Source organism: Bufo bufo, chromosome 2, assembly GCF_905171765.1.
Source record: "Bufo bufo chromosome 2, aBufBuf1.1, whole genome shotgun sequence".
Classification (NCBI taxonomy): domain Eukaryota; kingdom Metazoa; phylum Chordata; class Amphibia; order Anura; family Bufonidae; genus Bufo; species Bufo bufo.
Genome location: NC_053390.1, coordinates 788,411,206 through 788,483,294, shown reverse-complemented (window position 1 = coordinate 788,483,294; position 72,089 = coordinate 788,411,206). Strand labels below are relative to the sequence as shown.

The 72,089-nt window shown below is 44.9% G+C and overlaps 1 protein-coding gene across 1 annotated transcript; it reads right to left on the bottom strand.

Annotated features, from left to right (window-relative positions):
- Window positions 1-26,444: 26,444 nt before the first annotated feature.
- NELFA (negative elongation factor complex member A) lies at window positions 26,445-50,627 on the bottom strand. The gene is made up of 11 exons (XM_040419218.1): window positions 50,211-50,627; window positions 43,320-43,491; window positions 43,070-43,231; window positions 40,811-40,900; window positions 38,572-38,702; window positions 38,309-38,378; window positions 37,604-37,692; window positions 36,193-36,304; window positions 30,180-30,430; window positions 28,240-28,339; window positions 26,445-27,509 (listed from the first exon to the last, which is right to left on the bottom strand). The coding sequence occupies exons 1-11, from the start codon at window positions 50,418-50,420 to the stop codon at window positions 27,325-27,327; spliced, it is 1,572 nt and encodes a 523-aa protein (XP_040275152.1). The 5' UTR covers window positions 50,421-50,627; the 3' UTR covers window positions 26,445-27,324.
- Window positions 50,628-72,089: the final 21,462 nt, after the last annotated feature.

Sequence of the window (72,089 nt, the reverse complement as noted above, 5' to 3'; positions counted from 1 at the left end):
GGAGGTTAGGCAGATGGAGGCAGTTCCCTCTGCATTCCGATCAGAGCGCTTGCAGTGAAATTGCAGGGCTCTGATCGGTTACCCTGACAGTCTGTGGACTGTTAAAGGTTCCCAGGCCTGTCATGGTAATCTGCCTGTAAAGCTGTGCACGAGGCAGAGCTTTACAGGCAGACAATAAAAATCGCATAGACCATAATAGTTCTCCATTATGGTCTATGGGACAAGCGATCAGAAAATCGCAGGTTACAGCCCCCTGAGTAAAAAGTAAAAATATAAAAATTATATATATATATATATATATATTCAAATTAGCCCCCTTTCCAAATTCTACATATAAAAATGCATAAACAATAAAAAATAAATATGGCAGGTATCGCTGCATCAGAAAATGTCTAAACTATTAAAACATTAAACTATTTTTCCTGGGAAGTGAACACTGAAACAGGAAACACCCCCCCCCCCCCCCCAACAATGGTACCAATAAAAATTACAGTTTGTCCCACGAAAACAAGCCCTCATACAGCTCTGTATACGGAAATATAAAAAAAGTTATGGCTGTCAAAAAATCGTAAAGCAAAGAAAATTTTTCTCAAAGGTTTTTATTTTTTTCTAAGTAAATTAAAACTATACCTATTTGATATCGCTTAATCGTATTGACCCGCAGAATAAGGCCTCTTTCACACGGGCGTCATGTTTTTGGCCCGGATAAGATGCAGTTGCGGGAAAATGCGCGATTTTTCAGCGCGAGTGCAAAACATTGTAATGCGTTTTACACGCGCATGAGAAAAATCGGCATGTTTGGTACCCAAACCTGAACTTCTTCACAGAAGTTTGGGTTTGGGTTAGGTGTTCTGTAGATTGTATTATTTCCCCTTATAACGTGGTTATAAGGGAAAATAATAGCATTCTGAAAACAGAATGCATAGTACAATAGAGCTGGAGGGGTTAAAAAAATAAATAAAATTATTTAACTCACCTTAATCCACTTGCTCGCGCAGCCCGGCTTCTCTTCTGTCTTCTTCTTTGAGGAATAGTACCTTTGATGACGTCACTGTGCTCATCACATGGTCCATCACATGATCCATCACCATGGTGATGAATCGTGTGACGGACCATGTGATGAGCGCAGTGACATCACCAAAGGTCCTTTTCCTGTGCACAGCAAAGATGAAGACAGAAGAGAAGCCGGGCTGCACGAGCAAATGGATTAAGGTGAGTTAAATAAAAAAAAAAATTTTTAACCCCTCCAGCCCTATTGTACTATGCATTCTCTATTAAGAATGCTATTATTTTCCCTTATAACCATGTTATAAAGGAAAATAATAAAGATCGGGTCCCCATCCCGATCGTCTCCTAGCAACCGTGCGTGAAAATCGCACCGCATCCGCACTTGCTTGCGGATGCTTGCGATTTTCACGCAGCCCCATTCACTTCTATGGGGCCTGCGTTGCGTGAAAAACGCACAAAATAGAGCTTGCTGCGATTTTCACGCAACGCACAAGTGATGCGTGAAAATCACTACTCATGTGCACAGCCCCATAGAAATGAATGGGTCCGGATTCAGTGCGGGTGCAATGCGTTCAACTCACGCATTGCACCCGTGTGGAAATCTCGCCCGTGTGAAAGGGGCCTAAGGATGGAATGTCATTTGTAGTGAACAGTGAGCGTGGTAATATCAAACCCTTCCCCCCCCCCCCCCCCCCCAAAAAAAATGCTTGGCGGAAATGTTTTTTTTTTTTTTTTTCAATTTTAACCCACAATTTTTTTTTCCTCTTTTCCAGAACAAGACACTTTAAATAAAAAAATGTATCTTATCTCGCAAAAAAAGTGAATGGAAAATTTAAAAAGTTATGGCTATTGGAATGTGGGGAGGAAAAATCAAAAATGCAAAAATGAAAATAGGCCCAGTCCTTTACCCTTAGCATACCAGAGCTTTTCTCGTTCGTTTTCTTCCCTATCTTCCTTGACCCAAAACTTTTTTATTTTTCTGTTCACATAGTTGTATGAGGGCTTATTTTTGCTGGACAAGTTGTACTTTCTAATGCCACCATTTAATATGGCATACAATGTAGTGGGAAGCGGGAAATAAAATCCAAATGGGGTGGATTTGGAAAGAAAAAACGCAATTCTTCCACCATTTTACAGGTTTTGTTCCTACGGTATTCCCTTTGTGGTAAAACTGACCTGTGCCCTTCATTCTCTGGGTCAGTAGGATTACAACAATACCACATATGTATAGGTTTTTTATGTCTAAATAGTGTAAAAATACTATGGCATTGAAAATGAAATACAAAATATTATCCTTCTGTAGCAGTCAGCACAAAATGCTAAAAATATAAGAAAAAATGTGGCGCACAGGAATGACACACAATCGAGGTAGAGGTGCTCACAGTAAAGAGGAATCGCCCTTCCTCTGAACGGATAATAGAATTAAATAAAGAATACTGGGCACTCTCAATATATAGGGACCATACAATTTATTAATGCCTAAAAAACACTAGTGAGTAACAATAGATAAAAACTGAGAAGTTAATATCCTAAAATCAATGCATACATAATTCTAAACCTCATATAAAAATCTACCTTGGTACAGATTAGTAAATGTAAGATACGTGATGTGGGATGGTACAATATTGTACCTCCGTTATAGATTACACAGCAATAGTCTTGGAATATGAAACTGCGTTTCTGTTAGTGTCTTATACAGACTCTCTGTTCAGTAACAATGTTTGCATATCCTCCCAATAGCTATGTGTTAAATATCAGTAATTGTTTAGCGGCGTCCCGCTGTACTCACTGATCAGCGGCGTTCCGCTATACTCACTGATCAGCGGCGCCCCGCTGTACTCACTGATCAGCGGCGTCCCGCTATACTCACTGATCAGCGGCGTCCCGCTATACTCACTGATCAGCGGCGTCCCGCTATACTCACTGATCAGCGGCGTCCCGCTGTACTCACTGATCAGCGGCGTCCCGCTGTACTCACTGATCAGCGGCGTCCCGCTATACTCACTGATCAGCGGCGTCCCGCTATACTCACTGATCAGCGGCGTCCCGCTATACTCACTGATCAGCGGCGTCCCGCTGAGCTGTTTCAATAGTTGGATTTACAATATTACTACTCCGGTTAGTATACTGCTCGGAAACTTCTTATGTGCCTTCTCCGTATCCCTCAATAGCTCTAGATGCCGCTCCGGTATAACAAGGAGCCGGTGTCTCGCGAGCTCGAACCCTCCTTCTCCCGCGCTGGTGTTTGTTTGTACTGGTTTGTTTGGTTTGTGACCGTGCAGTGATTTCTATTGATAGCGTGTCGGGTTTGATTCTCAGGATTGGTTTGGCATCGAGTTATTCAGCAGATGATGTTCCGATCCATCGGGGGGGGAAGGGGTCTTGAACCAAACGCGTTTCAGGGTTTAAAGTCACCCCTTCCTCAGTAATACTCAGTCCCCCATGAAGTCTCCCTTTATATAGGGATTGCGGTTTTCTCTAAAATCCGGTGCAGTTTTTTTAAATCAAAATCTGGTACGGATTTTCAAAATATATAAATTCATTAGAATAGTCTATTTCTAATTGCTGTAGTTTCTTTCTTCCTGTGTACCGTCCCATTAATGGTTCTTACAATATTGAGACACAATTTAAAAACACAATTTACTACAAAGCAGTCTTTCATGTCCGTTATTTCATATAGACTTCCATATAAATAGTCTCTATTTAATGTTGCACAAAAAAACGCTACATCCCCATTGCGATATTGCTGCGGTTTCAGTGCGATTCCTTATATTTTTTAATATTTTTTTATTTTAAAAAAAGTATAGAATAAAATATTGTAAAATAAAATAATATTCCATATTATAGAGGACATACAGACCTACATTAAAGGGCTTCTGTCACCCCACTAAACAAATTTTTTTTTTGTGTGTGTGTACTTATAATCCATATCCTGCCATACATTATGTTATTAATAATTTTCGTTCAGTAGATTTAGCAAAAAACTTACTTTTATGATATGCTAATTACCTTTCTACCAGCAAGTAGGGCGTCTACTTGCTGGTAGCAACCGCAGAAAACCGCCCCCTCCTTCTGTTGATTGAGAGGGCCAGCCGTGATCTCCTCCTCCGGCCAGCCCTGTCAGCATTTCAAAAATCGCGCGCCTGTGTTGATTCGGCGCAGGCGCTCTGAGATAAGGAGGCTCGCCTCCTCAGCACTCCCTCAGTGCGCCTGCGCCAATGACGTCACCGAAAGAGAGGGAGTGCTGAGGAGGCGAGCCTCCTTCTCTCAGAGCGTATTTCTAAGTGATCTATAGTTAAGGTTATACTATTTGTTCATAGAATACGTGTGAGATTTTTGTAAATATATATTTTTAGAGATAGGAGTGGGGCAAAAAGTACAGACGGGTCTCCATCTCTTCGCGGACCTCCGTCAAGCTCATCTGTCTGTACTTTTTGCCCCACTCCTATCTCTAAAAATATATATCTCTAAAAACACGGACCGTGTGATACCGGCCTGGATTTCTTCTGAGTGCAGGAGCGCATGGCGTCATTTTTTCCAGCCCCCTGGATCTCACAGGCCGGAAGCTGTATGAGTAATACACACAGTATTACTCATACAGCCAATGCATTCCAATACAGAAGTATTGGAATGCATTGTAAAGGATTAGACCCCCAAAAGTTCAAGTCCCAAAGTGGGACAAAAAATAAGTTGATAAAATAAAGTGAAAAAATAAGTTGAAAAAATAAAGTTTCCCCCCCAAAAATTAAAAGTTTCAAGTAAAAATAAACAAGAACTTAATTTCCCCCCAAATAAAGTAAAAAAAATTGGTAAAAAATAGGGGAAAAAATAAAAGTATACATATTAGGTATCGCGCGTCCGTATAAACCGGCTCTATAAACATATCACATGACCTAACCCCTCAGATGAACACCGTAAAAAATAAAAACTGTGCTAAATAAACAATTTTTTGTCACCTTACATCACAAAAAGTACAACAGCAAGCGATCAAAAAGGCATTTGCCCACCAAAATAGTACCAATCTAACAGTCACCTCATCCTGCAAAAAATTACAGACAATCGCCAAACTATGGCTCAGAATATGGAGACACTAAAACATCATATTTTTTTGTTTTAAAAAAGTTGTTATTGTGTAAAACTTACATAAATAAAAATAAAGTATACATATTAGGTATCGCCGCATCCGTATCGACTGGCTCTATAAAAATATCACATGACCTAACCCCTCAGATGAACACCGTAAAAATTTTTAAATAAAAACTGTGCTAAATAAACCATTTTTTGTCACCTTACATCACAAAAAGTGTAATAGCAAGCGATCAAAAAGCCACACGCACCCCAAAATAGTGCCAATAAAACAGTCATCTCATCTCGCAAAAATCATACTCTACCCAAGGTAATCATCCAAAAACTGAAAAAATTATGGCTCTCAGACTATGGAAACACTAAAACATGATTTTTTTTTGCTTCAAAAATGAAATCATTGTGTAAAACTTACATAAATAAAAAAAAAGGTATACATATTAGGTATCTCCGCGTCCATGACAACCTGGTCTATAAAAATATCACATGATCTAACCTGTCAGATAAATGTTGTAAATAACAAATAATAAAAACGGTGCCAAAACAGCTATTTCTTGTTACCTTGCCTCACAAAAAGTGTAATATAGAGCAACCAAAAATCATATGTACCCTAAACTAGTACCAATAATACTGCCACCCTATCCCGTAGTTTCTAAAATGGGGTCACTTTTTTGGAGTTTCTACTCTAGGGGTGCATCAGGGGGGCTTCAAATGGGACATGGTGTCAAAAAAAACCAGTCCAGCAAAATCTGCCTTCCAAAAACCATATGGCATTAAATATTGAGTTTTGTTTGGCTGTTAACCCTTGCTTTGTTACTGGAAAAAATGGATTAAAATGGAAAACTTGCCAAAAAATAGAAATTCTGAAATTTCATCTATATTTGCCAATAACTCTTGTAGAACACCTAAAGGGTTAACGACGTTTGTAAAATCAGTTTTGAATACCTTGAGGGGTGTAGTTTCTTAGATGGGATCACTTTTATGGAGTTTCTACTCTACGGGTGCATCAGGGGGGCTTCAAATGGGACATGGTGTAAAAAAAAACAGTCCAGCAAAATCTGCCTTCCAAAAACCGTATGGCATTCCTTTCCTTCTGCGCCCTGCCGTGTGCCCGTACAGCAGTTTACAACCACATATGGGGTGTTTCTGTAAACTACAGAATCAGGGCCATAAATATTGAGTTTTGTTTGGCTGTCAACCCTTGCTTTGTAAAAGTAAAAAAAATATTAAAATGGAAAATCTGCCAAAAAAGTGAAATTTTGAAATTGTATCTCTATTTTCCATTAATTCTTGTGAAACACCTAAAGGGTTAACAAAGTTTGTAAAAATCAGTTTTGAATACCTTGAGGGGTGTGGTTTCTAGAATGGGGTCATTTTTGGGTGGTTTCTATCATGTAAGCTTCGCAAAGTGACTTTAGACCTGAACTGGTCCCTGAAAATTGGGTTTTTGAAAATTTCTGAAAAATTTCAAGATTTGCTTCTAAACTTCTAAGCCTTGTAACATCCCCAAAAACATGAAGTAGACATATGGGGAATGTAAAGTAATAACTATTTTTGGAGGTATTACTATGTATTATAGAAGTAGAGAAGATGAAACTTGGAAATTTGCAATTTTTTTTTACAGATTTTTGGTAAATTTGGTATTTTTTACAAATAAAAATTAATTTTTTTTACTTCATTTTACCAGTGTCATGAAGTACAATATGTGACGAAAAAACAATCTCAGAATGGCCTGGATAAGTCAATGCGTTTTAAAGTTATCACCACTTAAAGTGACACTGGTCAGATTTGCAAAAAATGGCCTGGTCCTTAGGGTGAAATAAGGCTGTGTCCTAAAGGGGTTAAAGCTGACCTGGAGCAGTGAAGAAAAATGGCTGGGTTGTTATGGAAACCTGGAGTAAAATTGTGTGTATGTAGAGACTAAGGGCCTGCAAGATTCTATTGGCTGATAAGGGACATGTGACCGTGTGTATGGCAGTTGGGATATGAAGAGAAAGACCTGCAGGCTTCTATTGGATAATGTAGGTCATGTGATGTGCCATATTTGCATTTTTTGGGAACATCTCATCGTTGAAATCGATGGTTGCGTTTTTGAGTGATCGCGGAACATACATGTATACGTCCTTCTTTATATACAGGGTGGGCCATTTATATGGATACACCTTAATAAAATGGGAATGGTTGGTGATATTAACTTCCTGTTTGTGGCACATTAGTATATGTGAGGGGGGAAACTTTTCAAGATGGGTGGTGACCATGGCGGCCATTTTTAAGTTGGCCATTTTGAATCCAACTTTTGTTTTTTCAATAGGAAGAGGGTCATTTGACACATCAAACTTATTGGGAATTTTACAAGAAAAACAATGGTGTGCTTGGTTTTAACGTAACTTTATTCTTTCATGAGTTCTTTACAAGTTTCTGACCACTTATAAAATGTGTTCAATGTGCTGCCCATTGTGTTGGATTGTCAATGCAACCCTCTTCTCCCACTCTTCACACACTGATAGCAACACCGCAGGAGAAATGCTAGCACAGGCTTCCAGTATCCGTAGTATCAGGTGCTGCACATCTCGTATCTTCACAGCATAGACGATTGCCTTCAGATGATACGAGATGTGCAGCACCTGAAACTACGGATACTGGAAGCCTGTGCTAGCATTTCTCCTGCGGTGTTGCTATCAGTGTGTGAAGAGTGGGAGAAGAGGGTTGCATTGACAATCCAACACAATGGGCAGCACATTGAACACATTTTATAAGTGGTCAGAAACTTGTAAAGAGCTCATGAAAGAATAAAGTTATGTTAAAACCAAGCACACCATTGTTTTTCTTGTGAAATTCCCAATAAGTTTGATGTGTCACATGACCCTCTTCCTATTGAAAAAACAAAAGTTGGATTCAAAATGGCCGACTTCAAAATGGCCGCCATGGTCACCACCCATCTTGAAAAGTTTCCCCCCTCACATATACTAATATCACCAACCATTCCCATTTTATTAAGGTGTATCCATATAAATGGCCCACCCTGTATATTGATATTTTACTACATTATTGGGATCCCCTAATTCTATACCTGACATAATATACTCATATACTGAGATCTCGGGCTTTGTTATCCATTTCTCCCAACTTGCCACTTAATAGCTAGTTCCACTATGGAGGCAAACCCCGCAGCAGTTATGGGGCCTGGAGAGAAGGGAGGCCCAGCTCTGAACTGCTTCTGCTGTGCCCCAGCATCAGTTCATCACTGAATTTCACAGCAGCCACCACGAGGGGGAGATCAGTGCCAAAGTAATTATTTACAGTGTGTACTGATATCAATGGTAACTGTATAAATCCCTATACACTGAGCTCCCCCTAGTGGTGGCTGCAGGTAGTCAGTTTCATAATATATTGGCTGAAGGGAAGCAGTAGATTTATCAGGAGCTCAACAATGCTGCTGGAGGGCCTGTGACAAGAAGCATGTTAATTATTTTCAAAGATGAGTAGAAGGGTCTTTACACACATGAATTTGGGCTCTAGTGTTTTTGTTTTTTTTACTAGTTAAAAAACAAAACACACACCCCAGAATGAGTGCAGCAGGCATTCTTGCACTCAGTGTATCTTACCACTAGTGTTTTCTTTATGATGTGTTTACCCTACAGTGAAGCTGTTTGAAAAAAAAAAAACACCTTAACCACTTCACATCCGGGCCATTTACCCCCTTCCTGACCGGGCCTAATTTTGCAAATCTGACATGTGTCACTTTATTTGGTAATAACTTTGGAACGCTTTTACTTATCCAAGCCATTCAGTCTGTTTTCTCGTGACACATTGTACTTCATGTTAATGGTAAATTTGAGTCAATATGTTTTACCATTATTTATTTTTAAAAAAAATCCAAAAGTTAACGAAAATTTTTTAAAATTCTGTGTTTTCTAAATTTAAATCTCTGCTTTTTAGGGCTCATGCACACGACCGTTGTTGTTTTAAGGTCCGTTTTTCACGGATCCGTTGTTCCGTATCTGAATTTTTTTCCCCTCTGATTTAAGTCCTCTTCCGTTCCTGCACAAAACATATCCGTATGGTTTCCGTATTTGATCAGTTGTTTGCGGATCGTATACAGAAACAGTACCTTTTTAATCACCAAACACATGAGCAATATGAGCTGGGCATAGCATTTCTACAGTATGTATCTGCAAAATACGGATGACATACGGATGTGTTCCATATTTTTTGCGGACCCATTGACTTGAATAGGGTCTCGGACCGTGATTTGTGGACAATAATAGGACAGCACTACTTTTTTACGGAACGGCCATGCGGACAAATGGAATGCACACAGAGTAAGGGTCCATTCACACATCAGTATGCGTTTTGTAGATCCACAGATTGGCAAAACACAGACACCGGCAATGTGCGTTCCGCATTTTGTGGTCCGCACATCGCCAGAACTATAATAGAAAACGCCTAACAATTGCAGACAAGAATAGAACATGTTCTATTTTTTTTGGGAGCAGTGGACCGGAGGATCTGCGATGGGATCCGGAAATGCGGATGGGGAAAGCACACTGTGTGCTCTCCGCATCCATTCCATCCCCATAGAGAATGAATGGGTCCGCACCCGTTCCGCAATTTGCAGAACGGATGCAGACCCATTATTATGGATGTGTGAATGGAGCCTAACTTCTGTATTTTCTACAGCCCCATTGAAGTGAATGGTTCCGTATACGGTCCACAAAAAACCCTGAATGGAAGCAGAAAGAAAATACGTTCATGTGCACGAGCCCTAGGACAGATAGTGGATGCCTCATAAAATATTCATTAATTAACATTCCCCATATGTCTACTTTATGTTTGCAACATTTTGGTAATGAAATTTTAGTCTTTGAGGACGTTAGAAGGTTTAGAATTTTAGAAGTAATTTTTGGAAATATTAGGAAAACTTCCAAAGCCAACTTTTTTAAGGACCAGTTCAGTTCTGAGGTCACCTTGTGCGGCTTACATAATATAACCAACCCATAAATGACCCTATTTTAGAAAGGACACCCCTCAAACTATTCAAAACTGGTTATGGAAATGTTGTTAACCCTTTAGGTATTCCATTGGAATTAAAGCAAAAATAAAGGTGAAATTTTAACCACTTCCCGCCACGCTAACGCCGAAAGGCGTCATTTCTGCGGCGCTCCCAGGTCACACTAACGCCAATAGGCGTCATCTCGCGTGAGCCGAGATTTCCTGTGAACGCGCGCACACAGGCGCGCGCGCTCACAGGAACGGAAGGTAAGAGAGTTGATCTCCAGCCTGCCAGCGGCGATCGTTCGCTGGCAGGCTGGAGATGTGTTTTTTTTAACCCCTAACAGGTATATTAGACGCTGTTTTGATAACAGCGTCTAATATACCTGCTACCTGGTCCTCTGGTGGTCCCCTTTGTTTGGATCGACCACCAGAGGACACAGGTAGCTCAGTAAAGTAGCACCAAGCACCACTACACAACACTACACCCCCCCCCCGTCACTTATTAACCCCTTATTAGCCCCTGATCACCCCATATAGACTCCCTGATTACCCCCTGTCATTGATTACCCCCCTGTCATTGATTACCCCCCTGTAAAGCTCCATTCAGATGTCCGCATGATTTTTACGGATCCACTGATAGATGGATCGGATCCGCAAAACGCATCCGGACGTCTGAATGAAGCCTTACAGGGGCATGATCAATGACTGTGGTGATTACCCCCCTGTAAAGCTCCATTCAGATGTCCGCATGATTTTTACGGATGCACTGATAGATGGATCGGATCCGCAAAACGCATCCGGACGTCTGAATGAAGCCTTACAGGGGCGTGATCAATGACTGTGGTGATCACTCCATATAGACTCCCTGATCACCCCCCTGTCATTGATTACCCCCCTGTCATTGATTACCCCCCTGTAAAGCTCCATTCAGACGTCCGCATGATTTTTACGGATCCACTGATAGATGGATCGGATCCGCAAAACGCATCTGGACGTCTGAATGAAGCCTTACAGGGGCATGATCAATGACTGTGGTGATCACACCATATAGACTCCCTGATCACCCCCCTGTCATTGATTACCCCCCTGTAAAGCTCCATTCAGATGTCCGCATGATTTTTACGGATGCACTGATAGATGGATCGGATCCGCAAAACGCATCCGGACGTCTGAATGAAGCCTTACAGGGGCATGATCAATGACTGTGGTGATTACCCCCTGTAAAGCTCCATTCAGATGTCCGCATGATTTTTACGGATGCACTGATAGATGGATCGGATCCGCAAAACGCATCCGGACGTCTGAATGAAGCCTTACAGGGGCGTGATCAATGACTGTGGTGATCACCCCATATAGACTCCCTGATCACCCCCCTGTCATTGATTACCCCCCTGTCATTGATTACCCCCCTGTAAAGCTCCATTCAGACGTCCGCATGATTTTTACGGATCCACTGATAGATGGATCGGATCCGCAAAACGCATCCGGACGTCTGAATGAAGCCTTACAGGGGCATGATCAATGACTGTGGTGATCACACCATATAGACTCCCTGATCACCCCCCTGTCATTGATTACCCCCCTGTAAAGCTCCATTCAGATGTCCGCATGATTTTTACGGATGCACTGATAGATGGATCGGATCCGCAAAACGCATCCGGACGTCTGAATGAAGCCTTACAGGGGCATGATCAATGACTGTGGTGATCACCCCATATAGACTCCCTGATCACCCCCCTGTCATTGATCACCCCCCCTGTCATTGATCACCCCCCTGTCATTGATCACCCCCCTGTCATTGATCACCCCCCCTGTCATTGATCACCCCCCTGTCATTGATCACCCTCTGTAAGGCTCCATTCAGACATTTTTTTGGCCCAAGTTAGCGGAATTATTTTTTTTTTTTTCTTACAAAGTCTCATATTCCACTAACTTGTGTCAAAAAATAAAATCTCACATGAACTCACCATACCCCTCACGGAAACCAAATGCGTAAAATTTTTTAGACATTTATATTCCAGACTTCTTCTCACGCTTTAGGGCCCCTAGAATGCCAGGGCAGTATAAATACCCCACATGTGACCCCATTTCGGAAAGAAGACACCCCCAGGTATTCCGTGAGGGGCATATTGAGTCCATGAAAGATTGAAATTTTTGTCCCAAGTTAGCGGAACGGGAGACTTTGTGAGAAAAAAATTAAAAATATCAATTTCCGCTAACTTGTGCCAAAAAAAAAAAATTTCTATGAACTCGCCATGCCCCTCATTGAATACCTTGGGGTGTCTTCTTTCCAAAATGGGGTCACATGTGGGGTATTTATACTGCCCTGGCATTCTAGGGGCCCCAAAGCGTGAGAAGAAGTCTGGTATCCAAATGTCTAAAAATGCCCTCCTAAAAGGAATTTGGGCACCTTTGCGCATCTAGGCTGCAAAAAAGTGTCACACATCTGGTATCGCCGTACTCAGGAGAAGTTGGGGAATGTGTTTTGGGGTGTCATTTTACATATACCCATGCTGGGTGAGAGAAATATCTTGGTCAAATGCCAACTTTGTATAAAAAAATGGGAAAAGTTGTCTTTTGCCAAGATATTTCTCTCACCCAGCATGGGTATATGTAAAATGACACCCCAAAACACATTCCCCAACTTCTCCTGAATACGGCGATACCACATGTGTGACACTTTTTTGCAGCCTAGGTGGGCAAAGGGGCCCACATTCCAAAGAGCACCTTTAGGATTTCACAGGTCATTTACCTACTTACCACACATTAGGGCCCCTGGAAAATGCCAGGGCAGTATAACTACCCAACAAGTGACCCCATTTTGGAAAGAAGACACCCCAAGGTATTCCGTGAGGGGCATGGCGAGTTCCTAGAATTTTTTATTTTTTGTCACAAGTTAGTGGAAAATTTATTTTTTTTTTTATTTATTTTTTTTCATACAAAGTCTCATATTCCACTAACTTGTGACAAAAAATAAAAACTTCCATGAACTCACTATGCCCATCAGCGAATACCTTGGGGTCTCTTCTTTCCAAAATGGGGTCACTTGTGGGGTAGTTATACTGCCCTGGCATTCTAGGGGCCCAAATGTGTGGTAAGGAGTTTGAAATCAAATTCTGTAAAAAATGACCTGTGAAATCCGAAAGGTGCTCTTTGGAATATGGGCCCCTTTGCCCACCTAGGCTGCAAAAACGTGTCACACATCTGGTATCCCCGTACTCAGGAGAAGGTGGGGAATGTGTTTTGGGGTGTCATTTTACATATACCCATGCTGGGTGAGAGAAATATCTTGGCAAAAGACAACTTTTCCCATTTTTTTTATACAAAGTTGGCATTTGACCAAGATATTTATCTCACCCAGCATGGGTATATGTAAAAAGACACCCCAAAACACATTCCTCAACTTCTCCTGAATACAGAGATACCAGATGTGTGACACGTTTTTGCAGCCTAGGTGGGCAAAGGGGCCCATATTCCAAAGAGCACCTTTCGGATTTCACTGGTCATTTTTTGCAGAATTTGATTTCAAACTCCTTACCACACATTCGGGCCCCTAGAATGCCAGGGCAGTATAACTACCCCACAAGTGACCCCATTTTGGAAAGAAGAGACCCCAAGGTATTCGCTGATGGGCATAGTGAGTTCATGGAAGTTTTTATTTTTTGTCACAAGTTAGTGGAATATGAGACTTTGTATGAAAAAAAAAAAAAAAAATCATCATTTTCCACTAACTTGTGACAAAAAATTCTAGGAACTTGCCATGCCCCTCACGGAATACCTTGGGGTGTCTTCTTTCCAAAATGGGGTCACTTGTGGGGTAGTTATACTGCCCTGGCATTCTAGGGGCCCGAATGTGTGGTAAGGAGTTTGAAATCAAATTCTGTAACAAATGACCTGTGAAATCCGAAAGGTGCTCTTTGGAATATGGGCCCCTTTGCCCACCTAGGCTGCAAAAAAGTGTCACACATCTGGTATTGCCGTACTCAGGAGAAGGTGGGGAATGTGTTTTGGGGTGTCATTTTACATATTCCCATGCTGGGTGAGAGAAATATCTTGGCAAAAGACAACCTTTCCCATTTTTTTATACAAAGTTGGCATTTGACCAAGATATTTATCCCACCCAGCATGGGTATATGTAAAAAGACACCCCAAAACACATTCCTCAACTTCTCCTGAATACAGAGATACCAGATGTGTGACACTTTTTTGCAGCCTAGGTGGGCAAAGGGGCCCATATTCCAAAGAGCACCTTTCGGATTTCACAGGTCATTTTTTACAGAATTTGATTTCAAACTCCTTACCACACATTTGGGCCCCTAGAATGCCAGGGCAGTATAACTACCCCACAAGTGACCCCATTTTGGAAAGAAGAGACCCCAAGGTATTTCGTGATGGGCATAGTGAGTTCATAGAAGTTTTTATTTTTTGTCACAAGTTAGTGGAATATGAGACTTTGTAAGAAAAAAAAAAAAAAAAAAAATCATCATTTTCCGCTAACTTGTGACAAAAAATAAAAAGTTCTATGAACTCACTATGCCCATCAGCGAATACCTTAGGGTGTGTACTTTCCGAAATGGGGTCATTTGTGGGGTGTTTGTACTGTCTGGCCATTGTAGAACCTCAGGAAACATGACAGGTGCTCAGAAAGTCAGAGCTGCTTCAAAAAGCGGAAATTCACATTTTTGTACCATAGTTTGTAAACGCTATAACTTTTACCCAAACCATTTTTTTTTTACCCAAACATTTTTTTTTTATCAAAGACATGTAGAACTATAAATTTAGAGCAAAATTTCTATATGGATCTCGTTTTTTTTGCAAAATTTTACAACTGAAAGTGAAAAATGTCATTTTTTTGCAAAAAAAATCGTTAAATTTCGATTAATAACAAAAAAAGTAAAAATGTCAGCAGCAATGAAATACCACCAAATGAAAGCTCTATTAGTGAGAAGAAAAGGAGGTAAAATTCATTTGGGTGGTAAGTTGCATGACCGAGCAATAAACGGTGAAAGTAGTGTAGTGCCGATTTGTAAAAAAGGGCCTGGTCTTTAGGGGGGTATAAACCTGTGGTCCTTAAGTGGTTAAAACAAACCTCAATATTTATTACCCTGATTCTGCAGTTTGCAGAAACACCCCATATGTGGTCATATACCGCTGTTTGGGCACACGACAGGGCACAGAAGCAAAGGAGCGCCATATGGTTTTTGGAGGGCAGATTTTGCTGGAATGATCTTTGGGTACCATGTTGCATTTGAAGAGACCCTGAGGTTCCCCCACAGTCAAAAGCCCCCAAAAAGTGACCACATTTTGTAAACTAAACCAACCAAGGAATTTTTATGGGGTATAGCAAGCACTTCACTCAACAGGTGTTTCATAGAATTTTTAATACTTAGGTGTGAAAATGAAAATTTAAACTTTTTTTATTTTACAATAAAATGGTGCTTTAGGCCCAAACTTTCTTTTTCACAAAAGATAACAGGAGAATATCACCCCACAATTTGCTACCCACTTTCTCCTGAATACAGTAACACCCCAACTGTGGTCGTAAACTGATATTTGGGGATACGCCAAGGCTTAGAAGGGACGGAGTGACGTCTGGATTTTCTAACATAAATTTTTAAGAGCGATAACTTTTTTTAATTTTTTGTTGAATGAGCTGTGTGAGGGCCTATTTTGTGCAGGACAAGTTGTAGTTTTATTGGCACCATTTTGGGGTGCATTGCTTCTGGTTGCTTTTTATAAAAGAATTTGGGGAGGTGAAGTCACAAAAAAACCTGTTTAGTGTAATTTTTCAATTTTTTTGATACCGTTTAGTTAATTAGGTAGATAATGTGATATTTTTAAAGATCCGGTCATTACGGACGCAACAATACCAAATATGTATATTTATTTTATTGTTACACAAAAACATTTTTTGAAAAAAACAAATCATGTTTTTGTGTTGGCATTTTCTTGGAGCCATATTTTTTTCATTTTTCTGGCTATAGTATCGTGTGAGAGCTTGTTTTTTGCGGGCCGAGGAGACATTATCGCTACCATTTTGTGGTATATATGACTTTTTGATGTTTTTTGTGAGGAGACTAAAAATAAAGCTGTTTAGATCATGTGATATGTTTGTAGAGCCAATTGCTACGGACATGGCGATACCAAATATGTCAATAGGTTATATATATTTAGACAGCAGCACTAGTCTAATAGACCACGTGTGCAAAATACTCTAAGCCGCAGGCTCAACAGCTAATTAGATGGTATACAGTCAGGTCCATAAATATTGGGACATCGACACAATTCTAAATTTTTTGGCTCTATACACCACCACAATGGATTTGAAATGAAACGAACAAGATGTGCTTTACCTGCAGACTGTCAGCTTTAATTTGAGGGTATTTACATCCAAATCAGGTGAACGGTGCAGGAATTACAACAGTTTGCATATGTGCCTCCCACTTGTTAAGGGACCAAAAGTAATGGGACAGAATAATAATCATAAATCAAACTTTCCCTTTTTAATACTTGGTTGCAAATCCTTTGCAGTCAATTACAGCCTTAGGGTCCATTCACACGTCCGTTTTTTCTTTCCTGATCTGTTCCGTTTTTTCAGGAACAGATCTGGACCCATTCATTTTCAATGGGTCCTGGAAAAAATCGGACAGCACAATGTGTGCTGTCCGTTTCCGTTGTTCCGTTCCGCATGTCTGAAAAAATATAAAACATGTCCTATTCTTTTCCGCAAAAATCGGATCCTGGACCAATACAAAGTCAATGGATCCGCAAAAAACGGAAGACATTCGTATGTCATCCGTTTTATGCGGATTCCGTTCCTGGAAATTAGGCTTCCTCCCCAGTATTAAATGTGACCAGTGCGGCCCCCCTCCCTCTATATTCATTGGTGGCCAGTGCGGCAGTGCGGATTCCCAGTAAGTTTTCTACAGATCAGATTTTTCACTTCGTGAAAAACTCAGATCCGACAGTATATTCTAACACAGAGGCGTTCCCATGGTGATGGGGACGCTTCTAGTTAGAATATACTGAGAACAGTGTACATGACTGCCCCCTGTTGCCTGGCAGCACCCGATCTCTTACAGGGGGCTGTGATCTGCACAATTAACCCCTCAGGTGCTGCGCCTGAGGGGTTAATTGTGCATATCATAGCCCCCTATAAGAGATCAGGGGCTGCCAGGCAGCAGGGGGCAGACCCCCCTCCCTCCCCAGTATTAAATGTGACCAGTGCGGCCTCACCTTTCCCCCCCCCCTATCATTGGTTGCCAGTGCGGATTCCCAGTATTAATAAATGTGACCAGTGCGGCCTCACCTCTCCCCCCCCCCCCATCATTGGTGGCCAGTGCGGATTCCCAGTATTAATAAATGTGACCAGTGCGGCCTCACCCCCCCCATCATTGGTGGCCAGTGCGGATTCCCAGTATTAGTAAATGTGACCAGTGCGGCCTCACCTCTCCCCCCCCCCCCCCATCATTGGTGGCCAGTGCGGATTCCCAGTAATAATAAATGTGACCAGTGCGGCCTCACCCCCCCCCATCATTGGTGGCCAGTGCGGATTCCCAGTATTAATAAATGTGCCCAGTGCGGCCTCACCTCTTCCCCCTCCCCCATCATTGGTGGCAGCGGAGAGTTCCGATCGGAGTCCCAGTTTAATAGCTGGGGCTCCGATCGGTTACCATGGCAGCCAAGACGCTATTGCAGTCTTGGCTGCCATGGTTACTTAGCAATAAATACAAGCATTATACATACCTGCGACTGCGAGCTGCGATGTGTGTCCGGCCGGGAGCTCCTCCTACTGGTAAGTGACAGGTCTGTGCTAAAAGCAATGCGCCGCACAGACCTTTCACTTACCAGTAGGAGGAGCTCCCGTCCGGACACACATCGCAGCTCGCAGTCGCAGGTAAGTATAATGCTTGTATTTATTGCTAAGTAACCATGGCAGCCAAGACTGCAATAGCGTCTTGGCTGCCATGGTAACCGATCGGAGCCCCAGCGATTTAAACTGGGACTCCGATCGGAACTCTCCGCTGCCACCAATGATGGGGGGGGGGGGGGAAAGAGGTGAGGCCGCACTGGGCACATTTATTAATACTGGGAATCCGCACTGGCCACCAATGATGGGGGGGGGGGGGGGGAGAGGTGAGACCGCACTGGGCACATTTATTAATACTGGGAATCCGCACTGGCCACCAATGATGGGGGGGGGGGGAGAGGTGAGACCGCACTGGGCACATTTATTAATACTGGGAATCCGCACTGGCCACCAATGATGGGGGGGGGGGGGAGAGAGAGGTGAGGCCGCACTGGTCACATTTATTAATACTGGGAATCCGCACTGGCCACCAATGATGGGGGGGGGAAGAGGTGAGGCCGCACTGGTCACATCCGCACTGGCCACCAATGAATATAGAGGGGGGGGCCGCACTAGTCACATTTAATACAGGGGAGGGAGGGGGTCTGCCCCCTCCTGCCTGGCAGCACCTGATCTCTCACAGGGGGCTATGATTCGCACAATAATTGTGCGGATCACAGCCCCTGTAAGAGATCGGGTGCTGCCAGGCAGCAGGGGGCAGTCATGTACACCGTTCTCAGTAAGTATATTCTAACTAGAAGCGTCCCCATCACCATGGGAACGCCTGTGTTAGAATATACTGTCGGATTTAAGTTTTCACGTTTCCGTTTTTTGCGGATCCGCAAAAAACGGATGACATACGGAAACATTTTCAGGAACAACGGATCCGCAAAAAACGGACCGAAAATCGGGATGTAGAAAAATACTGACGTGTGAATGTAGCCTTAAAGAGGACCTTTCACTAGTTTAAAAACTACAAACCGGATTCCAAAAAAGTTGGGACACTATACAAATCGTGAATAAAAACTGAATGCAATGATGTGGAGGTGGCAACTTCTAATATTTTATTCAGAATAGAACATAAATCACGGAACAAAAGTTTAAACTGAGAAAATGTACCATTTTAAAGGGAAAAATATGTTGAATCAGAATTTCATGGTGTCAACAAATCCCCAAAAAGTTGGGACAAGGCCATTTTCACCACTGTGTGGCATCTCCCCTTCTTACAACACTCAACAGACGTCTGGGGACCGAGGAGACCAGTTTCTCAAGTTTAGAAATAGGAATGCTCTCCCATTCTTGTCTAATACAGGCCTCTAACTGTTCAATCGTCTTGGGCCTTCTTTGTTGCACCTTCCTCTTTATGATGCGCCAAATGTTCTCTATAGGTGAAAGATCTGGACTGCAGACTGGCCATTTCAGTACCCGGATCCTTCTCCTACGCAGCCATGATGTTGTGATTGATGCAGAATGTGGTCTGGCATTATCTTGTTGAAAAATGCAGGGTCTTCCCTGAAAGAGATGACGTCTGGATGGGAGCATATGTTGTTCTAGAACCTGAATATATTTTTCTGCATTGATGGTGCCTTTCCAGACATGCAAGCTGCCCATGCCACACGCACTCATGCAACCCCATACCATCAGAGATGCAGGCTTCTGAACTGAGCGTTGATAACAACTTGGGTTGTCCTTGTCCTCTTTGGTCCGGATGACATGGCGTCCCAGATTTCCAAAAAGAACTTTGAATCGTGACTCGTCTGACCACAGAACAGTCTTCCATTTTGCCACACTCCATTTTAAATGATCCCTGGCCCAGTGAAAACGCCTGAGCTTGTGGATCTTGCTTAGAAATGGCTTCTTCTTTGCACTGTAGAGTTTCAGCTGGCAACGGCGGATGGCACGGTGGATTGTGTTCACTGACAATGGTTTCTGGAAGTATTCCTGAGCCCATTCTGTGATTTCCTTTACAGTAGCATTCCTGTTTGTGGTGCAGTGTCGTTTAAGGGCCCGGAGATCACGGGCATCCAGTATGGTTTTAGGGCCTTGACCCTTACGCACAGAGATTGTTCCAGATTCTCTGAATCTTCGGATGATGTTATGCACAGTTGATGATGATAGATGCAAAGTCTTTGCAATTTTTCGCTGGGTAACACCTTTCTGATATTGCTCCACTATCTTTCTGCGCAACATTGTGGGAATTGGTGATCCTCTACCCATCTTGGCTTCTGAGAGACACTGCCACTCTGAGAAGCTCTTTTTATACCCAATCATGTTGCCAATTGACCTAATTAGTGTTAATTGGTCTTCCAGCTCTTCGTTATGCGCAAATTTACTTTTTCCAGCCTCTTATTGCTACTTGTCCCAACTTTTTTGGGGTTTGTTGACACTGTGAGAATTGGAATCAACGTATTTTTCCTTTAAAATGATACATTTACTCGGATTAAACGTTTGATCTGTCATCTACGTTCTATTACAAATAAAATATTGACATTTGCCATCTCCACATCATTGCATTCAGTTTTTATTCACAATTTGTTTAGTGTCCCAACTTTTTTGGAATCCGGTTTGTAAAAACTAACTATATCAGTGAGCAGAGCGGCGCCCAGGGGTCCCCCTGCACTTACTAGTATGTCTGGGCGCCGCTCCGTTCGCCCGATATAGGCTGCGGTGTCTGCAGCTCCCTCTGTTGTACTGGGCGGAGTTTTTGTACTAGGGTTGTCCCTTGCTGCAGCGCTGGCCAATCGTAGCGCACAGCTCATAGCCTGCTAGTACTAGTAAGTGCAGGGGGACCCCTGGGCGCCGCTCTGCCCACTGATATAGTTAGTTTTTAAACTAGTGAAAGGTCCTCTTTAAGTCTGGAACGCATAGACATCACCAGATGCTGGGTTTCATGCCTGGTGATGCTCTGCCAGGCCTCTACTGCAACTGTCTTCAGTTCCTGCTTGTTCTTGGGGCATTTTCCCTTCAGTTTTGTCTTCAGCAGGTGAAATGCATGCTCACTCGGATTCAGGTCCGGTGATTGACTTGGCCATTGCAGAACATTCCACTTCTTTCCTTTAAAAAAAACTCTTTGGTTGCTTTTGCAGTATGCTTTGGGTCATTGTCCATCTGCACTGTGAAGCGCTGTCCGATGAGTTCTGAAGCATTTGGCTGAATATGAGCAGATAATATTGCCCGAAACACTTCAGAATTCATCTACTGCTTTTGTCAGCAGTCACATCATCAATAAATACAAGAGAACCAGTTCCATTGGCAGTCATACATGCCCACGCCATGACACTACCACCACCATGCTTCACTGATGAGGTGGTATGCTTAGGATCATGAGCAGTTCCTTTCCTTCTCCATACTCTTCTCTTCCCATCACTCTGGTACAAGTTGATCTTGGTCTCATCGGTCCATAGGATGTTGTTCCAGAACTGTGAAGGCTTTTTTAGATGTCATTTGGCAAACTCTAATCTGGCCTTCCTGTTTTTGAGGCTCACCAATGGTTTACATCTTGTGGTGAACCCTCTGTATTCACTCTGGTGAAGTCTTCTCTTGATTGTTGACTTTGACACACATACACCTACCTCCTGGAGAGTGTTCTTGATCTGGCCAACTGTTGTGAAGGGTGTTTTCTTCACCAAGGAAAGAATTCTTCGGTCATCCACCACAGTTGTTTTCCGTGTTGCTGAGCTCACCGATGTGTTCCTTCTTTCTAAGAATGTTCCAAACAGTTGTTTTGGCCGCGCCTAATGTTTTTGCTATCTCTCTGATGGGTTTGTTGTGTTTTTTTCAGCCTAATGATGGCTAGCTGTCACTGATAGTGACAGCTCTTTGGATCTCATCTTGAGAGTTGACAGCAACAGATTCCAAATGCAAATAGCAGACTTGAAATGAACTCTGGACCTTTTATCTGCTCATTGTAATTGGGATAATGAGGGAATAACAAACACCTGGCCATGGAACAGCTGAGAAGACAATTGTCCCATTACTTTTGGTCCCTTAACAAGAGGGAGGCACATATGCAAACTGTTGTAATTCCTACACCGTTCACCTGATTTGGATGTAAATACCCTCAAATTAAAGCTGACAGTCTGCAGGTAAAGCACATCTTGTTTGACACAATTCTAAAATGAAACAAACAATGTCCCAATATTTATGGACCTGACTGTATATCCAAAAGATGAGGCAGCACTCCAATTGATATAGTGAAAAACGGTGGACCCTTTATTGACCCCTATGTATGTATGTGTATATATATGTATATTATTATTTACACAATAAGAGCATTTTTAGAAAATAAATCATGTTTTTGTGTTGCAATTTTCTTAGAGCCATATTTTATTTTTCTGGCTATAGTCTTGTGTGGGGGATGAGGTGACATTTTTATTGCTACCATTTTGGGGTACATACGACTTTTTAATTCATTAACATTATGTTTTTTGGGAGGTGAGCTAACTTAAAAAAAAAAAATCTGTTTTGGCGTAATGTTTATTTTATTTTTTACAGTGTTCACCTCATGGGGTAGATCATCTGAAATTATTATAGATTTTTTTTTTTTTTTTTTAAACACTTTTATTTTACATGTTATGTTCCCCCAAAAGGTCATACAAGACCTCTGGGGGACATAAGAAAATAAAGTTAACTATTGATTTTTCACAGCCTAGGTGCAGCTCTTTCAAAGCCAAGTGAATGGGGTTGAGTTGTAAGACCATGCACAGCTAAACTCAAAAGAATGCCACAGTGCTTAGTAAGCTGCGAGGAGGCCGGTGATCACAGCAGCTTCTTCAAATAGCCAGTCTGCATCAGTGCAGATAGGTGATCAACATGTAAAACCCAAATAACACCCTTTTTAACCCCCTTCGCTACCAGCACCGTACATGTACGGCACTGGAGCGATGGGCAGACAGAGTGCCCCCTCGCGTACAGCAGGCGTCATGGCCGGCAAGTCTCCTGTTTCAAACAGCAAAGACCCACGGCTAATTACCGCGACTTGCAATAATGCCAATCACAGTCATTAAAGCCTTTAGATGCCACGATCAAATGAGATCACGACATCTAAAGGGTGAAAAACCCGGAATCTTACACTTCCGGGCTTCTTACCAGCATCCTCTGCTGCTAATGAGGATGCCGGTAATTTAATTCACTACCTTAGGTCTCGCTGAAGAGACAAAGGGTATTGAAGCTGCAATTCTTATTTTGGCCAGCAGGTGGCAGGCCAACATACGAAATTAGCAATTCTAACCAATAAATGTAAAAAAAAATCCACAATTGTTCAGAATAAAAAAAATAAAAAAAAATTGGATTTTGTAGGCTCAAATAAGAGCTTCAAAATCATAAAATAAAATGATAAAGTTTAAATCACTCCCTTTCCATAGAATGAATAAATAAATACATAAATAAATAAAAAATAAACATCATGGTATCACTGTGACCGAAAACACCTGTACTATTAAAATATAAAAATATTTTTCCAATACGGCGAATGGCGTAACGGATAAAAGGGTCAAACTGATCAATTTGCCATTTTTTCATCGCTTCCCAAAAAAATGTAATAAAATGTGATCAAAAAGTTGCACACACTCCAAAATGCTATCAATAAAAACTACAGATTATCCCTCAAAAAATGAGCCCCCACACAGCTCAGTAGATATATATATAAAAAAGTTTCTCAAAGCTTACATTTTTACACTATTTAGATATGAAAACCTATACATATGTGGTATTGTGTTAATCGTACGGACCCATAGAATGAAGGGCACAGGTCAGTTTTGGCACAAACTGAACACCGTGGGAACAAAACCCGTTTTTTTTTTTTTTCGATTTCATCCCATTTGTAAATCTTTTCCGCTTCCCACTACACGTTGTATGCCATATTAAATGGTGGCATTGGAAAATACAACTTGTCCGGCAAAAAATAAGCCCTCATACAGCTATGTGAATGGAAAAACAAAGTTATGGCATAATAGAAGTCTATGGGCTGCAAAACGGATCCGTCCGTGAATAACGGAATGCCTCTATCAGTCCTTTAGAAGCATTCCGTTATTCATTCAGTCATAGAATTACTTTATGGTCAGTGGTAACTGAATCCATAAAGCAATTCATCTTTTACCAGTAAACGAAGTGTGAACAAATTTCAAAATATAAAATACGCTCATCTCTAGTTATATGTACTGTACAGGATTTTTAAAAATTCCTTTAGCCCCGTAAAAGGCATTACAGTAGTGTCTGTTAAAAGGGTTTTCCAGAACTTACTTATTGAAGACCTATCTTTATGTTAATGGGGTTGTCCTACTATAACAACTTACCCCCTCAACACAGGATAACCGATATTTGTCGGATTGGCAGGGATCCAACTGCAGGGGCCCATGTTCTCCCCACCTGGATGGAGTGGTGGACATGCATGGGACTGTTGGAGATAGGTGAGCATTTGAACTAAGCCATCTTGAGCAGTCCCACAGAAAGGCGCATGCCTGTCCGATACCCTATTCCAGGGATCAGTAACCTCCGGCACTCCAGCTGCTGTGAAACTACAACTCCCAGCATGTACACCTACTCAACAGTTCTTGTTACTCCCATAGAAGTAAAAGGAGGATTCTGGGGGTTGTAGTCTCAGAACAGCTGGAGTGCTGGAGGTTGCTGACCCCTGCTCTATTCAAACGGGGGAACACGGACCACAACGCCTCCTGTGGACATGTGGTTGTAATGGGACAACCCCTTTAAGACCTTGAATATCCAATTAGCTGCGGTCTGACTGCTGGCATAAGCTCTGATCAGCTGCAGAGCCAGAACGGCACAGTGTACATAGCTGGGCAGATGCAATGTCTGGTTCCAGCGCTGCAGCTAGGTTCCTGGAGTTGGACCCCCCCCCCCCCCAATCTGAAATTGATGATCTATCCTAATGATAGGTCATTAATAATTAAGTGATAGAAAAGTCCTTTAAAAACATCCCTCCTGCCCTTCAGCACCCTCTACATATAAATATTGCAGCAAGCTTAGTAGAGGCGTGCCCTCCGACACCCGTACATTGCGCAGAAAGACTCTCTATGCAACAATGTACAGGTGTTCCACATATTGCGAATAGGGTGAGCGGCAATGTACAAACCTGAGGGTCGTTGCAATGTTTACATCCAGAGGGGACATTTGTGACAAACATCCTACTGCAAAAGCCATGTTATTCTTCACGACTGAAAGGGCCAAAAAGAAACGAAGCTCAGAGAACTTTAAAGGCTATGAACATCTTCAGGGACAATTTTTTTTTTTTTTCACAATTGCATTTTACTCATTTTGAGCTAAAAATATTTTTTTCAATTAGTCTTTATTAAAAAAAATTCAGCCGTTGTGTCAAAGGGTTATTTCTTTTTCTAGCGGCTCGAATAATACTTTCACTTTGTGTCAGTCATCTAATAACCCTCCTTATCTCTAAATTACTAAAAGGTCACAAACACTTACGGTATTTAAAGAGTAACTAAACCTTTAATCTGTTCTCCCTATTGCTCTATTAAAAAAACTCTAATATACTTTATTCATGAATTTTCTATTTTTACTACACACTTTTTCCTACCTACCTAAAGCGCACCGTTCCCTGGGGTTATCCCGTGACTAATGTATAAAATGACAATCAGACATCATACAGTACATGACAACCTCTTTCCAACAAAGCTAGAACCAGCCCTGTATGAAACTGAGCATGTGCGGCCATCTCCGTGAGCAGGACAAAGAAAAAAAAAAAAATGAAAAAAACAGCAGGTGGCGCGATACAGGTTATTGAATAACTCAGTGGCTATGCAAAATTTTTAATTACATGCAATTACAAAAGTATTCGGACCAATGCGCTGGTTTGAAGGCTACAGAATATTTTTCATCGGACAACCCCTTTAAAACTCAGTTCTCTGTACACCACTGACAGCTCTCTTAGCTTAGCGGGGCAGGCAAAAGCCCGCTCAGCTAATCCTGGCATTGTACATGGGCACCCATGTGCTATGCCAAGAGTTAGTAATCATCCAGGGCGCTCATACCCTCAGCGCTGCTGCGGCCCCATTGATAAAATGTACTGAGCCGTCAGCAGTGTACATAGAACAGAGTTTTAAGCGCATAGGGAACGGTGCGCTTTAGGCAGGAAAAAGTGTAGTAAAAATTCAGTAATAAAGTACATAGGGCATTAGGGAGAACATATTAAAAGTTTATATAAAGGTTTAGTTCATATTTAAGCAACATTTCTTATAAGAAAGATAAGAACTGAGCTAAAACATGTGTTTATAATGTCAGAGATCAGGAGCCATCAGCTCCCTGTCTGACAGAGCAGAGAAAATACAGATCCTGCTAGTAGAAAAATAAAATAAAAAATGAAATAAAAAGCTGTGCAGTGAAAACGCCTCATCATTTCTAATAAGGACCAACTTGAAATTATTTTTTTTAGCTCAAAAGGAGTACAATGTAATAACAAAATGCCACCAAAGGTGCACATAGCCTTTAAAATTCTGTTGAGAGAGTACTGTATATACTCGAGTATATACGGTACCTTTTCAACAGCTTACAAGTAATAAGAAATGCTGCAGCTCACTATCCGGCCAGCACCGGATGCTACGGATTGCCTGACCAATCAAATCTGACAGATCCACTACAGTTAATGTGTCCTAGAAATACATGTGGGTTGCAAACCTTTTTTTGTTTCCTAATATTAAAAGAGCACTGCCGCCCTTCCCTCCTCACAAACCAGACGACAATCATGCCTCCATTTTATTTAAGCATCTTGGACTCCACATCTATTATACCAGACACCCCGACAGTACTACACCCCGTCCTTATCCCGCCTCCTGCATGATTGTACTAAACTAGGGAAACAAAATCTTGCAAAGCAGAAAGCAAACAGCAGTTGTGTCAACACCCAATGGCCAGCATTGAGATGCCGACGCGCTAGAAGATTTAAAAAATAAAATCTGAAGGAGAGAGAGGTTACAGGCAATTACAGTAAGTTTGACCCGAGACCTTTTGTCCAAATACTTGCATTTTACCTTTTGAAATACTGCAGATAAAAATGAGGAAAGGCCACCCTCCCTCCCTCCCCCCCCCCCCCCCCCCACTTCTTCCGCATAGAAAATCACGGTGATCCACAGGATGTACAGGATACTGTATTTAAAAAAAAAAAAAAGTTTCAACCAGAAGATCTGCATTGTGATTGTAGGAGACATTTTAAAATAGGTTTTAATTCTACAAAACTGGCCATTCGTTGCTCCTTCTTGGAACGGGTCAATCGTCTTTTGGTGAGGAAGTAACCATTGACATGGGGTACGACTTCTCTCTGAGCGATCATCCAGGGCCCCCTCGGCTTGATTGTTAGATCAAGAACCCGATTTACAAGTCATATATTTTTGGTCCATGGTTTCTTGCCTGGAATCCGCCCCCTACGAGACATTGGTGAGGGGCTTATATTTTTTTAGCTTGGTCCACATGCCGGTGGAATAGTTCATTTCAAAAACCGTGTCGACAATCATTGTGGTGCTGCCTGTGCCGTCTCCTTTTTGTATAACCTCCGTGTACTCGCTGAGTTTTATCTGGATAACATCGCCCTGTTCTGGGCAAGGGTTTTCTGCACAAGAAACAAAACACTTACATTAGAGGGCAAATATATATATAAAAAAAAAAAAAAAAGTACACTGCAAAAGTGGGAACAAGTCAAAGGATAGGAGGTTAACCCGGTAAGAACATAAACTGCACAATTATTTACCGGATGTCTTTAACAAAGTGAAGCAAATAAAAAATTCTGTGACCGTTCCCCCCCCCCCCCCCATTAAATTTTGCCATGTGCACACTACCAAACTGATTCTTTTAAATTATCAATATCTCCATCTCCGTTTACCTGAGAACCCCTTTAAAAGGAATCAGCCGGAAACTAATAAAACAAAACAAAAAATTCTGAAATACACCTAAATCAGTCATAATTCAGGCACAGCTGGCACGCCAGGTCTAAAATTGTGGCATGCACAGACCAGCAGGCCCATCTGATTCATCATTTTCTACGCCTGTTTTAGGTGTATAAAAATGGTCTAAATGTAAGACAGCAAGGAAGCCGCTGGATGCGCCAAAGTTATGGAGAGGCCGGCGCCTCTTCATAAGTTCAGCAGATCCTCGCCAGCTATGGGGCTTTATTAAGACTGGCTTCGAAAACATCAGTCTTAATAAATGTGCCTCTTAAATTTCTCCGTCAGAAAATAGCAGCCAGTGGACTATATAATACTATACACCATAGTGTAAATTGCTTCATTAATTGCAACACATTACGTGTTTGAGAGAGGGATTCATTGAGGAATGGGACTTACCTCTGGAACCGGCCATAAAGCCTAGGATTAGAGCCTTCTCTGGTCTTGTGACCTTGTTTGCAGTCTTGAACATTTCTTGTGCAGCATACATCTGCTCCCTCTGTAAATGGATAATGTACAGTGGCGATCAAAATTAGAGAAGACACAATTTCCGAAATGTCAAGGTCATAGTGCAGCCCTATGGGAATATATCCCAACAAGAGTAAAATAGCAGTATTTTAGGATTTCATAAGTAGTATTTAATCTAAAGCACAGAATAAAAATGTAAAATGAGATAATAAAAGAACACTGATCAAAATTAGAGAACACTTTCGGATACCTGTAAGTTATTGGTGTTAATCTGGCAACTGGTGCTAATTTCCTTAATGATCTGACAAACCCTATGTAACTGGCAGCCTAACTTTACAGTTTTCAATGACTTGGTGTGCCGTTCTAAAGTAACTGAAACCCTCCGGCAGCAGGTTGTCCAGATGGAAGCCAAAAGGGGCGACACCATCAGCCATAGCAAGAGAAGTTGGTCGTTCCGAGTCTGTGATTTCTAGAATATTGCATCACAAACTCATTCAAGTCCGCCAAAAGAAGGCTGGTCGCCCTCGAAAGACAAATGCAAGAGAGAGGACAGGATAATGCGGAGAATCTCCATGGGTAATCGTTTCGACACTACAGCTGGAATTGCTCGCCAGTTCAGCACTAAACAGGGTAAGGATCCGTCTCGTCATACAGGGTCTCGACGTTTAAGAGCATTTGGACGGAAAACCCACCAAACCTCTCATTAGCAGAAAGAATCAGAAGGCTAGACTCACCTTTGCCGAGGAGCACGTTGTGTGAACAGAGGAGAAGTGGGTCAGAGTTCATTTCAGTGATGAAAGAAAGTTTAATTTATTTGGGTCTGATGGGGAACATTATGTTCGTCGACAAACTGGGGAAAGACCGAACCCAAAGTGTGTAAATAAGGTGGAGGAGGAAGTGTCATGGTTTGGGAAATGTTTTCTGCAGAAGGTAGGACCTCTCATACAGCTACATGGCAGAGTGAATGCAAGTGTGGATCAGAACCTTCTTCAGCAATTTTCATGCAGGACCATGCCCCCCGTCACACAGCAAAACGGGTAAAGCAGTTCCTTGAAACGGAAGACATTGAAACAATGAAATGGCCGGCCCAGAGTCCTGATCTAAACCCAATAGAAAACCTCTGGAAAATCCTTGGTGACAAAGTTATGGTCAAGAAACCCACAACACAGTCACAGAACTGTTAAAAAGAGTGGATCAAAATCCCACCAGAGCGGTGAGAGAGACTAGTGATGTCCTGTGGCCGCAGATGTGCCGAAGTCATTCAAAGCAAGGGCCTGTACACTTCTACTGATTGCCGACTGGTGTAACCTCCAGAAAATGTAGTTAGAATCTCTCTCTGTGCTACCGTCAGTCTCTAATTCTGATCATCAGGTTTTTGGAAAAATAAAGGTTTTATGTTCATATACTTTAGTTATTTAGGAAAACACTGTTCTAATGGCATGGTGTACCCCTTACAAAAAATCCTTCAAAATGATGATCAATGTAGATTACATTATTTCTGAAAAAAATCAAGTGTTCATAAATTGTTCTCCAATTTTGATCGCCAGTGTTCATACAGACATAAAATAAACTGTTGACGCAAACCAGGAAGCCATTTCCAAGGACACAGGGCTGGACGGATCCCAGGAGCCAGGTGACCACTGTGCATTTTAATTTGCTACCATCATATAGAATTACAGGAAATCTGCATGCTCTTACGGCATTCAAGATTTGCAATATCAAAAAATTCAATAAAAATTCCAGGCTGTACAATTGATACATTAAACCTGGATTTCATATTAGACCGAGATGAGGATTCCATACATCAGCATGAATGAATGCCTCATGGATCTGTCCTATTGTGAACGTACCCCGGCTCTGCTTCTACTTACTGTAAGCGATAGGGGCTTCTTGGGCTCAGGTTCTGTCTGTGTAGTAATCTGAGGAGCCTGAGCTGCAGGAGCGGCCACTTGAGGTGTAGTAGGTGTCAGCGGAGAGGTAGGAGTGGTCGCAGGAGTAGGGGTGGTAGCAGGGGCATTGGGATTGCTATGATACATTGGTGTCCGCTGCTTAAACTGGGTAGGAAGGGCATTATTGGGAGTTGTGGGTTCCTCTGTCTGCAATGCTTCTCGGACTGAACCAGCTACACAGAAGGAAAAAATAAAAATAAAATTACTCTTAACAGTAATTGTCTGTGAAGGTTCTCATTTATCCAGGTCATGGTATATCTGTAAAGAATAAAATCAAGGCAACTGGACGTACTGTAGATTTCTTGAAAATGCAAGAAATCTACAGTAAGTCCAGTTGCCTTGATTTATGCTTTACAAACTTAACAGTAATTGGATTTTCCTTTAGCCTCCACAACGGCACCACCTGGAGGTTGGCCTGCCCTCTCAGGGACAGGAAACAATAGTGAGATCAGCAAATAAAGGGCCCCCTCCCTCTTACCTCTCCAGTTATTAACCTAAGACTCAGAATAGGAATGAAACAAAATATGAATAAGGTATAAACAAAAACAGAGGTAATGCCACATGAGAGATTTTATAATATATATATATATATATATATATATATATATATATACACACACACACACACACACACACACACACACACACACACAGAAAAAAACCAAAAAGGTTTTTCAAACTGAGAATCAATGCGCCAAAAAAACAGCTCATAATATAAAACCAAAAATTAGAATATAAATACATATATCTTTTTTTGAGTGGGAATCCCTGTGACATTGTGGAGGCCAAAAGGAAAATTCAATTACCGGTAAGAGTAATTTTTGTCTTTTCCTCACGCCTCAGCAACGGCACCACCTGGAGGAATAACATAGGAGACATGACTAGGGTGGGACCACTGCAGATAGGACCCTGCGCCCAAAGGACAAGTCCCTGTTGGTAGAAACATCCAGCTTGTAATGTTTAAAGAAGGTTCAAGGGTTGGACCATGTGACTGCCCGACATATCTTCCAGTGAGGCTGAGGCGCTTTCAGCCCAGGATGTTGCCAATGCTCTAGTGGAGTGAGCTTTCAACAAAGGTGGCGGAGCAATTCCCTCAGTCTCATAGGCTAAAATAATGCAGGCCCTGATCCATCTGGAGATGGAAGTCTTGCTAGCTGCTTTGCCTTGGTGAAGACCCAGATATTGTACGAGTAACTGGTTCGATTTTCTCATATTATTGGTTGCCTCCAAATACTGCAGAACGCACCTTCTAACATCTAGGTTGTGGAACAACTTTTCCTTATCTGATGTCGCCTGGGAACAAAAGGAGGGAAGAGTGATTTCCTGCTGAAAGTGGAACTTGGTCACCACCTTAGGATGGAATTCAGGAACATGTTTTAATATAATCCTATCCTCTAAAACCGTAAGATAGGGAGGTAGAATGGAGAAAGCCTGGATTTCTCCTATTCTCCTGGCAGTAGTGATAGTTAATAAAAATACTGTTTTGAGTTTCAATGTTCTCAAGGAGATCTTTACAATGGGTTCAAAAGGCAGATGCATTAGTCTGGATAGGACCAGATTTAAGTCCCAAGGAGGGACTGATGACCTAAGCCTAGGGCGAATTCTACTTACTCCCTTAAGGAATCTCTTGACAACATTCAAATCTGATAGCTTGTTGTTCAAGAATGCGCTTAGAGCTGCTACTTGGACTTTTAAAGGTACTAACTGATAGACCTTTATCAAGTCCTGCCTGAAGGGAATACAGAATTAGGGTCACCTCTGGTTTTTTGGAGGGATCCCATCTGCCGTCCCCGAAACGTAAAAAAAAAAAAAAAAAAAAAAAAGGACTCCCAGGCTCTCAAGTAGATCTTTGATGTGACAGGTTTCCTACTCTGCAATAGAGTGGAGACTACCGCCTCTGAAAAACCTTTTCCTCTCAGGATGCGCCTTTCAGTTTCCAAGCTGTCAAGCGAAGCTGGGTGACTCTGGGATGAACCACTGGTCCCTGGAGAAGTAGATCCAGTCGGGGTGGGAAAATCCAGAATTCTTCTCCCGCTAGGTTTTTTAGTATTGGAAACCATGCTCTGCTGGGCCAGAAACGAGTAAATTCGGATAATTTTGCCTTCCTCTTCCAAGATCTTGGTAATGACCCTTGGTATCAGAGGAAATAGCGGGATCGCATAAAGAAGTTCCTGAGGCCAGGGTGTTGACAAGGCGTCCACTCTTAGGGGGCGGTCTAGATGGAACAGGGAGAAAGTCTGACTTTCCTGTTTTTCCTTGTGGCAAATAGGTCGATCTTTGGAGTGCCCCATCTGGCACAAATCTTACCGAAGATCTGATGATTCAGGCTCCATTCTCCTGGCTGTAGCTGATCCCTGCTCAGGAAGTCCGCCACTTGATTTTCTCTTCCTCTTATGTGGGCTGCTGATAAAGAGCGTAGATTTTTCTCGGCCCAATTCAGGATCTTTCCCATGACTGAGGACAGGGAGCGGCTTCTTGTTCCTCCCAGTTTGTTCAGGTAGGCTACTGTGGTGGAATGGTCAGGATTTTTACATTTCTTCAGATGGATAGGAGGGAGAAAAAGCTTTTATGGCTTCCCACACCGCACTTAGTTCCCTCATGTTTGACAAAGCTTGTTGTAGTTCTGTTCTCCATAGGCCCTGCGTCACCTTCCCCTCCGCGTGGGCTTCCCAGCACTGCCGACTGGCATCTGTTGTGATGACTACCTGGTCTGTCTGTCTCCATTCCACCCCCCTGGATAGATTCGACTGGTTTGTTCACCAGGATAAGGTCATCTTTAGATATGACGGAATTCTTATTCTTTTGTTTAGGGATGTCTGCCTTTTGTCCCAGTTCTTTAGAAGAAAAGCTTGAAGCGTTCGAGTGGTGCTGGGCCCACTTTACTGACGGGATTGTTGACGTCATGAGTTCCAAGATTATCATAATATCCCTGAAGAAGGCAACCTTTTGTCGTTGGAAACTCCCGATGCTGGAAATTTAATTCTGTTGCTTCTGTTCTGGCAGGAAAGAAGAAGTCATAAGGCATGAGTCCAGCAGAACTCCCAAAAAAATATTTTTCTATGAGGGGAGAAGACAAGACTTCTGTTGGTTTATTAACCAACCCTGGTCGGCCAGGGTTATAAGAATTGTCTGGAGGTGACGCAGAAGAAGAAGAAGGTTCTCTGACGGGGCTGCGAAAATATTTTTGCTACTTCAGTCATGATCTTTGTGCTGAGCGGGATTTTACGGTCTCCATTTTGAATTTCTTGTAAACAATATATTTGTTTAGGGTCTTCAAATTTATTTTCGCCCTTAAAGTACCGTTTGGTTTTCTCACCAGGAAGATAGGCGAATAGAATCCCTTTTTCTGTTCCTCTACTGGTGCTGGAATGATGGCTCTTTTCTAACAGGAGCGATATTTGTTGGTCCATTGCTTCCTGATTTTTTTCCTTTTAGTCTGGGGGGAGATGGGTGAATTCCAGACTGTAGCCTTCTTTTATCACAGCCAGCACCCAAGGGGAGGCCTGAATATCCTCCCAAGCTGAGTAAAAGCGATTGAGCCTTCCCCCTACTGCTCCTCTGGCGTCATTGGGTAGAGGGCCAAGAAGACTTTTGGGGGTTAAATAGGAATCCCTCCCCCTTTCCTCTGGATGTTTGCCAAGACTATCCCGATTCTTTTTTCTTCTGATCAGACCTACCATGTCTTTGGGGCAGAAAGGATCGTCTCTGGTGATAAAACTTCGATTCGGTGGGAAAGCCTTTTTTCCCTATCTGATGCTTTCTCTAAAATATCGTCAAGCGCTGAGCCAAAAACACGCTATCCCCTTCGCAAGGCACATAGTTTATTTTTTGATGCTGTATCCCCTGACCAGGTTCTCAACCAAATTGCTCTGCGTGAAGAATTGGACAGGGCGGCTGTTCTGGCTGATAATTTTACTATGTCCGCGGAAGAGTCTGCCATAAAATTTGCGGCCTGTTTTAACATAGGGATTGAGGCTAGAATATCTTCTGTTACCAGACTCGATGTGCTCCTCCAATTGACCTAACCACAAGGACCGGGTCCTAGCTGTGTAAGTTGCCAAGATTCCCAGTCTCAAAACTGCGGTGGAGGATTTCCAAGTTTTTTTAAGCAGACTCTCGCATTTTTTTTATCCATGGGATCTTTGAGTAAACCCAGATCCTCAAAGGGTAATGCAGATTTTTTTATTTTTTTTATTCTTGCCACTGGGGCATCCACTCTAGGGGTCTTGTCCCATGTGGCCGAATCTTCCTCCAAAAAAGGATATTTCCTCTTAAATATTTTTGATGCTGACTGTCTTCTGTAAGGTTCTTTCCACTCATTATGAATTAAAGTTTTTATATTGCTGTGGACTGGAAAAACTCGCTTTTTACTGTCTCCCAAACATCTGATCTTGTACTGTAAGCGGTTCTTTTGGTTCTTCCAAGTTAATTGTGGCTCGGATGGTTTTCAGTAAGGAATCTGTCTCTTCAATTGTACAAAGAGGTTTCCTATAAACGTCCTCAGAAATAGATGAGTGAGTCGGATGCAATTTCTCCCTCGTCTATGTTCGAGTCTTGTTCCATAACAGAGGCACTTGATGTAGAGGGTCTGGACGGGATGGTAGACAACTTTGCTTCTACAGCAGCCCCGACTTCCTCTTTAATCATGGTTCTCAGATTTATAACCAGGGTAGGGGATTCTTCAGAGACCACCTTGTCACAACACTTTTGACATAGAGGCTTCTTATAGGAGCTACAGAGCGCCTTTTTGCAGATGGCACATTTATTTTTGAGGGACGGTTCCCTTTTTGAGACATCTCTCCCCTAGGAGACATAATCCAGAACAAAATTGGTAAGTTGTTTTTTTTTGGGGAACCGTCACCAAAAGGGCCTTCAAAAAGATACCCCAATAACACATAGGAAGGAGGCTTACCGGGCTTGAGGGCCTGGGAGTATCTGTGGGCTTCCTGGGGGACTCTGAGCCAGCCTGCAGAGACATGCTTATTCCGCACAGTCAGTTGCCTGGGACGCCGGCAGCCCGCGCTGTTTTTACTTCCTGGTGCGGCGAGTGACGTCACAGCCCCTCCCCCCGTGGTCTGAACTCTAAGTCAGTACGGCGCGTCTCGTGGGAGCATTCCCAGGCCCAGGAACGCTCCCTGTTGCCCACAGAGCCGCCGGTCCGTACCCGGGAGGAAAAGCCCAGGGTGACCGTCGCCTGCCGGATTTACACCAAGAGGAGGGAGGGACAGGCCTTACTGTGTCCCGCGACCCCTCCTTCTGCAACGGCCCTCCGGCAGGGCCAGGATTACAAACCAGAAAAGGCAGCGCGAGCTGCTGATCCACGATCCCGACCTTCGGAGGGACAGGAAACAACTGGTAAGAGGGAGGGGGCCCTTTATTTGCTGATCTCACTATTGTTTCCTGTCCCTGAGAAGGCGGGCCAACCTCCAGGTGGTGCCGTTGTGGAGGCGTGGGGAAAATAACCATTAAGTCACAAATATGAGCTATTCTGTATTCAGCCAGCAATTTAGCAACTGCATTAAATTACAGCAGCGCATTTTACAAGGTCATATTCAGAAGCTGTTACTGTGAACTTGCATGCTATAAAATTCTACATTCAGCTCGGCCATAGATAAAACTAAACAGCTATTCATTATTCATATAATACCAATGCACAAAATGTATGATACAATCACAGAAACCTTTGAACGAACCGCAAACTCACAAATCATGATGATAGTCGAGGAGTTTCTTCACTTAAGAGGGTGGTTTCAACCAAACTAAACATTTTCTGCAGTCAACAGGTTTTGTGGCTTCAGAAGTTAATTTACACATCCCAGTTTGTTCCTTATTGCTGGCAAAATGGCTTTGGATTCCCAGAAGATATATACCGGAACACAGAGTAGCTGTATACCTGAGCCATGTAGAACGTCATGCTGAAAGTGACAGGACATACCTTGCTGAGCCTCAGACGCGGGGATGTATGAGGAGGATGGCACCACACTGGGGGTTGCTGGCAAGTAGCTTGTAGATGGAAGGGCACTCTCGTTGTTAAGGGTACTGAGTTTCTGCAAAATCATTTCCAATTAAGACAAGAAATTATACATTGTAATGAATGCCTACACTGTGGCTCCAAACAAGATCATAGATCTGCTAGTACCGAGAGCATCAATAACATGAGTGCTTCTATTAAAAGACATTACAGGCCATCTGTCAAATACATGCGGCAGGTAGTTGCCATCAACATTGGTATCTCAGGGGTTAAACAGCCTGAATGAGAGGTTTCTCTGATCCCAGCTCCCCATAGAAATGAATGTGAGCACACAGCGCTTGCGCGGCCACCGAACTCATTCATTTCTATGGGGCCAATGGAAATAGCTAAGCCAGCGCTCGGTTGGCAGCCCCATAGAAATGAATGGAGGGCAGCTGCGCATACGCAGTGCACAGTCTGGGACTTTCAGCTCCATTTTTGATATGGGTGCGGGTCCCAGAGGTGGGACCCTCGCCTTTCAGACAATGGGTGGCATATCCTTTAAAGCCAAAGTGTAAACACCTGGAGGACATGGTACAAGCCAAGAGCTGCGCTTCAGATTAATATGTATCATCTGTATAAGAGCATCTCACACAGTGACGTTATGACGTGGCAAGGACACAATGTCACTGGCATACATATAAACCTTCCATTCTTAGGGCTCTTTCACACTTGCGTTGTCCGGATGTTACGATGGCAGCCAGGACGCTATTAAAGTCCTGGTTGCCATAGTAGTAGTGGGGAGCAGTATACTGCGGCTCCCGGGGCGCTCCAGAATGACGTCAGAGCGCCCCATGCGCATGGATGACATCATCCATGCACGTGGGGCACCCTGACGTCACTCTGGAGCGCCCGGGGAGCCGCACGGACGGTAAGTATACTGCTCCCCACTACACTTTACCATGGCTGCCAGGACTTTAGCGTCCTTGCAGCCATGGTAACCATTCAGAAAAAGCTAAACGTCGGATCCGGCAATGTGCCAAAACGACGTTTAGCTTAAGGCCGGATCCGGATTAATGCCTTTCAATGGGCATTAATTCCGGATCCGGCCTTGCGGCAAGTGTTCAGGATTTTTGGCCGGAGCAAAAAGCGCAGCATGCTGCAGTATTTTCTCCGGCCAAAAAACGTTCCGTTCCGGAACTGAAGACATCCTGATGCATCCTGAACGGATTTCTCTCCATTCAGAATGCATTAGGATAAAACTGATCAGGATTCTTCCGGCATAGAGCCCCGACGGCGGAACTCTATGCCGGAAGAAAAGAACGCTAGTGTGAAAGAGCCCTTAGTAGTACCAAAACCTCTAGTGTTTTCATGACTGGGGGGAGGGGCAGATTACCTGTGTAGAGCCAAGACCAGCAGCATAATCAGGGGTCGCACTCTCTACAACGGTTTCTTCTTTTGGTGGCTTCTCCGCTACGTCAGTTTCTGCAAGTAAAAGAGCAGATGCATAAAGGCATTGAACGTACTGGGAAAAGAAAATCTCAAGATGCAAAGTGGTTGTTGAACTGAATAAAAGAAGGCACAAAATTCTGTCTCTGAGCTCCTCGTGGACAAAGGACACAAACACTGCGCAACACCAACCAGAGAGCGCTTTTTATATGAAGGCGCCATAAGCACACCATCCGCTGTTATACGGAGCGGGCACCAAGTCCTTCCCTGGAAGCAGTGTGACATGGGGTCAGCAGAGTATAGATTCCTAGAAGCACCAGATGCAGGATCCATGTCCTATAGATTCCAAGTACAGCCACGTGCATGAGCTAAACGTTGACTAAAATGGATCAATACACCCACATGTAGAGGACCCAATAATAAAAAGGTTTGTCCAGTGGCAGAACAGGTTTTATAGACGCACTATGGATTTTTGCATCAGATCTGGCCATCACCCCTTCTCCCCTGTTTGATCATTCGCACAATGAGATCTTGGCTACGTGTACTGATCGGAGGGTGCACTACAGAAGAATCTGTGCACTTCGGACCCTCCTAGATTAACACACTTGAAACTACTAGGGACAGGTAATTAACTAATATCGTTGGTACTCACCAACCGTCTTTCTTCTTCTCTTAGCTTCCCTTCCTACTCCCACATTGTCCAACTCTTTGATAGACAAAAACTGAAAATAAATGCAATGTATGCTCAGGGTCCAAAGCACTGCAAACATTACCTTGTGGAGGTCTTCCACTAATTTATTATGGGGGTGAAAAGGGAAAACAAACAATTATGCTAGGAAGAAGGGAAAAGAGGACACTATGGATGAATACATGGACTATGGAAATTTCAATAGTACAAAACAACATAACACATACCTTCACCCCCCTCTCTCTACAGAGGGGTGTCCTGGAGGGTGCAATAGGTGTCCTGTTGGGAGCTGGACTAAACACTGTTGGAGTTGTGGGGCTTCTGAATGGCGCCTGCTTTGGTATACCTTTCAGAGGTGCTGTTATTAAGAGAAGAAACCCTTTTATAAAGCTGCAGGGTGGAAGCTTTGCAAGCGTTGTGGATAACCCTTCCCCCCCCCCCTGACAAGCTTACAAGTTGCCCCGCGGCTGTGACGCAAGTGGTCTGTAGGGGGGAAGAGGGGGATACCGTGAATATCTGTGGCCCCATTGCTGAGAAAAATACATTTTTATTTATATCCTAATGACCAAACTGGAGCACCAAGGGGCTGGTCAAAGCCTGCAGAGCACCAGTTTGTTACCTCTTTCGCCTTCAGTCTCTCCCACCTTGCCCTGGATTAGCAGTGGGTACAGCCATGTCTTCTTGTGCCTGGTCTCAGCAGTTGTTCTGTGATCTCCAAGCGCTGAGACCTGTCATCTGCGCTGTATCCTCCAGTCTCAGCGCTTGAACAATGTGTCCTGCTGTACTGAGCAAGCACTGAGACCAGAATATACACTCACCTAAAGAATTATTAGGAACACCATACTAATATGGTGTTGGACCCCCTTTTGCCTTCAGAACTGCCTTAATTCTACAAGGTGCTGATAGCATTCTTTAGAAATGTTGGCCCATATTGATAGGATAGCATCTTGCAGTTGATGGAGATTTGAGGGATGCACATCCAGGGCACGAAGCTCCCGTTCCACCACATCCCAAAGATGCTCTATTGGGTTGAGATCTGGTGACTGTGGGGGCCATTTCAGTACAGTGAACTCATTGTCATGTTCAAGAAACCAATTTGAAATGATTCGAGCTTTGTGACATGGTGCATTATCCTGCTGGAAGTAGCCATCAGAGGATGGATACATGTTCTCATTCTGTTTACGCCAAATTCGGACTCTACCATTTGAATGTCTCAACAGAAATCGAGACTCATCAGACCAGGCAACATTTTGACAGTCTTCAACAGTCCAATTTTGGTGAGCTCGTGCAAATTGTAGCCTCTTTTTCCTATTTGTAGTGGAGATGAGTGGTACCCGGTGGGGTCTTCTGCTGTTGTAGCCCATCCGCCCCAAGGTTGTGCGTGTTGTGGCTTCACAAATGCTTTGCTGCATGCCTCGGTTGTAATGAGTGGTTATTTCAGTCAACGTTGCTCTTCTATCAGCTTGAATCAGTCGGCCCATTCTCCTCTGACCTCTAGCATCCACAAGGCATTTTTGCCCACAGGACTGCCGCATACTGGATGTTTTTCCCTTTTCACACCATTCTTTGTAAACCCTAGAAATGGTTGTGCGTGAAAATCCCAGTAACTGAGCAGATTGTGAAATACTCAGACCGGCCCGTCTGGCACCAACAACCATGCCACGCTCAAAATTGCTTAAATCACCTTTCTTTCCCATTCTGACATTCAGTTTGGAGTTCAGGAGATTGTCTTGACCAGGACCACCCCCCTAAATTCATTGAAGCAACTGCCATGTGATTGGTTGACTAGATAATTGCATTAATGAGAAATAGAACAGGTGTTCCTAATAATTCTTTAGGCGAGTGTATAGCGGGGCACAGATGACAGGTCTCAGTGTTTGGAGAACACAGAACAAGGGATGAGACCTGGAGAGCAGACACAGCAACAACATGTCTAGCTTCACTGAAGGGGTGTAAACCGGGTGCTCCTAGGGCTTTGGCTGGTCCCTCAGTGCTCCAGGTAGGTCATTAGTGTTTCTTAACAATGGGGGTCACAGAGAGTGATAAGGGTCCATTCACACTTCCGCAACAGAATTGCGGACCCATTCATTTCTATGGGGCCGCACGATGTTCTGCACTTCCAGGCCCACATTTCCGTTCCAGAGAAAAAAATAGAATATGTCCTATTCTTGCAGACAAGATTAGGCATATTCTATTATAGTGCCGGCAATGTGCGGTCCGCAAAATACGGAATGCACATTGCAGGCGTCAGTGTTTTGCAGATCCGCAAAACACATACAGATGTGTGAAAGGACCCTAAAAAGGTATTGTTTTTATCAGCATGATCAACCCTACCGGGCTGTATGCCTGGTACTACAGGCTTGATCATGCAGTCGTTACAGGCCAGAAACCTGCCTGTTTAAAAGAACCCTTAACAAAATGTATGATCAGTTTGGTTCCTACAACAAGCAGTAAAATCAGACTCACTTGTGGTATCCAGTTTTTTAACCAGGCCCCTCCCTTTGGCATGGAATGGCACACCGGCCATCTTCTTAAGCTGCTGGGCGGTTTCTGTGGCTTTAAAGTACAAACAAAGAAACTTTAAAAAAAAAATGTTCAACTATCTAACATCATAAGTAAAAAAAACAAAACCCAACTATTTGCAAGTGAATTGATAACAGAAGTAGCGTTTTATTAGCATTTTAATAATTGTATTCTGTGACCACCACATTGACCGTGGATTTGCTGTGGAAATTAAAGGTTATCCAATTCTATAAAATGGCCCCCTCAATGCCCATGCACCTCCTATAGATCATACCTACCCCACTCCCTGGCACCTGCGTCACTACAGATCTCTGCACGGCCGCCGCTGTCACAGGAAGATGCATCTGCGGCCGTGCATGGATATAGGATAGTATATGATCTATAGGAGGGGACTAGGCATTGTGGGAGGCATTTTAATTACTTTCACAATCAGTGGGTGGGTGCGTATACCCACATGCAGATCTGCTGTAGAAATTTCTACGACTGTACCAAATATCAAGAGAGGTCATTGTTTTGTCTGGATCAAAAGACTGAATAAACCAGAACGAAAATGCATAGTCTTTAAACCCATGTTCCACAAAGGGTATGTTCACAACGTCACACTGAAAAAGACAATGCTGACTTCAACAGAAATCAGCCACAGGTATCCATGCGGTCACCTGTGTGTATTTTGGCACATGCTTCCACCTCCCAATGACTGGAAAAATACGAGGGATAATCTGCATGGAACATACGTCAGTAAGTGGCATGTCACACACATATATGCCTGGTCTCCTGATTTCAATGGGAAATGCACCACTGTAGTGTATATAATTAAAAAAAAAAAAAAAAAAGAAAGAAGAGCGGCATACAATCTAAGGGTCCATTCACACGTTCATGTGCGTTTTGCAAAACACGGACACCGGCAATGTGCGTTCCGCATTTTGTGGACCGCACATCGCCAGCACTAATAGAATATGCCTATTCTTGTCCGCAACATGTTCTATTTATCTTTTTCTTGGGAACGGAAATGTGGACCCGGAAGTGCAGGTCCGCATTTCTGGATCCGGGCCGCATATTGTGCGGCCCCATAGAAGTGAATGCGTCCGCAATTTCGTTCTGCAAAATGTGGAACAGAATTGCGGACGTGTGAATGGACCCCAAGCAGAACAGGTCACATTTTTTTTTTTTTAATACACCACAGTGGTGCATTTCCCATTGAATTCAGGGGACAATGTGTGCGCACACCAACATTTTATGACACTATGTCCACCTCTGCAATAGTTTTATTTATTTATATTGTCTAAAATGAAGCAACTTTGCAACAGGTCTTAAAGGGGTTTTCCAGTCTCCTGACATTGGAAATGAAATCTAAGAATAGGCCATCAAATCGGTGAGGGTCCGACACCTTATACCCCTATCAATCAGCTGTTCCCTGCAGCCTCCAGTGCTGGAACTAGAGCTTGAATGAAGCAGAGAGCGCCATCCAAAGTATAGTGGCCGTGCTGGGTTATTGCAGCTCAGCTCCCACTGAAGGAAATGGGAGGTGAACTGCAGTAATCGGACACGACCAGCCGTCCGCCCGGTTCCATTTACAGTGCCAGTTCCAGCGCTGGAGGCCTCACCAACAGGTCATCAATATCTGGAGCCTGGGAAAACCCCTTTAAACCCTCCTACCCTGGCCCAGTTTTCACCCTCCTGACCAGGCTATTTTTCTGCAAACCTGACGTGTCACTTTATGTGGTAATAATTTTGGAATGCTTTTACTTGCTATTCTGGAGATTGTTTTCTCATGACACACTGTCCAAAAATTTGGAAAAATTTGCAATTTTCAACATTTCAATTTCTCAGCTTTTAAGACAAATTGTGGATCCGCAAAATGCACACTGTCCATGTTGCATCTGCATTTTTTGTGAACCCATTGACTTCAATGGTCCACATTCTGTGGACAAGTTTAGGACATGTTCTATCTTTCTGCAGAACAGACATACAGATGCAGAAAGCATACGGACCATCTGCAAAATGTGGGCCACTAACTCAATGAAGTCAAAGGGCCAAAAAAATAAAATAAAAGTGACTGCACATGGACCTCACCTGTATTTTGCAAAATCAGCGATTTGCGTACCGCAAAACGGACACAGTTGTGTGCATAGGACCTTAATCTAAAGCCAAAGGAGACCTTACTAACTACGTGAAGTCATCGGTGCGGCAGCACCTACTTACACTTCTGTAAGAGCTCTGCCCTCAACGTGGCACTTTTTGGTTTTCGTTTCAACTGGAAATGTTTGACGGGAGGCGTCAGCGGTCCTGCCAGCATGGTGAGGGCGTTCTTGTTTAGATACTGGCATTCCAGAGGCAGCATGGCGGAGGCCTCGCATTCGCTCACTGGTTCAGGAAAGAAGTCAAAGGTTAAGAATTGTGAATTCGAGGCAGAGCTCCCCAACCGCATGCATAAACCCGGCAAACATCCTACCCTTTTCCCGGAGCTCTCCTAATATATCCTGCACATTCGGGTTCTGTTCCTCCAGGTCGAGGTTTAATGAGCCGGTGTCTGGAAAAGATTTTAAGATGTCCGCCACCATTAAAATCCAAGGGTCTGAGTCCACGGTGGCCAGCTGAATAATTTCTGTTAATGCCATCTTCATCTGCAAAACAGGAGGACGAAAAGTGTTATTGAAGGACAGTTTAACCATCGTGCTATGGCAGACTGCTTGGGCCATTATACTACTATGCAGCCATCTCCTTAAGGAGGAGGGGGGGGGGGGGGTCTCCACTTTGGACAATGCCTATGTGTTAGAAGCGTCTCTTGACAAGTGTCCCCCAGTGATCAGATGTAATGGATGTGCAAACCTAGCAGTAAGTGTTCTGTTCCCCTGCAGCGCCACCACAGGGGTAACAGAGCATTACACAGAGGACAGGTCCTCCAGAGCAAGAGACGCCTCCTTGTAACACTCACTAGCTCTCCTAATAGACCTGTCAGGAGTCTGACTATTTATTTTTTAGGCAGAGTATAAAAATTTTTGGAGAAGGAAAGTAGGAGTATGAAATAAGACCCCCACCAATAATGAGAACAGAAAGCCCGTGAAGCTCCCAAAATGAATGGCGCAGCTGGTCAGGCATGTGCGCCGCTCATTTCTATGGGAGTGGTGGAGGTAGCCATCTCCTGAACTACCATAGAAATTAATGGATGCTTGATCAGTCGCTCCAGTCATTTTGGATGGCTCTACGGTGTATGGGGGGGCCCCCCGTTCTCGCGATCGATAAGGGTTCCAGCAGTAGGTCCTCCACCGATTAAGTTTTCACCTACAACTTTACATAACCGGAATACCCCTCTAACTTTTTTGGCTGAGGATGGAAGTAATTATTCCACTATTGCTTTTTGCTCTTTAAATTTTCGACGTTCACCATGTGGCATAACGAGAACGTCTCATGCCAAAAGAACTCTGGGCATCGGCGGACCGGGGATATTTCCCTATAGGGTCTATGGCCAATCCGCCCAGGTCTTTATTACATATGCCGATACATGTGTGCTTTATCCCTTTTACAAAATACCACATTCTAACGAAAAAAGATTTTATTAACCTTTACCACATTTTTTGCTTTATAAGACCCACTCTTACCCCCCCCAGAAGCATTATGGAAGCGCCCACGAGTATGAAGTACGTGCGGGGAGTAAAGCACGGCGAGCGCTGCTGGTATTCACCTGTACAGACCGCTTACAGCATCAGGACATAGTGCACGTACTATGACCTAGGGGTGGGCGATATCAAAAATATTCCCACGATAATAAGAAATTTATCACGATAATATAGATCGTGATAAATACCCATTTAGAAGAAAAAACATCCGAAGTAGATTCACATAAAACTTATTTCTAATACTGTACGGAGCAGGAGCTCTATACAGCATTGGAACGTATTGGCTCCGAAGAGCCGAAGTTATCGCGTTGGTACCACTTGGAACCGAACCAGAGTTCGAGAATTATAATTTTTTTTACAGTACAAATTTATGAAGTTATTACGCAAAGCAATAACTTCGGTTCTTCGGAGCCAATACATTCTAATACTGTACGGAGCTTCTGCTCCGTACAGTCTTAGAACAAAGTTTTATGCGAATCGACCTCTGATGTTTCGCTCATCCCTAATCGTTGCCATCGGTATATCGCTCAACCCTACTATGACCTGTCGCTGCACGTAGAAGACAAGGGAGCGCGACTGCCGAACCTGGAGAGGAGCAGCGGTTATTTATTTAATCTCTAATCTGAAGTCGGGCATGGGGGCCTGATCTGATGTCTTGATATGGGGGGGGGGGGGAGTTAGATGAAAAAATTTCTTATTTTCCTCCTCTAAAACCTGGGGTGCATCTTATCAGGTGCGAAAAATATGGTACTTATTTTGTTGCCCCTCTAAGGAACATGGCTTTTATAGTGCAGCGATATACCTTGTATACCAAGGCATTACACCCTATCCCTATAAGGCCTCATGCACACACTATATTTTTTGGTCAGTCTCCAATCTGCATTTTTTTTTTTTTGCAGATCGCACGCGGACTTATTCATTTCTATGGGTTCACATCCGTGTAGCCGTTCCGCAAATTTAGAACAGGTCCTATTCTTGTCCATTTTGCGGGCAAGAATAACCAGTTCTAGTAGAAAAATTTGGTTTGCGATTTGCAGACAGTCGTGTGCATGAGGCCTAACCGTGACAGGCAGTCTATTACGAAATGCCTGCGGCATACAGTCATGGCAATCCTAGGGGCCAGTAAGGGGCTGGTATGGAAGTTACCTCCATTACAGCCGGAACTGTTCTGGACCAGATACCAGGCTAAAGGGGTTAACTAGGCTCAGGATATTAACAGCCCTTCCTCAGTATATACCATCATACCGTGCTTTTCACGCCATAAGACACACTTTGGGGGAGGGGAAAATGTCCCCAAGTCTTATGGGCTGAATATTAATGACCGATTCCATTATTAGTACCAGAGGCCCGGGAAGCAGTAAAGGCTCTGTACTCACCGCTTCCCGGTCCTCAGCAGGAAGAAGAGATAGAGCGCTGGAGGTGAGGAGCGGTGGCGTCCGGAGCAGGAGAGGCAAGTGGATTTGTTTTCATTTTATGTGCTCTGTGGCATGGGGGGCTAATATAAGGCAATGGGGGAAGGGGGGGGGGGGTCATATCTGAGGTCTGAATAGGGGTCATTCACATTGGGGCTGTGAGCTAAGGTCTGATTAACATTGGGGGGGGGGGGGGGGCAGTCTGATTTCAGGCCTAATGAAAAAAAAAAATTCTTATTGTCCTCAAACCTAGGTGCGTCTTACAGGGTGAAAAACAAGATATAGATAGATATACACACCCACACATCAAAAAATGTATTTTTAATCCTTGATGAGCAGAAAAGGGTTACACAATGCAAAACCTCTGAACAGTGATCACCACCATTATGCAGGGATCCCCAGCTCGGGTCACGAGTTGTCAGGTTTCTTCTCATTTCATCATGTGCTGGTGCAATGGTAAGTAACAAACCCAAGTCCCTGAAGAGCAGCAACAGCAATCACGTCAACTCCCCACGACGCCGGTCAAGTGAACTTCTTGCTTTACGTTCAGCCATTGTCCTACACCTACAACAAGATGTTGGAGGACACCGCACATCGGGTTTCCATTAATTAACTGGACAATGCAGCGCGGCATTTTTAAAGAATCTCCATTGCCATTCCCTAATGAAGACTCTGATGTGAATGAAACCTCACAGGAGCGGCCCGGCTACAGACAAGGGTCACTGGCGTGAACTGCACCAAATTTATTGAACACTGCACACCGTGTGGCAAAATTATTAATGTCCTCCCAATGTGTGAAATGCACATAGAATTAGTGAGGCAATCTCTATAGAGGAAGGAGTTGTTGGAATGGAAAGAAACTCTTATTAGAGGAGGCTCTAGGACCCTGTAGAGCGCCCCTAGCCCCGGCCACAAGGCGACACACGGCCCCTAGCCCCGGCCACAAGACGAGACACGGCCTCTAGCCCCGGCCACAAGACGACATACGGCCCCTAGCCCCGGCCACAAGACGACATACGGCCCCTAGCCCCGGCCACAAGACGACATACGGCCCCTAGCCCCGGCCACAAGACGAGACACGGCCTCTAGCCCCGGCCACAAGACGACATACGGCCCCTAGCCCCGGCCACAAGACGAGACACGGCCTCTAGCCCCGGCCACAAGACGACATACGGCCCCTAGCCCCGGCCACAAGACGACATACGGCCCCTAGCCCCGGCCACAAGACGAGACACGGCCCCTAGCCCCGGCCACAAGACGACATACGGCCCCTAGCCCCGGCCACAAGACGAGACACGGCCCCTAGCTCCGGCCACAAGACGACATACGGCCCCTAGCTCCGGCCACAAGACGACATACGGCCCCTAGCCCCGGCCACAAGACGACATACGGCCCCTAGCCCCGGCCACAAGACGACATACGGCCCCTAGCCCCGGCCACAAGACGACATACGGCCTCTACGGCAGCCAGGGAAGTGTCTTGATCTGGAGGAGACATTCCTGGGAAACCCTTGCTGTGTGCGGGCGAGCGTTATCCTGCTGATAAATGCCAGTTGGAAGCCCGGCCATGATAGGCGACACGTGGCGGCAGGATGTCCCGCACATATCACTAAGCTGTTAGTGTCCCTCATATCACTACTAGGGGTGACCGACTGCCGTATGCGATGGCTCCGCAGATCATCACACCAGCAGTTGGGGCAGGATTGAAGCGCTCACCACAAGGCCTCATTCACAACAACACTGCAAACTAAAGAGGTGGTGACTGTCCTTGGCCGGACACGTGAGGGACACCGCGACACCAGATTTCCTTCTGCCAAGTGCCAGGAAATGGTCCGAGCAGAGACAGGGGGTGCAATGAAGGGGCCTCCTGTGTCTGGATGGTGGACAATGAAACTGTGGGAGCTGCTCCTGTCTGTCGGCGGAACAAACAATCCTCTCTACTGGTGTCTGTCTGGGCCGTCCAGGGCCGGTTCACCATGTTTGTGTTCCCAACACCTAACAGCTAGGTCAGAACGGAGCAAGCAATTCATCCAAAATGACCCTACTGCTCCTCTCAGTCCAATGATGCGCCCCCTCTCAAAGTATGTCAAATGGACAAAATGTCCTCAAATGTGTTAGCTGCCGGGGGTGCAGTTTGTACCCGCATCACTTACTACGTTATTTGCTTCATGCATTTGGCAGACGGGCGAGTCCAACCAGAGCTGAATGGCGGGAACCGATGTGACTACTGGGGACATGGGAAGGGCCGAGGACTATAACAACAACGGACTATTACGACTACTGGTAAAAGGGGGAGAAATAAAGTCAGATCTAAATGTACATTTTTACGCGCCAGGTAAATAGAGCAAAAAAATAAAAATAATAATTGTCTGCAACACTGAAAGCAGTAAAAAGGTTGATGCATGCAGACTTTCAGTTTGTGCCGTCACAGGCTGGTAAGCAGCAGGAAAATGGTTAATAACCAGTATAAACCCTGAGTGACAATGTTAATGATCACAAGCAAAAAGTAAAAGTCTATCGGAAGTATATTTTTACCAGATAGAAACCCAGCGACTTCCTCTCATCACCGCCATGCATCAGAAGACCCAGGTGGCAGTGCCATCTTCACACCACGGATCAGGCTTCATGTCATGTCCCAGAAGAGCGCCCCTCTAGTACCCCGCACCCCAGGCCAGAGAGCGCAATAAGTGACCATAAGGATGATGCCAGACAGCCCCCATACCCGGTCACCTTGTTTGGGAGGGGTAACCTTTGAGTTATTACAGGGTTCCTTCTGGGATAAGGGCTTATTAGGAAGCCATAAAACTGCAATAGGTTCCTCCCTCCCCCATTACGGCTCCCAGGGTCATCAGAAGGGTTTCCTGACAAGCTCTATATAGGTTAGTCCACTTTCACACTCGCGTTTTGGCTTTCCGTTTGTGAGATCCGTTCAGGGCTCTCACCAGACGTCCAAAACGGATCAGTTTGCATTCTGAATGGAATTTGTGGGCCGGTGGAACGGACGTGGACAATATATAGCGTGCTGCCATAGATTTTTTTTGCGTCCCCGTTAAAAAAAAAAAGAACGGATCCGCATCTGGAAAAAAAAAAAAAAAAAAGACCAAAAAGACAGTGGTGTGCATGGGGCCTAACCTAAATCAGCGATGCCCAATCTGGGGCAAAACTACAATTCCCAGCATGCCCTAAGAGCTGAAAGCTGCTCAGGCACAATGGGAGCTGTAGTTTTGCAACAGCTGGAGGGCCGCAGGTTGGGCATCCCCGCCCTAGAAAACAGAGCAGACCCGTACAGCACCTACAGGGTAGTAACTCTGCTTTCTGAGGGTCCTGATGGCCACGGCGCATAATAACGCAAGGGACACATCCAGAGTATCCTTAAAAAACGGAGACCTGCAGACTGGTCTTACCACCGAGATCTACCAGTAAGGGGTACAAAGAGCATCTCTCACGCCGGAGGACCTGTCCCGTCTGACAACCCATTGAAATGAAGGTGTAATGACTAATTTCCCCTGTGGTGGCGCTGTAAGAAAACCAAGCACCTTCTGCCAGATTCCCCGCGGATCGCTAGTGGTCACAGTGGGATCTGCTTCCTAATACGTAGGTGTGATGATGGCACTGCCACGTAGGGGGTTGTGTAAAGTAGAGGACCTCTTCAAAGGGGTATTCCCATCATAGACAATGGGGGCATATCGCTAGCATCTGGGACCCCCACCCATATCCAGAATGGAGCGGAGAGAGGGTTGTGGCTGGAGGACCCCAGATTTCCTGAGGTCCGTCCACCACCAAGCGCTAATCCCCGCCTCTCCCATTGAAGTGAATGGGAGCGTACTGCGCATGCGCGGCCCATGCACCCATTCATTTCTATGAGGCCAGGGCTTGGCTATTTTCGGCGGCCCCAAATGAATGGCGGGCGGCTGCGCGCGTGCAGTGCGTCCTCCTTCACTTTCGGGGCTCCGTTCTCGATATAGGTGCGGCTCCCAGCGGTGGGACCCCATTGCCTCCTCCGGCGCTCCCAGCACCACACGTAGGAGACGCAGACACCGGACGCAGGGGTGGAGTTTCTTCTTTCTTACAAAGTTGCTTTTTTATTCCCAAAGTTTGATGACTTTGCTTCGCTCCTCTTCCAGCTAGATTATGGGAGGAAAAAAAAAAGAAAAAAGAAAAAAAAAAAAAGAAGAAGGAGGAGGATGCGACATTTTGTTTAGGTAACGGCGCCTCTGTGATATCTCCCGCCTGTACAGAGGCTTGCTGGCACTTGTGGTCCCCCCCGGGCAGCTCACGCCCGGGAAGGGGGGCGGGGGAGGACGGGAGCACTCACCTCGTCCACGGTGCGGCGTGGGAGGTGCAGCATACCCAGCAGCAGCTTCAGCTTGACGGCGGACGACAGGTTGTGGAAACACAGGCGGACATTGTCGATGACGGTGGCCGTGAGCAGCGAGGCGATGCTGGGGGGCGACCAGAGCTCGTCCGCCGAGCCCAGCTTATTGTGAAGCCACAGGCCGGTGTCGCTCTCCCTCATCGACGCCATCTTGAGAAAAGAAAACCATCCCGAGCAGGCATTTTATGAAGACACCTAAAATAAAGGCCCCCTCTGGCGCTAAGAGACGGGATGGGAACGAACGGCTGTTCTCGCGATACTTTGTCGACTTCGCTAGGGAAGAGTCTGTGGTGTGCTGTGTTCACCGAGCCCGACATGAGGCGAAAGGAGCTTAGAATAATCGGATAACTGTAGGAGGCGTGGCTTATAAACGGAGTACACGGCTCTAATGCGTCTCCATAGAGATGCCCTCATCAAAGATGGCTGACGGAACCATCAAGCACCTCCCTAAAGAGGAATTGCTATCGTCAAGGGGAGGCTTGCTGGATTGTTTAGACGGGTCCTTCGTGGGACCAAAACACTTTATTTCGCGAAACAATAGTCTCGGCATTATATTTGGTCCCATATTATCCCAGTGAACCCATATTATTGCTAAACATAGCATCCCGGTGCTCATAGTAACACCCTGTTACAGTGCCATCCACACTATATGCATGCTGGTGCAAAAGAAAACTGGTTATTAGTTGCCCATAGCAACCAATCAGATTCATCCTTTCATATTTCAAAGGAGGAGAAAAATTAAAGGAATCTCATTAGTTGGAGTAAAAGTGGAGGGGTTTAGGACCACCATCTTAGTGATTGTGGGGGTCTCAGTAGTGGGTCCCCTAGCAATCAAATATCCCTATTTTGTAAATGTCCATAATGACACAACTTGTTTAACTGGCTAAGGCTACTTTCACACTAGCGGCAGGGGACTCCGGCGGGTGAACAGCCTGTCGGATTCGTCCTGCCGCTATTTCACGTGTGCCCCCGGACTGCCACTCCGTCCCCATTGACTATAATAGGGGTGGGGGGCGGAGTTCCGGCGGCGCACGGCGAGAAGCAATCGGACTAACAGTACTGCATGCAGTAATTTTAGTCCGACTGCCTCTCGCCGTGCGCCGCCGGAACTCCGCCCCCATTATAGTCAATAAGGACGGAGTGGCAGTCCGGGGGCACACGTGAATTTGCGGCAGGACGGATCCGACAGGCTGTTCACCCGCCGCAACAGCCTGCCGGAGTCCCCTGCCGCTAATGTGAAAGTAGGACATTTACACTGAGAACTGTAAAACCCTTTGGTCTAAATGACTTCATCTCCTATACATGTTTCATTTAAAAAGAGATATTCCGTTGAATTATGAAGTTGGACGTCCCAATGTTATGGATATGAAGTGGATGTATACCCCAGTGGCTTTCCGGTTGATTTGTCACTGGTTGCTAATGGTGATTCCACACATAAACTGATGGGATTATATGATTGAATTAGACCATCCCGCATATATCCCTTTAAAGGGTTTCTACCACCAGAAATACCGTTATGTAACTGACTGACAGCGATGCGCTAATGTCAGCACTACATATGAGAGCGGCAAGGATCCTGATCAGTCTGAAAAATGCATTGCAATACCAGATCCGTTTTTCCGGTGTCATCAGATTTATTTTTTTCTCATTTTTAAAGGTCTGCGCATGCGCAGACCGGAAGGACGGATCCGGCATTCCGGTATTTTGAATGCCGGATCCAGCACTAATACATTCCTGTGGAAAAAAAATGCTGGATCCGGCATTCAGGCAAGTCTTCAGTTTTTTTCGCCGGAGATAAAACCGTAGCATGCTACGGTTTTCTCTTTTGCCTGATCAGTCAAAACGACTGAACTGAAGACATCCTGATGCAAACTGAACGGATTACTCTCCATTCAGAATGCATGGGGATATGCCTGATCAGTTCTTTTCCGGTATAGAGCCCCTAGGACGGAACTTAATGCTGAAAAAGAAAAACGCAGTGTGAAAGTAGCCTTATAGGGTAGAGCTCTACAAACATAGCTCTCGTCTGCACCAAATCCATCCCACCTCGCTATCTACATATGTTGCTGGTGTGACAAACTATCTAGCTGCAACTAAGTGTATAGCTGTTTCAAAAAGTGTATCCAGCGCACCTTGAGCAACTATTACAGAGTGCTTGGATATCTTGGCAGGGTATTACATAAACCCTGACATATCCAGCTAAACACACTGTGGAGGACTAGGCTGTACCCATACAATTGGGGTGGGAGCCACTCCTCCAGACTTAAGGCTACTTTCACACTTGCGTTTGGAGTGGATCCTTCTGATGTCTGCACAGACGGATCCTCTCCTATAATGCAAACGTTGGGATCCGTTCAGAACGGATCCGTCTGCATTATAGTTCAGAAAAAATTCTAAGTGTGAAAGTTGTTCAGACGGATCCGTCCAGACTTTACATTGAAAGTCAATGGGGGACGGATCCATTTGAAATTGCACCATATTGTGTCATCTTCAAACGGATCCGTCCACATTGACTTACATTGTAAGTCTGGAGGAATCCGTTTCGCTCCGCGCGGCCAGGCGGACACCCGAACGCTGCAAGCTGCGTTCGGATGTCCGCCTGCTGAGCGGAGCGGAGGCTGAACGCTGCCAGACTGAGGCATTCTGAGCGGATCCGCGTCCACTCAGAATGCATTGGGGCCGCTTGTGAGAGCCTTCAAACGGAGCTAACAAGCGGAGCCCCGAACGCAAGTGTGAAAGTAGCCTTTAGCCTGATGAGTTTTTCATGTGGTGGGTCGCCACTATTTTAATAAAGATAACAATAAAGTTATTTTAAGCGTTTATTCAGGCAGTAAAATCATAAAATAGACATACATACGCAAACAATTCCTTTTATAGTTAATCCTAATGTGAAAGTACCCTAAGGATTTCCTACAGTCCAAGGGGGAAATTTATCAAACTGGTGTAAAGTAGAACCGGCTTAGTTGCCCCTAGCAACCAATCAGATTCCACCTTTCATTTTTCACATGGTCACTGGGATGTCGGTTCTAGGAGGCTGCTGCTGGGTCTGTCTAGACCCGGTGTTCTGCCAAATCTCTATACCTTGCCAAAAGTCTATACCGGAAGTGATGGGCCGCACCGGAAGTGACGAGATCGCCAAGGAATCAGCTGGAGGAGGGTGTGCACTTCATACACCGCGCGTGCGCACTTAGGGGTATAGAGATTTTGCAGCGCAAAATGTTGCATCAGATCTCCCTACCCCTGAGTGCGCAGGCGCCCACAATTCATCAGTTGCAGTTCATCTTTACCGCAGAGCTGAGTGCTGGAAACCGAGCTCACCACATAGTAGAGCTAAACTGCAACTGATGCGCTGCAAAATCTCTATACCCCTAAGTGCGCACGCGCGGTGTATGAAGTACTTCTATCGCGGCGCTGCAATAATTCTTTGCTAAGCCGGTGGATGGTGTGCTTGTCCAGCGCCGTGCACACCCTCCTCCAGCTGATTCCTTGGCAATCTTGTCACTTCCGGCGCGGCTGCGTCACTTCCGGTATAGACTTTTGGCAAGGTATAGACTTTTGGCAGAACACCGGCACATCCCTAAGGCCTGCTTTATATGAGTGATGCAAAACTCTTCCTTGTGCTAAAAACGGATAATTTTCCATCCGAGTAGAATCGGTATTGTCTGTTACATTTTTCTATCCGTCCGTCATTATGTCAGCCATTTTTCATGTCTGTCAAAATGAATCAAAGAACGCACGTCCAGCGTTTCCTAGCAACTATCTGCGAAAAAAGGAACAGGCACAAATCAGCATGAATTTTTTTTTTTTTTTTTTTACAGACCCATTGATTTGAATAGGCGAGGCTTGCTTAAAAATTGGGTGAATGCTGTGATCGTCCCTACACAGACTGGTGGCCCGTGAAGAAAATCGGACATCTGAATTGGTCAATTGAATTTAATGTGTCATTGTAGGATATGCCACCAATGTCAGATAGGTGCTGGTCCCAGTACAGATCCCTGTGGTACCCCATTACTCCCATTAGAGATCCTTGTGGTACACCACTGCTCCCAGTACTAATTCCTGTCATACCTCATTGCTCACCCAGTACAGATCCCTCTGGTATTCCATTTTTCCCAGTAGAGATCCCTGTGATACACAACTGCTCCCAGTACAGATCCCTGTGGTACATGACTGCTGTATTTGGGCAATTTCGAGTATATACCATTTACAATGACTCATTTTCATACAGTCAGGATATATTGGGACATTGACACAATTCTAAACATTTTGGGCTCTATACACCACCACAATGGATTTGAAATGAAACAAACACGATGGGCTTTAACTGCAGACCGTCAGCTTTAATTTGAGGGTATTTACATCCAAATCAGGTGAACGGTGCAGGAATTACAACAGTTTGCATATGTGCCTCCCACTTGTTGAGGAACCAAAAGTAATGGGACAGAATAATAATCATAAATCAAACTTTCATTTTTTAATACTTGGTTGCAAATCCTTTGCAGTCAGTTACAGCCTGAAGTCTGGAAAGCATAGACATCACCAGACGCTGGGTTTCATCCCTGGTGATGCTCTGCCAGGCCTCTACTGCAACTGTCTTCAGTTCCTGCTTGTTCTTTGGGCATTTTCCCTTCAGTTTTGTCTTCAGCGAGTGAAATGCATGCTCAATCGGATTCAGGTCAGGTGATTGACTTGGCCATTGCATAACATTCCACTTCTTTTCCTTAAAAAACTCTTTGGTTGCTTTTGCAGTATGCTTTGGGTCATTGTCCATCTGCACTGTGAAGCGCTGTCCAATGAGTTCTGAAGCATTTGGCTGAATATGAGCGGATAATATTGCCCGAAACACTTCAGAATTCATCCTGCTGCTTTTGTCAGAAGTCACATCATCAATAAATACAAGAGAACCAGTTCCATTGGCAGCCATACATGTCCACGCCATCACACTACCACCACCATGCTTCACTGATGAGGTGGTATGCTTAGGATCATGAGCAGTTCCTTTTCTTCTCCATACTCTTCTCTTCCCATCACTCTGGTACAAGTTGATCTTGGTCTCATCTGTCCATAGGATGTTGTTCCAGAACTGTGAAGGCTTTTTTAGATGTCGTTTGGCAAACTCTAATCTGGCCTTCCTGTTTTTGAGGCTCACCAATGGTTTCCATCTAGTGGTGAACCCTCTGTATTCACAATGGTGAAGTCTTCTCTTGATTGTTGACTTTGACACACATACACCTACCTCCTGGAGAGTGTTCTTGATCTGGACAACTGTTGTGAAGGGTGTTTTCTTCACCAGGGAAAGAATTCTTCGGTCATCCACCACAGTTGTTTTCCGTGGTCTTCCGGGTCTTTTGGTGTTGCTGAGCTCACCGATGCGTTCCTTCTTTTTAAGAATGTTCCAAACAGTTGTTTTGGCCACGCCTAATGTTTTTGCTATCTCTCTGATGGGTTTGTATTGTTTTTTCAGCCTAATGATGGTTTGCTTCACTGATAGTGACAGCTCTTTGGATCTCATCTTGAGAGTTGACAGCAACAGATTCCAAATGCAAATAGCAGACTTGAAATGAACTCTGGACCTTTTATCTACTCATTGTAATTGGGATAACGAGGGAATAACACACACCTGGCCATGGAACAGCTGAGAAGCCAATTGTCCCATTACTTTTGGTCCCTTAACAAGTGGGAGGCACATATGCAAACTGTTGTAATTCCTGCACCGTTCACCTGGTTTGGATGTAAATACCCTCAAAGTAAAACTGACAGTCTGCAGGTAAAGCACATCTTGTTCGTTTCATTTCAAATCCATTGTGGTGGTGTATAGAGCCAAAAATGTTACAATTGTGTCGATGTCCCAATATTTATGGACCGGACTGTATACAAAACATTTTTGTCCTTTCCAGTTATCGGGAATAAATACTAATTCCTGATAATTGCTCCTGTAAAGGAGCCACTGTTCATCCTGTTGGTTGATCACATGTTTCTTTTGCCGCCTAAAATCATTTGTCGGCAGCACATCACCCTGTGTAAATGGGGTCTGCTGCCAACAACATGCAAAGTGAATGGAGGACGAACAATCGTTATAATGATCATTCGTACCCAGTGGCGACTCTAGGAACAATATATAAGGGGGGCACAAAGATACCACAGTCAGAAATGGGGGGGCAAAAACAAAATAAGTATATATAAATAAGATTACAAAATACCAGAGAATTGCGGTATGCAGGGATACATTTATAATAAAACAATTTACTTACAAAAGAAGCCATTCAGTCGTCTGCTGTGCCGTCCTCTGCTCGCTTCCACGGATTCTTTCCCCTTCTTTCTGTCTCTCGTCAGTGCGCAGGCGTACTGTTATGGTGGATCTGTGGATGACACTTATTATGCCTCTCATTAGCCCCCATATCAGCCCTTATGCCTCATTAGCCCCCATTATAAGCCATTATGCCTCATTAGCCCACATTATGCCTTTTATTAGCCCCCATATGCCTCATTAGCTCCCATTATGTCGCTAATTAGCCCCCATTATGCCTCTTATTAGCGCCCATATGCCTCATTAGCCCCCATATGCCTCTAATAGTCTAATTAGCCCCCATTGTGTCTAATTAGCCCTCATTATAAGCCCTTATGCCTCATTAGCCCCCATTATTCCTCTTATTAGCCGCCATTATGCCTCTTATCACCCCCATATCAGCCCCCATGCCTCTCATTAGCCCCCATATCAGCCCTTATGCCTCATTAGCCCCCATTATAAGCCATTATGCCTAATTAGCCTTCATTATGTCTCTAATTAGCCCCCATTATCCCTCTTATTAGTGCCCATATGCCTCATTAGCCCCATATGCCTCTTTAGCCCCCATTATGCCTCCTATTAGTGCCCATATGCCTCTTATTAGCGCCCATATGCCTAATTAGCCCCCATTATAAGCCATTATGCCTCATTAGCCCACATTATGCCTCTTATTAGCTCCCATTATGTCTCTAATTAGCCTCCATATGCCTCTAATAATCTAATTAGCCCCCATTTTGTCTCAAATTAGCCCCCATGATGCCTCTCATTAGCCCTCATATGCCTCATTAGCCTCCATTATGCATCATTAGCCCCCATATGCCTCATTAGCCCCCATATGCCTCTAATTAGCCCCCATATGCCTCCAATTAGCCCCCATATGCCTCCAATTAGCCCCCATTATGCCTCTCATGATTAGCCCCTATTATGCCCCCAGCAGCCACATTTTTTATAAAATAAAAAAACACTTACCTCTCCTGCTCCTGGACGCCGCCTGCAATTTTCTCTCTCCTCCCTCAGTCGACTGTGCTCTGAACTGGCGCGCACAGCGTGAGGTCACAGAGCGCCCTCACGCTGTGCGCAGCCCTGCACAGCCGACAGCCGAGGACCAGGAAGTGGTAAGTACAGAGCGTTCACCGCTTCCTGGTCCTTCGGTACTAATGAGCGCTTCCAAAATGGAAGCGCTCATTAGTATTCACCGGCCTGCTTTGGGGGGAATCAGCGGGGGGCTCCTGGGGGGGCAAAGAATAACATAGGAGGGGCAATTTCCCCCCCTCACCCCCCTGTAGCGACGCCACTATTCGTACCCCTTTCATTTTGCACACAGCCATGTGAAAGTCACATTTAATCCGGTGCTAATTGACTTGTATATTATCGATCTGTTCTTGTTTTTGCACCATCACCCATGTAAGAGCGCCCTTTGGGCCCTTGCACACGACTGTATGCCCTATGTCCTGGAGCGGCATTGATCATGCGCACGGGAGCACACAGCATCATAGATTAAACATCACATTGGGCCGCCCGCAGGGCTATTGTCCTGCACTCATATTGTCCTGCACAATAGTCCCGCGGGCGGCCCGATGTGCACATCATCACTGTAATCTATGATGCTGTGCGCTCCCATGCGCATGATCAATGCCGCTACGGGAGATATGGCCGCTCACAAACTGTATGTCTCGCAGTGCATACGGTCGTGTGCAAGGGCCCTTAGTCTAATCTTTTTTCCCAAAAATCTGAAGCCTGCAAGAGTTCACAGGATCTGGCCTAGTCAGATAACGCCGTTCACCGCCAGATTACATTGACTATAATGGGATCCGGCTGCATGAGTGCTGGGTTTTGGACTGACAAAAAACAGCGGGTTTTTGTCTATCCGAAACCTGGCACTCATGCCGGATCCCATTCTAGTCAATAGGATCCAGTGGTGAATGGCGGTATCTTACAAGGCTGGATACACTGAATTCCAGCAGGTGTGAACCTACCCCTAAGGTCCAATACGGACGTGTTCCTTTCAACACATGGTACTAAAATTGTATGACTTTCTAGGTTGTCACACCTAGGCTGTCATGCAGTACTGTAGATCAAGCAAGGGGAAAGCAGGGACTGTGCATTTCTGTGAAGCCAGGTGACTCTGTGACTAAATGATAGCTCCATCGCTGGCTGACGTAGGGGAGAAAGCACAGAATAAGAGTTGTCAGGACAGCTGATTTTTCCATAATTTGTAAATCTGCTCTCGTGAATAGTCTCACGCTCTAATGACATCCAGCATGTTCTCTCGTTTTCTAAATGACGCATACTTCAGAGCTGTTAATGATGATACAGCTCATTTGTGAGGTGCTTGACGATGAGAGCGAGCGCGGTACTCGACAATCAATTCAATTCTTATCCCACGGTGCGAGAGGAGCTCTGATTATACCTCTCCATTATGAGGCACTCGGAGCAGGTTTACACGCCTGTGTAGTGTCATCACATGAGTCATGTCAATATTCATAGCAATGCAAATGATCTAAAGGATGACATACATTATAAAGCTAGGACAACTGGGTGTTAGGCATCATGTCCTACTGCTCTAGTTATGGTTGCACCACCTAGAGCACAGGTTGTGGTGGGACTTTGCTATACCTTTTCGTTTACCCCTTTATCAATATGAGATTGAGGGGTTTCAACATCCAGCACCGCCACTGATCGGCTGTTTGAAGAGGCTGTGGCGCTCTGGTGGGCACTGTGGCCTTCTCACGGCTTACCAAGCACAGTGCCGTACATTGTATAGTGTCTTAGTATTGCAGCCCGGGCCCATTCACTTCTATGGGACTGCAACCAATGAACGCGACGTCACTGGTCTAGAAAAAGGCCACAGCACTCGCCGGAGCCTCGCAGCCTTTACAAACATGATGATTGGCACATGTGCTAGAAGTTGGACCTTCACTGATCAGATATCAATGACCTATACTGAACATAGACCATCAATACTGACAGGCTCGGACTGGCCCACAGGGTTACAGGTGAATCCCCGGTGGGCCCCTAGTCTCCCACCCCCTGCACAAGTGGAACATAACACAGTAGACTTACTGCACTACATACATATATTCAGTGTACAGCACCTCAGCCAGCCTATGTTCATGTAAAAAAATTATAGATTATTAAAGAAACTCCCCAGTTTATTATTATAGACACGATCAGAGCTGAGAAAATTGCCAGTGTCTTCTTCTCCCCAGGACCTACCTTCTCAAAGTTGCTGCAGGGACCCCCATATTCAATCATCTGGTAGCATCTTGCCATGGGCGTCCGCAAGGGGGGGCAAGTGCCTCCCCCCCTGGAAAAGTGCCCCCCCCCCCCCTGGAATCTGTGAATTGAGTTCTGCCTCTGCTCTGCAACACTGGCGGATCCAGGGGGGGGCAACGGGGCAATTGCCACACCCCCCCCCCCCCCCCCCGAGCTGCTCGGCGGCAGGGCACAGGGAGATGTGGAAGCGTTCATCTCTATAGTCATCTGTATCGCCGTCCTCAGGACAGCGATACAGATGACTGTGCTGAGGCAGGGGAGGGAGAGGCGTGTCCCTTTCCCTTCCTCTGATAGGCTGCAGGCACTAGGCCAGCAGCCTATCAGAGGCCGGCGCAGGCGGCGCAATGACGTCATCGCGCCGCCTGAGCCGTACAGCGCAGGACACAGGCCGGAAGAGGCCTGCATCGCATCGCTACCAAGGAGGTAAGTATAAGTGTTTCTTTTTTTTTGTGTACAATACTGGTGGCTACTGGCACATAATGGGGGTCTCTGGCTACTGGCACATAATGGGGGTCTCTGGCTACTGGCACATAATGGGGTCTCTGGCTACTGGCACATAATGGGGGGCTCTGGCTACTGGCACATAATGGGGGGCTCTGGCTACTGGCACATAATGGGGGGCTCTGGCTACTGGCACATAATCGGGGGCTCTGGCTACTGGCACATAATGGGGGGCTCTGGCTACTGGCACATAATGGGGGGCTGTCATTACTGGCACATAATGGGGGGCTGTCATTACTGGCACATAATGGGGGGCTGTCATTACTGGCACATAATGGGGGGCTGTCATTACTGGCACATAATGGGGGGCTGTCATTACTGGCACATGATGGGGGGCTGTTATTACTGGCACATGATGGGGGGGCTGTTATTACTGGCACATGATGGGGGGCTGTTATTACTGGCACATGATGGGGGGCTGTTATTACTGGCACATGATGGGGGGGCTGTTATTACTGGAATATTATTGGGGGCACTATAGGGGCATCTACTGAGGCCACAAAGAAGGGGTGTTTTATATGGGGGGCTCTGTACAGTAGAATTTCATACTGGGACACATTATGGTGGGTACTATGAGGAAGGGGGGAGAGTACTATGGGGTCATCTATGGGGGGCACTAAGAAGGAGTATTTTATACTTGCAAATTATGGGGGACACTGAGGGCATCTACTGGGGCACTATATATGGGCATTTTATACTGGTACATTATGGGGGGCACTAGGAGGAAGGAGGGAAAGGAGCACTATCACATTATAAGGAGAATTATTTCTACTGGGGGGGCATTATGGTGGGCTTTATTACTCCCCCATGGTATGACCCCCTAGTAGCAGCACCAGCCTCTCCCTGCTGTGCTATCCCTCTGCCCCTTCTCCAAATCCTTATTATGAAATCTCTTCATTAGGATAAAACACAAAATCAGCTCTGCCGAGCCCCCGGCCAAAGTGGTGAAGTGGCGTCCGAGATCCCCAAGGACCAAGCCAAGTAATTGTAAGTTTTCATGTGAAATATGTTTATGTTATACACATATAGCCTACACTGTGCCCCACAATATACAGTATACCTCTACGCTGTGCCACACAATATACAGTATACCGCTACACTGTGCCACACAATATACAGTATACCTCTACACTGTGCCACACAATATACAGTATACCGCTACACTGTGCTACACAATGTACAGTATACCTCTATACTGTGCCCCACAATATACAGTATACCTCTACACTGTGCCACACAATATACAGTATACCTCTACACTGTGCCACACAATATACAGTATACCTCTACACTGTGCCACACAATATACAGTATACCTCTACACTGTGCCACACAATATACAGTATACCTCTACACTTTGCTACACAATATACAGTATACCTCTACACTGTGCCCCAAAATATACAGTATACCTCTACACTGTGCCACACAATATACAGTATACCTCTACACTGTGCTACCCAATATACAGTATACCTCTACACTGTGCCACACAATATACAGTATACCTCTACACTGTGCCACACAATATACAGTATACCTCTACACTGTGCCACACAATATACAGTATACCGCTACACTGTGCTACACAATGTACAGTATACCTCTACACTGTGCCCCACAATATACAGTATACCTCTACACTGTGCCACACAATATACAGTATACCTCTACACTGTGCTACCCAATATACAGTATACCACTACACTGTGCTACACAAGGTACAGTATACCTCTACACTGTGCCACACAATATACAGTATACCTCTACACTGTGCTACCCAATATACAGTATACCACTACACTGTGCCCCACAATATACAGTATACCTCTACACTGTGCCACACAATATACAGTATACCTCTACACTGTGCCACACAATATACAGTATACCTCTACACTGTGCCCCACAATATACAGTATACCTCTGCACTGTGCTACACAATATACAGTATACCTCTACACTGTGCCCCACAATATACAGTATACCTCTACACTGTGCCACACAATATACAGTATACCGCTACACTGTGCTACCCAATATACAGTATACCTCTACACTGTGCCCCACAATATACAGTATACCTCTACACTGTGCCACACAATATACAGTATACCTCTACACTGTGCTACACAATATACCTCTACACTGTGCTACACAATATACAGTATACCTCTACACTGTGCCCCACAATATACAGTATACCTCTACACTGTGCCACACAATATACAGTATACCTCTACCCTGTGCCTCACAATATACAGTATACCTCTACACTGTGCCACACAATATACAGTATACCTCTACACTGTGCTACACAATATACAGTATACCGCTACACTGTGCCTCACAATATACAGTATACCGCTACACTGTGCCTCACAATATACAGTATACATCTACACTGTGCCCCACAATATACAGTATACCTCTACACTGTGCCACACAATATACAGTATACCTCTACACTGTGCCACACAATATACAGTATACCTCTACACTGTGCCACACAATATACAGTATACCTCTACACTGTGCCACACAATATACAGTATACCTCTACACTGTGCCACACAATATACAGTATACCTCTACACTTTGCTACACAATATACAGTATACCTCTACACTGTGCCCCAAAATATACAGTATACCTCTACACTGTGCCACACAATATACAGTATACCTCTACACTGTGCTACCCAATATACAGTATACCTCTACACTGTGCCACACAATATACAGTATACCTCTACACTGTGCCACACAATATACAGTATACCTCTACACTGTGCCACACAATATACAGTATACCGCTACACTGTGCTACACAATGTACAGTATACCTCTACACTGTGCCCCACAATATACAGTATACCTCTACACTGTGCCACACAATATACAGTATACCTCTACACTGTGCTACCCAATATACAGTATACCACTACACTGTGCTACACAAGGTACAGTATACCTCTACACTGTGCCACACAATATACAGTATACCTCTACACTGTGCTACCCAATATACAGTATACCACTACACTGTGCCCCACAATATACAATATACCTCTACACTGTGCCACACAATATACAGTATACCTCTACACTGTGCCACACAATATACAGTATACCTCTACACTGTGCCCCACAATATACAGTATACCTCTACACTGTGCTACACAATATACAGTATACCTCTACACTGTGCCCCACAATATACAGTATACCTCTACACTGTGCCACACAATATACAGTATACCGCTACACTGTGCTACCCAATATACAGTATACCTCTACACTGTGCCCCACAATATACAGTATACCTCTACACTGTGCCACACAATATACAGTATACCTCTACACTGTGCTACACAATATACCTCTACACTGTGCTACACAATATACAGTATACCTCTACACTGTGCCCCACAATATACAGTATACCTCTACACTGTGCCACACAATATACAGTATACCTCTACCCTGTGCCTCACAATATACAGTATACCTCTACACTGTGCCACACAATATACAGTATACCTCTACACTGTGCTACACAATATACAGTATACCGCTACACTGTGCCTCACAATATACAGTATACCGCTACACTGTGCCTCACAATATACAGTATACATCTACACTGTGCCCCACAATATACAGTATACCTCTACACTGTGCCACACAATATACAGTATACCTCTACACTGTGCCACACAATATACAGTATACCTCTACACTGTGCCACACAATATACAGTATACCTCTACACTGTGCCACACAATATACAGTATACCTCTACACTGTGCTACCCAATATACAGTATACCACTACACTGTGCTACACAAGGTACAGTATACCTCTACACTGTGCCACACAATATACAGTATACCTCTACACTGTGCTACCCAATATACAGTATACCACTACACTGTGCCCCACAATATACAATATACCTCTACACTGTGCCACACAATATACAGTATACCTCTACACTGTGCCACACAATATACAGTATACCTCTACACTGTGCCCCACAATATACAGTATACCTCTGCACTGTGCTACACAATATACAGTATACCTCTACACTGTGCCCCACAATATACAGTATACCTCTACACTGTGCCACACAATATACAGTATACCGCTACACTGTGCTACCCAATATACAGTATACCTCTACACTGTGCCCCACAATATACAGTATACCTCTACACTGTGCCACACAATATACAGTATACCTCTACACTGTGCTACACAATATACCTCTACACTGTGCTACACAATATACAGTATACCTCTACACTGTGCCACACAATATACAGTATACCTCTACCCTGTGCCTCACAATATACAGTATACCTCTACACTGTGCCACACAATATACAGTATACCTCTACACTGTGCTACACAATATACAGTATACCGCTACACTGTGCCTCACAATATACAGTATACCGCTACACTGTGCCTCACAATATACAGTATACATCTACACTGTGCCCCACAATATACAGTATACCGCTACACTGTGCCGCACAATATACAGTATACCTCTACACTGTGTAGTCTGTTCTATAAGCACCATTGTTTTGTGGCGGCGGACAGAAAATAATCTGGAAGTGCCCCTCCCGAGACCAGGCTCTGGATCCGCCACTGCACAGCTCATGCGTTATTATACTTTGTGATAATGAATTTACACCTCCCCTTCATTACATTCTCAGAAACAAGCAGAGCATTTTGGACCGACACTGAATACTGAGCTCCCAGAAAACTCTTTAAGCTATTTTCCTAAAATTTTGGACAACCTTTTGTATAAATCAAATACATACACAGTACGTCTTATATTATAACCGATAATGGACTAAACAAATGTTCTACAGCGTATGTGGAAGACACAGTTGCTTTGAGTGAAGAGAGATGGCGGAAGAGACTCATTTACGTAGTAAAGGGATTCTGAATTGAATGGGAGCAGCTCAAAGCTGTGTAGTTCCGGCACCGCACAGCTGATGAGTGGGGGTGCCAGGAATTAGGACCCTACCGATATTGATGATCTGTCCTAAGAACAGGCTATCGATAGTTAAAGGGGTTATCCAACCCCTATAATGCCCCATCTAATGCCCGGGCCTCTCGTATAGGTTGTACTTACCCCGCACCCCGGCAATCGCAACGCTCCTGATGCAACTACCTTGCTCCAGAAAAGTGGCTTTAAAAAAGTGGCAAGATGTACGTTTGATGAATGGGTCCACATCCGATTCAAAAAAATTGTGGATCGGATCCGGACAGAAACTACGGCCGTGTTCATCAGCCCTAAGTGTCTGGCCCATAACAGTCCTCTTTTTTTTTTTTTTCTTTTATGGATCATACAGATCATAAAAGAAGGTTAGGTAGGGATCTGACATCTGGGATCCTCACCATTGCTAAGAATTAAGGACCCCAGATTCCGGTTTTTGTATGGAGAGCAGGATGAGCAGGCCCCTTCTGAGAAATTAATGGAAGTGATGCAAACAGAGTGTATGTGTGAATGAGAACATGTGTTTGAGGCTCCTTGTTCTCATCAGTAGTGGTGGTCACTAGGGTCGAGCGAATTTGTGTTTTACAAGTTTGAGTTTGGGTTTTATTACAATTCCGTTATGGCCTGCAGCACTTGAAGAGTTAATTTGGCATTGTGGAGATTCGCCATATTCGTTTCAAGATGGCGCTGCATCTTCATGCTAGAAGACAAAGGAACCCAGAAACGCCCTCCCAGGAGCGCGAAAATGAGGAATACGCCCCCCAGAAGCGGGAAAATATGACTACACCCCCTCAGGAAAAGCGCAAAGATATCGAATACGCCCCTTCAAAAGCGGGAAACTTGGGGGACGCCATCTATGTTCTTATCTATGATCAGCCCAGAGGTGATAAAGGCTCCACCCTCTGTGCCCCTCCTTTAGTGTTAGCAATCAGCGTGTGCCGGAGCACAGTGAAGATGGCCTATCCGCGACCAAGATGGAATGCCATGGCCATTGATGGGGAGGACGTATACCCCGAACAGCCTATGGAGATCCGGGTCTCCCAGCTAATACAGAGACGCGGACCCTCAGCTCTTGCTGCCCGACAGGAGGTCGTGGATACCCCTGCACACCCCGTCCCTGCTGCATCGACTATACCGGAGATGCCTGAGATGACCGATGAAGTCCCGGTTCCTGATAGCGGTGTTCCAGACCTGGTAATCGAGTACCAGGAGGCCGTGGATCCCTCCGCCGTGTACAGTGCACCCGCGGAAGGCGACGAACCTGCTCAGATGGACGTAGACGCCGTACCCATTCCCACGGAGGCCGTCGCTGACGTCACCTCACCAGCAGAGAGAAGGCCTACTAACCAGATGGCGCCCGGACCCCAGGAGGAACAGCCAAGGACACCGGAACCGGCCGCCCGGCCACGACATCAGGTAGGAGCTACCCCGCTGGCATGTTGTGTGCTATTTTAACCGTTCTTTCCAGGTTGCCATTGTTTGTCCTCATCCAGATGGTCATGTCAGTAAGGACTCCCCCCATCAGCACTTTAACCCCTTACATCTAAGTTGAAAGTTTTATCCCCTTTCTCAGGTTACCTGATAGCCTGCTGCTATTTTATGTCATTTTAACCCTTTGGATTACAATTGACTCTTTTGCCCTGTGGATTGCAAAGGAACTTTTATCAGATTCCAGAGGATTCTGCAACTTTAAGCACTTCCAGGAATACGGACTCAAGTTATTGTTGAGCCTATCCTTGCACTTATAAAATTTGCACTATTTTATAAAATGTTTGCAACATAAAAGCTTGCACTTCATTGTCATGCTATTTAATAATTTATGCCATTGTAACCAGTTTACGTGTTATGTAACGTTAAAGTATCCTGCCCATTGTGTGTATTATCTCTCCAGATGCCACAATGTGAATTTATGCACTATTCCAAATGATTGCACTTAACCATTGCACTTAACAAAAATTGTAGCAACTTACTAAAGTGTGCCTTTTCACAGCTCTTGTTCTCTCCCCCTTTATACGGACTGTCTATATACGGACGTTGTACACCAATGGCCTACACCCGGTGATGTATACCCATAGGTACCCAGGGTAGGACCAAATGGTAAGTCCTGACAGGTCCAGGTTATTTCACAGGTACCCCTGCTGCTTCGGGAATCGTTAGAAGCCCTAGGCTGCTCCTTCCCGCTTGTTTTATGTTCCGGATTGTTCCCATCCGGAGGTGTCTCATTTCCAGGAGATCCATGGGAACGTACTGCCCTCCTCCTGTGACTTGCCAGAAGATACGGAGACGATAAATGCCTCCCCTTCTGAGCGTTTGCCTAAGGTAAGGCGCCTCAAACCTTAGAGCCGTAATTTAGCTTCATCTTAGACATCATAGTGATCGTGCTATAAGCAAAATTTCTTCAGGCTATGATGCAGGGAAGGGAATACAGGATAAAGCCACCCTTTCATTTGCGGGCATTCCATTACATAATGGTGGGATTACGGAGTAAAGACCCCCCCATGCTTTCTTTGGTGTTTAAAGGATCCAGAACATACAAAGTCAGTCAGTAAAGGTTTTTCTTTGTGCAGTTATAGGTTACCTGGTTATACCAAGAGAAGGAAACTGTGTGTTGGACACCTTACTCTAGCGGGCAGGAAGCTCGAGGAAACCGTTAAATGTTTTGTCTTTGTATGTCATTATATGTAATACATGCAGCACTTTGTATTAATTGGGTACCTAGAGCTATTCCTCACCGCCTAATATACGCCGAGGACGGCTTCACTTAAAGTAAGCGGGTATGTAACATCCCAGAGTATGTCACTAAAACTCTGTCACCCAGCTTCATGATGTTAAAGTGTAGATGTGTTGTCATCTTGTGTATCCTGACATTGTATTTATATTGTATGCCATTTCTATGTCTGTATTGAATGTATTTGCTGTAATTCCAAATGTACACCAGCAGGTGGCAGCAATATGTAGACAGAATAAGGCCAGTTAGTATATCTAGACCGGAATAGACTTTTCCAGGCTAGCTTCCCCCTATCTGAGGAGGAGTGGAATGTTCTCACACCCTACTTCAGAGGGAGGATAGAAAGTTATAGGCAGTGTACCAGCCACCCCCTGTTGGGGTAGGCTGTGTGAAGAGGAGCTCCCAGAAAAACAGAGATCCTAACCAAGGATTCAGGCCTTTGCTGAGGCCCAAAGCAACATTCCCAGCCTGAGTTCCTTACCTCAGCTGGATGACAAAGAAAGCAGCAACTTCAGAACAATCAGATCTCCAGGAAGAAACCACCATTCTCTGCGAGCAGTCCTGTAAGTACAGATTCCAGAACAAGGAGAAGATAAGTACCTCCATAGCTAGTCAGGCCCAAACAAAGCAGACCATAGACAGAGCAGAAGACAGATACCTGCCAGATTCTTAAAGGCGTATGTACTAGATGCAGAATATATATATAATTACTGCCACATATTGCCAATACCTGCTGGGACCCAAGACTCATTGCTGTAATATTGTATGGATCTAGAGCTGCATAAGATAACCTCAAGTAAAGACAAGTTGGACCCTATTCTCTGTGTGGAATTCCATCATTCCTCCATTACTCCTATTTACAACACTCAATTTGTTGCATGTGAGCCAGGATACAGGAGTCCAGCCGTACTACAGGTGGGAGACACCGTTGACACAATACAGAGACAATATCCCCCTCTGGCATTCCTAACCTAGTACATGAGCTATACCATCTTAAAGGGCCCTTTTACAGTACCTGCGCAAGCTGCAACTGGCGTCACAAACTTAGTTACACCTAAATCTGACCCACTGCATAGCAGCCCCAAAGACCCAGTGTCCTGCTCATTGCACTTGTAGAAGGGATCCAGCAGGGTTTGCCACCCAGTAATCAGAACTGGTTAGAATGTGTTCAACTCGGCGGTCATTGAGCAGGCACTGCAGCATATAGTCACTCATGTGTGCCAGGCTGCCTAGAGGCAACTACAAGCTGTCCTCTGTGGGAGGTGTATCGTCTGTGTCCTCTGTAGCCCCCCAGTCACGCTCCATTGATGCCCATAAGCTGCTTTGGGTGCCACCCTGCTGTGAACACGGTTCCTCCTCCTCATCATCCTCCTCTTCCTCATCCTGCAGAACTGTGCCCTGGCTAGACAGTTCTGTACCTGGCCTCTGTAGGTGGAGGAACCCACCCTCCGAGCCACTTGGAAATGACTGACCTGATAACTGTTGAAATTATCCCTCTTCCTTCTCCTCTTCCTCCTGTGCCACATCCTCTTCCATCATAGCCTGAACAGTTTTTTCAAGGAGACATAGAAGTGGGATAGTAACCCTGAGGACTGCATCATCAGCACTGGCCATGTTGTTGGAGTACTCGAAACAGCGCAACACGGCACACATGTCCCGCATAGAGGCCCACTCGTTGGTGAAGTGGTGCTGTTCCGCAGAGCGACTCACCCGTGCGTGCTGCAGCTGAACCTTCACTATCACCTGCTGCTGCTCGCACAGTCTCTCCATCATGTGCAAGGTGGAGTTACACCTTATGGGTACTTTACACATGAGGAGGTGACTGGGAAGGCCAAAGTTATGCTGCAGCGCAGATAGGCGAGCAGCAGCAGGGTGAGAACGCCGAAAGCACGCACAGACGGCCCGGACTTTCTGCAGCAGCTCTGACATATCGGGGTAATTTTTCAGGAACCTCTGCACCACCAAATTCAGCACATGCGCCAGGCAAGGGATGTGCGTCAAACCGGCTAGCCCTAGAGCTGCTACGAGATTTCGCCCGTTATCACACACCACCAGGCCGGGCTCAAGGCTCACTGGCACCAACCACTCATCGTTGTTGTTCCATGCCAGTCCACAGCTCCTGCGCGGTGTCGGGTTTTTCCCCCAAGCAGATGAGTTTCAAAACAGCCTGCTGTCGTTTCCCCCTGGCTGTGCTTATGCGCCAAACTGCTATCCGCCTCAGGCAGAGTCGCCACTGTATTTACCTAGTGTGCAGTTAGGAAAATATAACGTCCCTACCCATGCTTACTGGTCCACGTATCGGTAGTTATGTGGACCTTGCCACAGATAGCGTTGCGCAGTGCCCACCTGATTTTGTCCGCCACTTGGTTGTGCAGGGCAGGGATGGCTCGCCTGGAAAAGTACTGTGGGACAGCCACCGCCATAAGGTTTTTAAAAGTCTCTGTCTCCACCAGACGGAATGACAGTATTTCAAAGGCCAGGAATTTTTAAATGCTGGCATTCAAGGTCCGGGAATGCGGGTGGGTAGGAAGGTACTTCCTCTTTCTCTCCAGTGTTTGGGAGATGGACAGCTAAACGCTTCCATGGGACAGTGTGGGGATGCTTGGTGACGGAGGTGGTGGTGTTGCTGCCACATCCTCTGTTTGCGGGGTGGCAGGTGCCACTGTCATTCCAGAGGGGGAGGAAGAGGCCGAGACCGCAGCAGAAGAGGAAGCAGGAGGAGCCTGAGATTTTTTCAGTTTTTTCAGGTGTCTACTCCACTGTAGCTCGTGCTTTATATTTAGATGCCTGGTCATGCAGGTGGTGCTCAGGTTTAGAACATTTATGCCTCGCTTCAGTCTCTAAATGCACAGCGTGCAAACCACTTGCGTCTTGTCGTCAGCACATTGTCTGAAGAACTGCCACGCCAGGGAACTCTTTGGAGTTGGCTTTGGTGTGCTCGGTCCCTGGGTGCGGTGGGCAGTAGCAGGCATACTGGCTAGGGAACGGCCACTCTATTTTTGCACCCTGCTCCCTCTTTTGCTGTGTGACCACCGCCTCTTCCTCCGAACTACACACGTCACTTGCATGACCTTGATTCCATGTGGGGTCTAGGACCTCATCATCCTCCACATCATCTTCCACCCACTCTTCACCCCTGCCCTCCTTGCCGGTCTGCACACGGCAGAAAGCTGCAGCAGTTGGCACCTGTGTTTCGTCATCATCATCAGAGACGTGCTCTGGTGGTCCTCCCTTGTCCACATCCTGAAACATAAGTGGTTGGGCATCAGTGCACTCAATCTCTTCCTCTTCTAGGGCAGGGCTAGGTGGATGGCCCACGGAAACACAGCAAGCAGAGTCATCCAAAAGCAGAAGAGACTGCTGCATGACTTGGGGATCAGACTGCTTGGCTGATTTGCAAGGGGGTGAGGTGAAAGACTGATGCTCATGGGCTTCAGGTGCCAACTCTGCGGTTTCAGCAGGGGACCAGGTGGGAGACAATGTGAAGGAACTGGAAGCACTGTCAGCCATCCAATCTACTACCGCCTCTACTTGTTCAGGCCTCACCATTCGTACACCGGTATTTGGGCCTACAAAATGGCGCTGAACGTTCTGTCGCCTTACTAACTGCCCGAACACCGAACTCGAACCCGAACTTTTCCGGCAAAGTTGGGGTTCGGGTACTGGTACCCGAATTCGCAAAGTTCAGTATGGACCCAAACTTTACAGTTTGGGTTCGCTCAACACTAAAAACTAACAAAAATAAGTGGCCTTGTAGCAACCAATCAGAGCTCAGCTTTCATTTCTTACTCATAGCAACCAATCAGAGCTCAGCTTTCATTTCTTACTCATAGCAACCAATCAGAGCTCAGCTTTCATTTCATACTCATAGCAACCAATCAAAGCTCGGCTTTCATTTCTTACTCATAGCAACCAATCAGAGCTCAGCTTTCATTTCTTACTCATAGCAACCAATCAGAGCTCAGCTTTCATTTCTTACTCATAGCAACCAATCAAAGCTCGGCTTTCA

Coding starts and splice junctions, on each gene's coding strand:
- NELFA (XM_040419218.1), bottom strand. CDS start 50,420: ATGGCGTCGATGAGGGAGAGCGACACCGGCCTGTGGCTTCACAATAAG. Junction 43,232..43,319: donor AGGAGAGCTCCGGGAAAAGG/GTAGGATGTTTG, acceptor TTCCTGAACCAG/TGAGCGAATGCGAGGCCTCC. Junction 30,431..36,192: donor CGCGTCTGAGGCTCAGCAAG/GTATGTCCTGTC, acceptor CCTTCTGTGTAG/CTGGTTCAGTCCGAGAAGCA.